Source organism: Perna viridis, chromosome 13 (genome assembly GCF_037379345.1).
Source record: "Perna viridis isolate PV_CMFRI_1.1 ecotype Kerala chromosome 13, ASM3737934v1, whole genome shotgun sequence".
Classification (NCBI taxonomy): domain Eukaryota; kingdom Metazoa; phylum Mollusca; class Bivalvia; order Mytilida; family Mytilidae; genus Perna; species Perna viridis.
Window position 1 is genome coordinate 5,877,438 of NC_142457.1, and position 63,285 is coordinate 5,940,722.

Sequence of the window (63,285 nt, forward strand, 5' to 3'; positions counted from 1 at the left end):
CTAACATTATATACACTGAATGGACAATTGAAAGACCCCAGACTTTCTCGTTACATAAAAGTAATTTTTAGTTAAATGGAAGTGACCGAGTAGTTTCGATTGGCTGAATGGTATTTCGAGAACAAAATCGTATAAATTTTAGAAAAATTTGAAATTCAAGAAAAAAAAATGTCTTCGAATAAATCAATCCTTAAATCGTGGGAATAGAGATTTATACATTCAACCTTTTATTTAAAAAAGTGGGGATAATTGGCAGAAAATTTTATACAGAAATTATATGGGAATTCGTAACTTTTTTTCATTAAGAAAGAAGTTCGGTGACCCCAAATTTCTCATCTGAAGGCAAGTCAGAAAACATTCTATTAAGTAGTGTTCGACTTTGTTCTAGAAATATGAGAAAGTTATAAATGTAAGCATCGACTTACATTAGGATTCGCAATTATAATCATCTTCCTCTGTAACTTGTCTTCCTCAAATATGTTTCTGGGAAAGATGAAAAACTATAGTAAAAAAATATAAGATACGATCACCTTTATATAGCACGTTGGAAACTCCGTCGTTCACAGGTATTATTCAAAAGAGTCATCTGTTCCATAAATAATAAATATTTATGGGTTCTTTATAATTTCATCAAAGAAGCACGATTTGTTTTTCTTACCATTAACCGATATATCATACAAGTTTAACTCATTAAGATATTAATATTTGATGGATACAATAATTAGCCCCCCCTTTTTTTCATCCGATATGGCTTTTAGTCTAGACATTTAGTAAGTTTTTAACAATGTAGCTGAACTGGGAACATTTTGTCCGCTACTTATTGGGTAAACCCACTTAATGAACGGAACCAAGAGAAGAATCCGACGAGTGCGTTGAGGATAGAGTTTATCGACGTATTTTTACAGCGTAAAAGTATAAATCTTTTTCTCCACAGATTTTGATACTTGCTATGTGAAAGTATAGCGTATGTAGGCTGAAAAAGCATCGTTTTTTCGTTGTTTTATTTTTCTTCATTATAGATCCCCTTAGCATCGGCTGTATATGAATTTTATATGGACTGGTACTTAAATGGAGAATTTATTAATCAAAATTTGAGTTGAGGGAGGATTTGAGAAAAACCTCAATTTGAGACTGTGTTGAAAACCAGACTGTAAATGCCAGGCTGAGTTTCCACGTCAAATGTCTAGACATAACTAAATGGTAGATTCAGACTTTGACGATACAAATATAAAACAACCAGGGGCGATCCAGGATTTGCAACCAAGGGAAAATATATTATGGGGTGTAACTTGTGGTGAAAAATTACGATTTCATGCAAACATTTTTTTCTTATCGATTTAGGGGGCCTACGCCCGTCACCCCCATCCTTGGATCCGCGCCTGAAAACTATATGATTTCAAACAAACATTCTAAAAGTATACTTGTATATATATATTTGGCACATGTGTTTGAATTGTCGGATTCAAAATTTTAATAAAACACGTGTATATTGTATCCACAATCATGTATGTTGCAAATTTCGATATGCTGAATACGTGTTTCAAGGAGTAACCTATCATCAGCAGTATTAGCATCAAGTGTATAGGAAGATCAATCCAAAAATTAATTATGTACAAGTTGAAGAAGTACTCAAAACCAAAAACTATCGAAATAGGAAGCCAACGGTTCTACCGTGTATTATACAAGAAATGAAGCCCCGGTGTTTTATTTATTTCGAAATTTGTAATACTGCAAATTTTGATAAATATAATTAAACAAAATCTGATATGATTCGGGATCAGACAAGTCTGACTGCTGGATTGATGCTCGGTGACATTAGGTCCACCAACAGAGGCACCAGACAAGTCTTACTACTGGTTTGGTGAATACCTTCGGGAACATTAGGTCCACCAGCAGTGGCATCAAACAATTCTGATTACTTGGTTGGTGGATACCCTTGGGGGCCTTAAGTCCAACAGCAGTGGCATCAGCCAAGTCTGGCTACTGGGTTGGTGAATAACCTCGGTGACCTTAGGTCCACGAGCAGTGACATCATACAAGTCTGACTACAGGGTTGGTGAATAACCTCAGTGACCTTAGGTCGACCAGCAGTGGCATCAGAGAAGTCTGATCGACTGAGATATTATACAAAGATTAAATATTTTGATAAAGTTCTAAGTTCTAGGCTATGACAGAACTGACTGATGTAGTTTTGGAACTGCTTGTAGGATGAAACCATTCAATCATCTGGTCCATGCTTCAGCTGAAACTACAATATCCAAAGAATGCCTAGAATTCTAGAAGAAGAGAACTTTGATGGGAGAATATCAATATTAAAATACAAAAATGTAAAACTTTGCTTTAAAAAAATAACATGTCATGTTAACTAAACTTTGATCAATGAATATATAAACGAAATTAAATCATTATGCGTGAACTAAAACTATTCTTGGTCAAAGCTACAGTTGCGATCACTTCTAACCTCTCTTCGATCATGTCAAGATTCGCTGTCATAGAACAGTTCTAAACTTTTAGAAACTGTTCTGACCCGCGACACACCCTGTCAGGATCTGTCAGGACTCTGGACAAGCTCTGTCATAATCTGTCATGGGTCCTGATACCCTCCTGTCAGAAACTGTTTTAAGTAGAACAGATATGTGGATTAAGAGAGTTCTTGACAGATTCTGACAGTCATTAGCTTGAGAATACTTCTCTGTCTGAATTTTGACTCCAATTAATATGTCGCAGCTCCTATATGATAATTATATTGAAAAGTTTAGCGTTTCAATCATTAATTTAAGACCCTCATGGAAATTAAAAGTCATCGCACTCATACATTTTGCAAGAATATGACATTTATAAAGAATTTTGACTCAAACTAATGTGTCGCAACAACCACATGATAATTATATTGAAAACTTTAGCATTTTGGTCATTAATTTTAGACCGTCATAGATATTCAAAGTGTAGGCACTCATACATATGCTTGAATATGACATTTTTGAAGAATTTTGTCAGAAATGTATGTGTCACAGACACCCACATGATAGTTATATTGAACAAAAACATAAGCATTTTAGTCTATAGTTTTAGACCTTTATGAAAATTAAAACTGCTCGCACTCATACATTTTGCAGAATTTTTAGAATTTTTACTTAAATAGAAGTGTCACAGTCACTAATATGGAACTAACATAATGATTTCTACATTTTCCACTTATAAAACAATGTAGCTAAATTGGAAGTGTTCACCCTCATATTCGTTGCCAAAAGTGGCGTTTTGGAGAATTTTGACCGAAATGTTTAGGTATCAGTCACCCATTTACTGCTAAAATTGTCAATTTTAACAATTTTTAGAATGATTTGTGACCCTTATTTCGTTTCATTCAAAAAGTACTCTGTCAATCTTGAACTTCGTGAGAATTACCAAACATCAGAAAGTTATCGGTTACCACTTTTACACTTAAAACGGAAACAAAGACCTTTAATTTTATAATTAAATAACTTAATTTAATTGATATCACATGTGTATGACAGAATGTAAACAAATTATACATGTAAACAATGATGATTTTTGAACGATGAGTGACTGGACCGTGATCGACGAAAATTTGGACATGAACGTACAACGATCGAGCGATAGTGGGGTGATGATTATGACGAGCTCTAAATATACAGTATATAATTGGAAATTCAATGTAAATTTTGAAATCAAGATATTTTTTCCTAATCGGATTAGGTTATTTACATAAACTGTAAACTATAAACTTTATACAAGATCTGAGAAAAAAATGAACAAATGATAACCTGGGTGTTATTTTCTCATATATTTCTGGATAGAACCCATCCCCTTTTAATTTATTTCTAGACCCCAAGGATACTTTCTGTTAGCATATATGAAACGGATTACGTGGTTGTAAATAAATTTGATTTGCATGAATTTCACACGAACTATCATATAATATTTTTGCACAATTCATGACTTGAAAAACCATATAAAATTGGTTTTCATGTGCATAGTTGCCCAAGCGCATGTAGCCTGTTGCTTGGATGTCAGATGAACAAGTGAAGATATAGTTCGTGCTAGAGTCTTGTATCAGATAAATTAATAGACCTTATCTTGGGTGGTTCCACAGAGAAAAAAACACACTTTCATACATAAATATTTACAAAGCTATTTTTACTTTGAACAAAAAAACCCCTTTTCTCAATAAATGATACGTCAAAACAGATAACGAAATATTTCTTTATCAAGCACTTAAACTTGGCAAAAAGTGAGATTCGAGGTTAAGTAAGAAAAAAAAAAACCATTTTATTTATATTTGTGGATACTCTAAAAATTCCCTCAGTCCCTCCGTATGGATTTTTTTTATATTACAACTCATGTGTTATGCAATAGTCTGCCAAAGTTACGTGGACTTTTCGTGCCATTCTTGCATAAAGGAATAAAGTTACTGTCGGGGGCTCAAAAAGGGAGATATTCCAACTTAAGGGTGTTACACGTTAAAACTTTGTGAACGCAACTCCTCCTTAAGCGCTCAAGGGACTTCGATAAAACTTTATAGGAATGTTTAGGCGTCATATGTAGATGTGCGTGAAGGAATATAGATACTGTCGGGGGACTGCAAAGGGAGAAATTTATACATTCAACTGCATCTGAAGCGAGGTGTGACGGTATTTTATTTGTTTTCTTGGTCTTTGTCTCTGGTTATAAATGTTCTGTCCCTCGTTCTTATCATGGTCTCCATCCGTTTACTTCTATTTCTGTGTTTTTTCTGAACATTTTAGAGTTCATCAAATTAGTTTTAATATAAAGATAGGAGATGATGTATGATTGTCAATGAGATGAGTCATCTATCAAATGCCAAACAACGAAAATTTAACTTCTACAGGTCATCACACAGTCTTTAATGATGGGTAAAACCCATACCAGATAAGCAACGGCCTCAAAATAAACTAGACATTGCCCCTAATGGAACTGATACATCCACTCACTCCCGCAGACTGTTGAACCCTGTGCATTTGAAGACCAATGTTGGAACACGATTCATATTAGACACAATTTTTATGGGGGATAAACTAATTTTTATTTACATACAATTATGCTATCATTCCTAAAACCACAATCAGTACTATTTTTTGTTGACAACATAATGACAGAATATAACAGAAAATTTACTTTAAACATAAATTCCTGACAATATGCACATATATAGTGATTTAACACTTTTGGTAAGTTTCACAACAATCTTGCAAGTTGAGGATGATTGAGGACAACATTCGAGACGAAGTTTTGCTGAAAGATGCCTAAGTGCAACAGCCTTCATTTCTACAATTTTTGCCCAAACATAAACTCCCTACAATATGCACATCTAACACTCCATTAAGTTTCATTACAGTCCTGCATGTCGTTAGAAAGGAGTTGCGGATGACGCATGATCGATATCAAGTTTTGCTGAAAAACGCATAAGTTCAAACAGACGTCACTTCTATAATCTTTGCCAAAACATAAATCTCTGATAATTTGTACCTCCCAATATGGTAATGTAGCACTCCCGAGAGTTTCATTACAGTCCGGCAAGTCGTTGAGGAGGCGTTGTGGACAAGGCGTCAGACCAAGTATTGCTGAAAAACATCTAAGTTTAGCAGCCGTCACTTCTACAATTTGTGTCCAAACATAATTTCCTGACAGTATGCACATCTCCGTGTGGTTATATTACATTCTACAAAGTTTCATAACAATACTGCAAGATGCTATGAAAATAGTTCGGACAGACAGACGGACGGACGAACAGACAAACACGGTGAAACCTATATAACCCCCATATCTTCGTTTGCGGGGTGTATAATGATGTGGAACTGTAAGTTTTCCATTGAATTATCACATTAACAAATTACGCTATTGAACGATAACTGCAGTTTTGAAAACTTAAAACAGAAAGATTACACGAGCCCGATATAATAGTCCATGGATCAGAAACCCTCTTCTAGGAATTTTGCAGACCTATATAGGTTGACAGATATGTACATTAGAAACATAAATCCGCCTGTTTGCCAAAAAGATACGCGCAGCGATATCATGGAAACCAGTTTCTGAAAGTTGGTCGCATGGTCATTTCTAAGTATTCGTATTTGACACATTATGCTTCCATCCAAGTCGCACAAGAAGGCATCAAAGGAAAGGTGATATATTCTTCTTTACTCTTAGGATATAAAAAAGTTCCTAACCTTTTGAAAAAAAGTATAAAAATTCTAATCCACCCCTTAAAAATTGCATAGTAGACACCAAACATATTTTTTTCGTTAAAAAAATACTTGTGACCACAAAAACCTGAAAATAGGCCATTTTCAGATTTTTTAAATTTTGCAGTCAAATGGTTTAGATTCTTTGTTATGCCTCTAAATGTGTTTAATTTTTTCTAACAATGATCATAAAGCACAAAATACACTATAAGCGTATAATGACAAAACATTTTCTTTTGACACGAGGATTTCCATTGAGTTTTAATGTGACATATCTAAAATTATATGTTATCCATGCATTTAATTTGTTTTCTTCTTGTGAAACCCTTTGAGTTACTGTTTTTATACTCAAAATTGCAAGCAAAATGTTATGTATAACATGGGTAGACCTATATTACAAAAATAAATCTTTATTAAACTGAAAAATGTAAAAGAAATGTTGCTTTAAACATACATGTAGAATTATTTTAGTTATTATTTTTTTCTAGAATATTTTGTATTTATTCAGTTTCAAATGCTTAAGATTAGATTAGGGTGAAGTGTCCTAACAAATGTCAACGTTTTCAGTGGACCTTTCTCCGATAAAATGCACTGGAATATCCAACAATTCAGAAGAAGTAGTAAAGGACAGAAATCCATTTGTCTCGTTTTCATGTGTACTCATGATCAGAAATCGATTTAAAATGTATCATCACAACCAACACTATATATAGTTCAGGAAAGGAATTGTTATGACTAATTCACTTTGTGTGCCAAAAAATAACTTAACAAAAAAATGATAAGTATACATCTTAATTTCCAATTTTTCTTCACCAGTCTCCCATTTCAAATGAAATTTTTAGCTTTAGTTCAAATTGTAATAGTATTTTTGTAACTTGATATGCGATTACAGTATAGTTATGTAAATTTGTAAAGCCTGAACTTTTATTAAGTGAAAAATGGAAGGACTAAAGTCTTCAATCCTATAAATTTCAAGCATACCCTTTTCTCACAAAAACCCTAATCCTATTTGAATAGTTATAACTCACAAGCACTTCAGAAATAAATTCTATAGTCTTTTCATGATAAACATACACAAAAATGGTCAATTACTTTCATATATACGATACACTCAAATATGGGGAGGGTGTGGTCATTCAAATTGGAACTGAATCATTTGAATCTGTTTTTGTTTTCGTTGGAGAGCTCAGTCTTTACTAAATTTCACGACCTTCACTATTTCTTTCATCCCGAGCTAACGCTGTACTTATTTTTGTGGCTAACAGGCAGAAATGTGTTTCAAATACATCAATAGTGAACGTTACTTACATGTAGGTCTACAAAGATCCTTCTAAGGGGAGTGGATTATGCTGGCTCATGGTCTATAGCCTTAAGTTTGACATAGCGACAATGCATTTGTTTCTTCCAGTTTTTATCAAGTTTTATTCTTCTCTAGTTATTGTATCAAAGAATTGTTGCAATCACGAAATAGACTGTTTTAAAGACTTTAATGCCTACAAATGTATGACAGCGGAGAAACTCTGCATTTTGCATGAAACAGCTATCAGAGTATGAAGTACCTAGCTATATCTGTGACGGATGACTATCATAACACCCCTGGGAAATTAAAGCAAGAATAGCAAGTTAGTTGAAAATAAGATTATAGACGAATCTGATAAGTTCATAATTCCTTGGGGAATATTTTCTTTACTTTTCCCTACGAATCTCATTTGAAAATGTTATGGCTTGTCAATATTCTCATAATTGTTAAGATATAAATTGTTACACAGAAATGTTTTGGAAAAAGTTTTACAGTGAAACATGCGCCGGTGATCAGATACTTCAACGGGTATTTTAATACTTTTGTCATTCTTAATATTTCACTGATCCACATGTCCAAAATGGAGGTCAAACTCGTGCTTTTATTTTTTGTTCAGGCTTCTCATATTTCCTCAGCAGACCTATAACCGGTTTCTGATTTTCTTCGTATCATTCCGCTAGCATATACCATGTTAGATTGGTGAAAATTACTGTTATGAGACGGAAGTCACTTCTTAGTGTCGCAGAGATGTAAAAGCGAATATACCATCTGCCCAGGAGATTATAAATCCTTTCGAACATGCTTAATTCGGGGTTTTCGGTACGTGTTATCAAGTGTTGTTTTTTTTTTTACTTTCAAGACGATACACTTTTTAAAATACAACTCCATACTCAGCTCACGGTTATTTTCTTTTTACAATATCAATCTATCTTGTTTTTTCTTTGAAATTTTATCCAATTGCTCCCTTCAATGTATCAAATAATTTATCCCTGAATCCCTGCAGACGTGCGACGCACGCGGTCACGCACGAAAAAAAAGTAAACACGATCGAAAGATATCCTACGCCTTAACTGAGAATCTGACCAAAACTTTTAATGAGAACATATATACAAGTCAACTAACAGAAAATTGTCTTCTTTAATGCAATGCATTCATTCTTCTAGATTCTTGTTCAGTTTCGTAACTATGCATTTAACCGTCCTTCAGATACTCCAAATGATTAAAATGAATTTCTGAGACTGCGGGCAATAAAAAAAGTTATATGACTTCAAAAGACCTATACTGCTGTATATTTATTGCAACCGTAATTTATTGCAAATTATGTATGCCCCACTTTTTGAAAGTGTTTTATACGATAGACCGGTATGTCGACACCATGAGTATAATCGGAGGATGTATACGGGTGCTTTGTCTCCGTTTCTAATAATTAAAAAACATGCCCGCCATTTTAGTGCTCAAAATAACCCTTTTCAGAAGTCTGTCAAACGTAGATTTCCGATATGTTCGCCACATCGTAATTAACTTATCAAATCTATCAAAACTGTTTGAAATCGATAGGTTATGTAACAGATTATCATAAAAGAAGATAAATGCGTAGTTTATTGCCAAAATGTAGAGCGACGGATCATTTACTATATTTTTTTTTTCGTATTTTGCTCGTAATTTTGATATCTCTTTGAGAAATGCATGTATAATTTATTAGCCTTAAAATATTACCTGTGCAGGTTTATCTATCTCAAGAGCTTAAGCAAACGCCTATAGGAGCAGACTTATCTATCATGAAAAATCTCAATTTTTCTCGCACCACGAGGTACACGGCACGTGCAGATACGATTTTGGGGTTCTCTATGTGTTTTGATATAATTTTAGAGATAAGCTCTAGATTAAACTTAACTGTCTGAACAAACGATATTGTTTGGCTATGAGCCTATCTCGTATAAAAATATCAAAATTATTACATTTCACGTGCACTCGAAATCGTCTGCAATAGTACTACGTCACAACGATAACCTTTTGCATCTTTACTGAAGGAAAACGGATAAGTTCCAGACGATATTTGTACAAAACGCGTGCTATGTATCATGTTGTTAAAAAGATGGCTAATTTTCATTTTTCTCCGGCTATATGTTGATTGCGATTAGATGTTAGACAAACTAACTGCCCTCTGTGTGACGTAATTGCAGACGGTTGGATGCTCGAGTTTCGTTGAGAAGTCGCACAAAATCGCGGTCAGAACCGAAAGTGGAGGAAGAAGGATATTAAACAAATTTTCAAAACTTTTAACTCACGCTAAAACACTCTATACAATAAAGTGTAACAGCCATGTATTTATTAATTTGGATAACTTGTCAAATCTTAATAACTATGTTTATTCTAACAAATTCACGATCTTTAAGGTGTTTTAAATTTAAGGGGTACATTCCTGGGTCAGAACAAAAAAACCAAAAACAAACCCAAAAAAAAACAAAAAACAAAACAAACAAACAAACAAATAAACAAACAAACAAACAAACATAATAAAAAAACAAAACAAAAACCACACATAGGATTGTAGCAATCTTGTTCAAAAATTTGTTGGCGGGTATGGTAAAGATTGGGTATATAGTAAAATTTAAAATCCACGCAGGGAGTGCCTTCGGAGTCATTCTGGAACCTTCCTAATCAATGTCATTAATTCTTGGTACTTTGTTTAATAGCTCAGACTGAATTGAGTTGATTTTAAATAAAGTTTAAAGCAACATTTTGTCTTTTATATGGCTGCATTGGTTGGGTTAATGTCGATTTTGTAGTAGGTTTTCGTAATATACAAGTCCCACTGTTGGTGCAAGAAAGTTTTGGTCAAATGGACAGCTTATCGTCAATCTCTCATGATTGTGTCTCTCGAAAATGCGAGTCCAGCAAGAATCTCCTTGGTTTTAATTTTTGGTGCAGATATTATTTCTTTTGTAAAACTTTTACACGAAAATATGTGTGATAATTTTATTATGTATGTGATACGTGTTTACCAGATTAAAAAAAGAAACAAAAACTAATTAAAAATGACACGGGATTTTAATTTAAGCTTTCATTTTTAACATTTATTCAGCAAGTCTAAAAGCAAGCCAAAGGCAAATGATAATCTTCATTGAAGAAATGCCTCTTTAATTTAGAATTGTTTCCGAAGTTTCGTTTTCGTGGAAAAGTATCATGTGCTGTGCGATTTTGGAAAAAAAAACGGTAAAAGGGAGATAATTTATATTCCACAAATTTCCCAGTGGATGTGAATAAGAAGATATAAAAAATGATTCAATAAACGATGCGATAAGAAGGAAATTAGAAATTTTAAAAATGTCTACAAAAAGAAAGAAGGAACGAAGGGAAAAAATAGGGGGTGTCTACGAAGTAGCGTTGAAGTGGCGGATCCAGACACTTTGAAACAGAGGGTTACTCAGAAAAAAGGGGTGGCTAGGACATTATTTGCCATTTCTTGCCAACTCTACACATGTGTACATGAAAATGACAAATTTTACAATAAAAAGTGAGGTGCAAACCCCTGCACCCTCCACTGAATAATCATTTTCTCCATTTTTACTTGCGTTAAATACACTCATTTTATACGAACGCAGAAAAAAAGAAGTGATATCGCCCCGTACGCGTTGACGTCTGTTAACTTTAGTTTAACTACGAAAACTTGAGTAAAACGTCTGTCTGAATTCCCAAGAACAAGGTCCTATAGAACTAACTAGTGATGGACAAAGCCAATTGTTGGTCCGATTTTTATGATGCAGATGTCAATCTGTTCCTTTTGAAATTATATTTTGATTTTTTTTCTACAGGGTAGGCTTACCTTTAACCGTTTTGGAGAAAGGGGTACAAAATTTGGCCGCACCCATAAAAATCAACTTTTTTTATTTTATGTCTAATTTCTATTTTTTCGTCCGGTTTCGTAAATCTATTTTTATTGGATTCCTTAAGAAAATTCCTGTCTGCATTTTTCAATCAGATTTCAGATATCACTCAGCTTTTCTCGAATTTTAAGAGGTGCAATGGGCCACAACACCAAAACAAGAGGCTCCCATGAGCCTGAATCGCTCATCTGCTTATTTTTTTTGCCTTTCAAGGGCAGTAACTCTAACAAGGAATTGTCCGACAATTTTGACTCCATTTGATTCATTGGAGACTTTTGTAAGCCTTTTAATAAGGATCAGCAATTGAAAGCTACTAGCTGAACCTACTGGATTTGGAGATGTATGCAAAAATATCTGCTGTTTGATTCCATTGTTCTATTTTAGTAACGGCAGCCACGTTTTTTACAGATCAAAAATCCAAACAGACAATTTGTTAATGGTACCATGTAAAACAAAAATGTCAACTTTCATCGAAAAAAAAAAACGTCTAAAAAGGGCAATAACTCCAACACGGCTCCACAGATTTTCACCAAAATTTAACCTCATAGATATCTCATCATGCTGAATACCCTTACCCTGCATGTATGTCAAAATTTGGTTAAACCTAACCGTTTTGGGGATATATGCAATAATCTGCTGTCTGACCCCATTGTTCTATTTTTAGTGACGACAGCCATGTTTTTAACAGGTCAAAAATCCAAACAGCCATTGTACTAAGGATACCCTATAAAACAAAATGTCAACTTTCATCGAATTTTGTACAATAGTTTCTGAGGAGAAGATTTTTTTAGGTAATAACATTAAAAACAGCAAAAAACGTCCAAAAAGGGCAATAACTCCAACATGGGTCAACAGATTTTCACCAGAATTTAAGCAGATAGATCTCATCATGCTGAATACTTTTATCCCTGTCAGAATTTGGTTAAACCTAACCTTTTTGGAGATATATGCAAAAATCTGCTGTTTGACCCCTATGTTCTATTTTTAGTAACGACGGCCAAGTTTTTTTAACAGATCAAAAATTCAAACGGACATTTTGTGCAGGATACTCTAAGGAACAATCATATTAAGTTTCATCCAAATCCATTCAGTAGTTTCAGAGAAGATGTTTGAAGAAATCGTTAACGACTACAACGACAGACGACGATGACGACGGACGCCAAGTGATGGCAATACCTAACATGGTCTATGGCCAGGTGAGCTAAAAAAAGACTTTGGTAGGTCTTATCATAAGGATCATTTCAGCATGTGAAAGTTTCTATCATAGTATTGGCTGAAAACTGTAAAAACAAACAGTTTCACCTTTCAATAACTCTAATAATAAATCATCTGACAACTTTGACCCAATTCAGACTTTTGTAGGTCTTATAACGAGAATCATTTTGACTATAAATAGAATTCGGCTAAACCTAACGGTTTTTTTTAGATATATGCGAAAAACTTCTGACTGGCCCCTATAATCTATTTTTGGTAACTGCGTCCATTTTTTGGGGAATAAAAAAATGTCCATGTCATTCATATGCAGAACACATTAAGGAACATTCATACCATTTTGGTTCTGATTGGTCCTGAGATTTCAAAGGAAACAAAATTAGAAATAACATGAAAAATAGAGAAAAACGTCAAAAAGGGGCAATAACTCCAACATGGCTTAACTGATGTAAACCAAAATTTGACCACATTTAGATCTCATCATGATGAAAACTTTCATCCCATGTCAGAATTGGGCTAAAACCCTACGGTTTTGGAGATGTATGTGATAAACTTCGTCTGACTCATATGTTCTATTTTTAGTCATGGCTGCCATGTTTACCGACAAATAAAAAATCCCTACATTAGTTCTAACATTACACCCCAAGGAACATTTATACTTAGTTTGGTCCCAATTGGTCGAGTAGTGTCAGAGGAGAAAAAATTTGAAAAATTACGAACAACGATGACAAAGGACGCCTTTGGCCAGTTAAGCTAATAAATCAGCTTTTCAAATTTATTTTTTGATGTACAGGAAAATAAGTATTAAAAAAAATAATAATGAACCAGTTTATGGAGCAGAAGAGTTGTTTCCTTTACTGGAGATTATAATTAAAGAAGAAAAGTACATAAAGGTCACACTGTGTCAAAGAGAAGAAAGAAACACTACTTGATGTATTGCACATTTATTTATTTACTACTACAACAACAAAATAACATACTACCATGCATAACAACATATTATATACAACAATAAAGTTTTATCTTGACCCAGGCAAGAAAAATATAACAAGTGATCAGTGGGATAGAAATAGAACCAGTTGAAATATACCTTGCAAAATTCATTGGTAAGGAATGGTTTATTAATCTTTACACAATCTGTTCTTCAAGAGAATATGATAAAATTTTATTTTATATATTTCTGCAGCATCATTGCCACACTGGGAACCTATTAATTCAGCATTACATGTACAAAAGTTATGTTTATCTGGACACAATGGTATGCACATAGACCTTGTATCTAGATTAACATTGACCTTGTAAGGCCATACAAAATGCTCTGTGTTTATTGTGATTGAATATCCACCCTGATTAGTAAAGCAACAATGTCAGAAAAAAAACCATTCATTTCAAATGAAAAACAATAACAAAACTATATGCCACAAATTTGTTTCTGAAAATAAAAAAAAGAACAAAATTTTACAGTTCAATACCAATGATTGATTTGTTGACCCAGAACATGAAATGCTGTCCATTAATAACCAAAATTAGACTGATGATTATTCAATTAAAGAGGATACAAGTATCAAGTTAGTATCTCTAACCTACTTTTAAGGGAACATATTTTGCAAGATATACTTCAAGATGAATTGAACACTTCCATATTAAAAGAGATCTCCTAAAAAGCAAGAGAGTATACTCTATTCAAGATTAATGGAACACTTCCATATTAAAAGAGATCTCCAAAAGCAAGAAAGTATACTCTATAGAATATGATGTAATCAAAACAATTCGGAAAATGATAAATGCTTTTAAGCCCATGATAATTATGTCAACAGTACTTAATAATTATATAATTGTTGCATTTTACAATTAAAATAACATTAGGAGAATTCAGGGACAGATATAGCAGAGGAGTTGGGGTTCTTGGGGGAGGAATCCAATTTAGAAACTTTTTTAAATTGATTTCATGCCCCTAGAATCCCCTCTCTAGATTTGCCACTACATAAAAATTATAGGTGTAGAAAACAACAGGGGAGAAATGCATTTAATACAGGTAGCTTCTACCTTAATTTTTCTCAATTAAATGTAACAACAAATGACAGAAAGTTAAGCACCCTGTCTGTAAGATACAACACAGATCTACATAACTATCAATACAGAGAAACCTTTCATAACAGAACCCATACCTTAAATGGGGGGTAAGGGACATAACTCTTACAAATCTTTGGAACGTTTGTATACAGCATTTTACACCTATCTTATGTAAGCATCAAAGTAACTTTGACTGATTTCATCCTATTTCAAACAAAGCTTGATAGGCTTGGGTGAAACTGAATATGATACAAACATATCACTGATTTCAAGAGTTACTTCCCTTATCCTAGGTCTACCCGCTTAACTGTTGAAAAATTCATTAATAAAATATCTGGTTAAGACAGGTTTCAATGAACATAATAAAGGCCAAAAAATCTGTAGAATGCTATAGAACAGTGAATACTGATTAAACCTTAGAAAATCCTATGTAACTATACTTCAAATTTGGGATTTACTAAATTGGATTTAATTGTCATAACTATTGTTTATTTCAGAAAGGGTGGTAACTCAAATGAATAATAATATAAACTAAATAACTTATATTTATTTCCCTTCGTCAGTTACATGTATGCTTTAATCCTGCAATACAGCAAATTTATCACTTGGAAAAAAACATAAAAATCTGCAAGTTTAATTAATGATCTTTAAAATCATATTCAACTAACATGGACATACTTACACTGCTTAAAATTAAATCATATCTTTTATTGAGAAATATATTGCACAAGTAAGGCCATTCTTAAAAAAATAAACATTGGTATGCTGGATAGGTAGGAAGGCAAGTTGTTTCTTTAAACTGATCAAGAAGGCCTAAGTTTATAAAATATTTGTTAGAAATGGAACAGAAATTTTGTTTAACACACATGGAATAAATAATTATTTTGAGTAAGTAGGCATTCTTCAGATTTTTCAAGCAAACCATGAAATTTTTAGAATGGCATTCAGAATGATGGTTGTTTGGTGATATTTTCACAGGAGATAAGGAAATACAGAGCTGTTTCATTTACCAAATCATCCATTAAAGAAGAGATGAATAGGCTAGTGACAGTATTAAAATTAAACAAATGTTCAATGAAAAACAAAAAAAATCTACAAAGAACTGGAAAACTGTAGTATGGAAAAATAAAGCTAGCACCAGACTCATTTACAAGCTTAAAACAATCACACATTTGTCTATGTATTAAAGCACCAGAATGATCTGCTGTAGTTCAGAAAAATTACAAATAACACCTAATTAAAGTTTCAGACAACATCTTCATTGAAGTTCTAAATTTGATATGATTTCAAGGTGTAAGAAACCTAAGTATGAATGCTTAATTAGAAATAGCTTTTTCTAAATACTTTAATAATAATTCGGTCTCTTACTTCAGGTTACGGAAGGATGTGCAAAATTACAATGAAAGAGTACATTCACTTTATGTTTCAAAGTACATTATTCATAATTACATGTACATTTCTTCTTATTCTTGCTTAATAAATGTTTTAGATGTGATTGTATAACTCTTGTTCACATTTTGATCAGCAAAACCATTGTCAAAGCAAAACAGATATATACAACACATTCAAACAAACAACTACTGGAGTGTAAAGGGCTCTACAAACAAACCAAAATTCAAAATGGCCACCACAAACATCATTTTGCTTCCAGCACAACCCTCATTAATGTATTGCTAAAAATGCAACAGATTTATGACATACATGTAAGTACAAAAAACAGTTGCTAAGGAAACAAATGTTTTCCTGGCCTTGTAAAAGCACTAATAATGTAAAATAAATCAGATCTATACTATATTACATACTATATGCAGAGTTATGGTTCTTGAAACATTGAGTTGTCTTCCTTTGAAAAGAATTTCTTCTTCAATTAGTTTCATTCTAATAGACTCAAGATTAACTTTGCTAAATATTTGGGAAAGCTGCAAGATATTGGCAGTATTTCCATGTTTGTAAGATAAATTCTTCTGTACTTTTTGTGAGAAAAACTAATCTGTCTCTCAAACCATAACATAAGCATTTAATCTTGCAAGAAATATGAAATGTCTTGTCCAGCAGTGTGATTGACATAATCTTTGTAAACTTTCTTATACTTCGTTAACAATTTAGATAGAATTTAATAACCTGCACGAACACAGTAAAGAGAATATCCAATTAATTATCATTAGCACACTCATATTTATTTAGCCAACCACATTTTATCATAATCAAACCTGTATTAAGTGACCTTCCAAGGGAAAACAAAATTATGGCCACTTAAGGCAGGTGGTCTTTATATACAGGTTAATTGTACATAGAATAGGGATATTTAAGTCATAGTCTTTTAAGACAAATTATTGCTGAATTTAGGTGGCCACAAAGACAGGTTTAAAAATGTACATTTACAATTTTCAATCAACTTCATTGAGCAAAGGTGTCATTACTGTTCCTGGAGTGAGGACAATAACTCTTGGCTCGCAAATAAGGTTATCAAAAGAAAATGCCTTTGAACATGGAAAGGGCAATGAATATAAAAATTAATTTCAAACAGTTCAAAGAAATACAATATACTCTCAGCTACTATGTCCTTGGATTCAAATATTTTTGAAGTGAGGGCAGTATACATTGGAGCTGTATAGTCAACATTATATACACCTTGGAAAAGTTGAGCATTTCTTTAAGTCTAAGTGTAAGAATCAGGCAAAATGGGAAAAATCAGAAACATGCAAGTCAAAAACCCACCAGTCTGACAATGTAATATCACTCAAGGATACTTTCTCCATTTGAATAGACCATTATTTGATCTCTGCATCACTGGCTTTGCTCAGAAATTTTTCAATAGAATGTAAAAAAATGAGGTTTTTGACAGAGTCATCTGCCCTTGAAATGTTCATTTTCAGTGCATTTCAATGAAACTGCAACTCAATGGGCCAGCATGATATGGATAATCTTATCTGTTTTCCTTGATTCTGATGGTGAAAATAGTCAAATCAATAGTCAATATCAAAATGGCGTTATTTTCATACTTAAGATTTCCACTTATTGGAATGAATTTTTACTAGACTTTGCCTATAGCTAAATTAATCTTATGTCCCATGTTTATATTTGAATTTTTGTTAATTTAACTTAAACTGAAAGAAAACAAACTTAATCAAGAATTTCAAGCAGGAATCTGCCTGGTTATTTATAAACCTTGGTTTGTCAATTACTGCAACAGGCATCGTGTTGGTTTAGAGACGAAAAGTAGAAAAGACATTTCATATAGAAATGCAAGATCCTAAAAAGTAAAAAATATCACAATGCTTCCACACATTTTGTGTATTAACATGTTGAGATTTTGTCATTAAAATATTTTTGGATATAAATTGTATATATAGAAAATGACGAAAATAATACATAAACGTAGCAGCTCATGATATAGCTAGATCTATATATACATTGTCACAAATGTTTTCATTATCACAAAAAAAAAACATGAAAATGCTGAAAATGCATTGAACAAGAAAAATAACTAAACAATATACAAAACAGTTTGTTCTGCTTTGTTTTCAAGTTAAGCAAACCTTAAAATTAAGAATTAATAAGGTTTAAATGCCATTTAAAAATCTGACATCCAACAAGCATTAAAAATCATTTAAGTTCATTTTTGTGAAATACCATGCCCTTTAAAATCCAAAATGATATCAGGCGGTTGAGCAAAATATGCTTTATATATTTAACTTAGTTTTTGGTTCAAAATGTCATATCTTGTACGGAAACTACAATATAGTCATAAGCTAGTGTTATAAACCGTTATAAACTAAGGGTAGATCAAACCTAATACATCAAGCATAAATGTCTAGTATAATTTCAATTGAGCTCATTCTTTGTTTACAATGCACCACCATGTTGCTATGAACAAAGTCTCATTCCGGGAGGAGAATGTGTGATACTTTCTTTTGGGAAAGCTTACAACATTTATACTCAGCAAATAATTTCCAAATTATTATTCCATAGATAAATAAATATAAAATCCTATCCATTGATGTATTAAATGACAAAACAGCACCTACGCACATGTGCAAACGTCTACTTTCTGCTGACAAATTCTGACTTCCGTCCGATTATTTTTCAGCCATTCCATCTATATAAGAGTATCTCACTATTTCTTATTGAAAAATATTTTTTGCATTAGGTTTTATATTAAGAAAAAAATTAAAAAACAACAAAGAGAAAATATCTGCAATAAAATGTTCTACAGAAATGTATCGGGATTTTAATCTGAATTCTTTTAGTTCAGTAACACTACAAATAAGAATCCTGCAAAATATGATTCATGGTTGGAAAGCCTACATATTTTTATGTTTGATATTTTGCTTAAAATGTCATAGTCAACAGAAAGTAACATGTGGCTTTTCATATCACCCTTGTTCATAGGAGATAAAAAATTATATAGAATGTACTGTAGACTTTAATATTAAGGGAGAAAACTCTGTAAATGACATTAAATTACAAAAGAAACTATTGGATTTTCCATGTTGATCATCTAAGAACAGTTAGATTGGAATGAACAGTTATATATTTCATCATATAGATCTATAAAGTAACTAAATAACAAAAATAAAAATATGTAGATTTTTTTAGATGTATCTCACTTTACAGAATTAGCATGATTCTTATAAAGACTGCTACTTAACACTTAATATTTTCAAACATAATTTTTACTATTGTGAGGATTTACTTATACCTACAAGTAAATCTTCAAATCAGGTTTGCAATAAAATGTTCAAAAGTATCAGAAAAAAAGTTGCCACAATCTATAGACTGAATACATAGTTTGTGTATTAGGTAAGATCTACCTTTAATTTAATGCAAACATTTCCTATGGGGAAATTTGCCAAAACGAAAAAAAAATAAAATGAGATAAAAAAAAACTGAGATTACTTTCTGTATAAAAAAAACCATAAAAAATAGTTTTGGCATATCATAATCATGCTTTGTTCTAGGGAAGAATTGTATTAATCAATTTGATCTTAACCTTAGTGTCAAATTGAAATATACACGTACATGTATGTACTGTTGTTCATTTAAAAGAGTTAAGAAAGAAATTAATTCTGAAATACTGAATATTGAGAAGCTAGGAAATAAATGAATTTATAAATACTTGGTTTTCAAAAAAAAGCATTGAGTATGAAATATACAAGTTCTATAAGGCAAAGAGAAAATATACATGTTAATGTATCTCAAAATTAAAAAAAAAATCAATTTACATAACTCACATATTTCACACACAATATTAGACAAAATACATAAAAACTACATGTAACACCTATACATGTACATTGTACCTTGTACAATTGAGACAAATATATTTATTTGGTCACATTGACAACAAATGGACATAAAATTTGGTAAATGAAAAAAAATATTGGTCTACAATGGCAATTGTTGTAGTATGCAATTAATAAAAAAAAACACCCTAAAAATGTGTTGAAATGATACTGATATCCACAGCTCCCCTCTATCAATAAAAGTTTATATATATACATATATATTGTATTGAGTTCATACTATTGTGACCCAAAGTCACATGCAAGAACCCACTTGATAATGTAGTACATGTACATGCATGTACGAACTTTTATGGCAATGTCGCCCCATTTTAATGGCAAAAATGGAACTCAAATTCCAGTTGAAACCCTGTAGTTGCGACAGACACATGGACCAAAAAAGCATATGACCTCAACATAGGTAGGGGAGAAATACAATGTAAATGTATAACAATTGCATCTTTGGCTATTGTAATTTAATTTCTTGCTTCTCAGGCAATTTTTCATGAAAACTAACAAGGGACGAGACATTTCTTTTTACGTTATTATTGCCCCAAGAGTGGTGAAGGTGTTTTTTTTTCTTTATATCTTATTGATACTGCAAATAAAAACAAAAAAGGGTAACAAAGCAACTTTAAATGGGATGAGAGATTGCCTGAAAACCATTAAATTATTTTAGTTGTTCTTTTATAATTCTAATTTTAGAGATTTTTTCTTTCTTAATTTATATTTAAATCTATTTGTACATGTTATTCAACATTTGAGGACAAAATGTGAATAAAATCTAAATAACAGTAAATACTGAACAGTCCAAGGGAAGTAACTCTTAATTTTAAGACCTATTACAAATTTCTGTGGAATTTTTATAAGCAAAAGCTTAGTTAGCACATAATCTTTAGATTGGATATATTTTATATGCCAATCACAATAACACATACATGTATAGTTTTTTAAAAGACTGAAACATCAAAATACACGGCTGAAAAGTCATTTACACAGTTAAATTTGGTTCTGCAATTTCTTTTAAAGTTACCTAAAAATTCTAGTTTACTTCCTACTAAAAACCCTTCATTGATGACATTTTTCATCTAAAATAAAAAATGTGGGAAGGAAATGAAAAATTCATATAAAAAGCCCATTTTTTAACAATATAAACTGATTACAGTAAGTACACATAAATGAAATCTATTAATAAATGCCTTTTAAAAAATATAGACTAGTAATACTTATTATTAGGCAGAAACATGTACTGTTTCAACTAAAGATTCTTTGATAATTTCACCAAAATTCTGTCCAATTTCAGCAGATGTCTTTTCCTGCCATATTTTTGTAGAATTATGGGAACTTCCTGTCTGTTGCTGGGCAACGCAGTGGGTACCAGTTTGTGACTGGTTGGATGAGCCTTTATCAAGATCAATGTATGTTTTCACATCACAATCTATTGCGTATGAATCATCATATTTCTCCACCTTAATGCCATCTGTAAAACCATTCTCTTGACAGTTCATGTGTGAAGATATGGCGGGACATGCTTCAGCGATTTTATCGCAGGTTGTGTTGGTCATTATGGTGTACTGAGATGAAGGAGTTGTGTTCTGTGATCCTGCGTAATTTCCCCAATTATTGGGCATGGCACCAGTCATATTGTCTAGTTTATAGAATTGGTTTGAAGAGTTTAACGATGTGTACTTTTTCTCTGTTTGAGAGTCTGTTATGAATGTTGTATGTGACGCAGCATGATTACAGAACTCTGCATTAGGGGAAGTTCCTGCAGAATATGGAGTTAAAGTCTGATATGATTTTTCATGATATTCTAAAGATTCGTACGGTGGACTGTTCTCATTTGAACTTGTCTCAGAGTAAGAACTATCATCTTCTTTATATGTATATAAAGATGACATGCTCTCACTATTGTAGATTTCTTCTGATTCATTGTACATGAAAACTCTTGGTATAATATTTGAATGAGATTCTCGGTATTGTTGAGACTGGTACAACAGTGCTGCCCTCTGTTGTTGGGCCTCGAGTGATGCATACTGAACCTCCTGCATCATGACATTACAAACATCAGAATTCTGACAGTCTCGACAACTTCCAAGTTCGTTGCTGTTAAATTCAGTCAAGTCTATAGATTTTTGTTCATCATCAGAACAATGTGCAGAATCAACATCAGACTCATTTTTGTCTTGTTCTAATTCTTGACCTTTTTGTTTTTTTGAAACAGGAGACAATCTATCTTCTTCTTTCTTATCAAGCTGTAGACGCATCAATGTATGGATAAAATGAGTTCTTACACGAATAGGGTTAAATTCAATTCTTCCTTGCACATTTCCACAGCCATCTTTCGTGCAACCACAAGGAAAATAGAGTCTGTCAACTTGACATTGTATACCATCCTGACTACATGCACATGTCTCAGGGTCACAGAATACTTGGCAATCGCAGCCACAGACTTCACGAGAGTTTCGAATATCTCGACAAGAATCTTTTTCACCACTGTCAATTTTCTTTACACCTGACTGTCGTAACAGCATACGTCTTTGACGTGTTGACATTGGTGTCAAAACATACAAATCGTCATTTTCAAAATCAGAATCATCTTCCAGTTCATCTTCATCATCATCTTCTTCATCACTTTCAAGCAGTTTAGCATTTTTCCTTTCTTCCTTTTTCATTTCTTCAATCATCAACATGTGAAGACGTTTCTGTTCCTTAGCATGATCTGTGATTGTAAATGTCTCTTCATAACTGTGCTTATCAATCATCCCTAAAAAAAATTGTAGAAGTTTAGTTATAATTATTTGGTAGAATATATCCTCAGACCTTATTTTGTGAGGTCAATTAAGTGGAATTCGTGGCCAAATCACAAGTGAATATACAGTAGAAAAAAATCATAACTGTAAAATTTAGATTTGAAAGAGTAATCAAGGGAACCAAGAATCTAGCGGAAATCAGAAGAATGTAATCCAGGGACCAAGACCAGACATGGAAAACAGACAAACATAACAAAGAACATAAAGTAACTAAAATAATACATACAAAGCAACAAAGGTAAATGACCAACTCGGACTTCACTAAAAACTAGGAGCACGGACCAGGTGCACTGGTAGGGTAAGCATCCTCTGCTTATCTAGAAACACCTCCGAGTCGCTCATAAAAAGTCAAGTCCAGGGTAGACGAAAGAAGAAGGGAAAACTATGACATAGCAAAACTGCGCCTTAAAGCAGACAACTACCAGGTATGAATATTGAAAACCTAAACCAACTCTCATTCTATTTTAACCTTTCTTTTCAGTGCTATTTTCCCACATAAACGGGATGGTTGATAATGTACTTTAAGAAAGGGTGCTAATTCTAGTGCACAAACAAAAAACTCCAAGTCAAAAAAAAAGAAATTGTTTTTCAAAATGTTTTTTTCTCTCAAAATCATGCCACCATATGTACAGTAGTTAATACAAATTTTTTCAGATAACTTTTAATGATAAAAACCTTTGTTGAAAAACATTGACAAATGTGACAGATGATATTATTGATATTAACTTTAATTTTTACATGACTATTAATAGGATAAATATTACATGAACACCTTGTACTTTATTAGATAAAATCAGAATCTAGCTTTAATATAAAATGGTCAGTCAATTCATACAAGAAACAGGGCATTAATGGAACATCTGGTGATACATGTATCCCAACATGCAATGATGAAAAAAGGGGGATGGCAAAATGTTCTAAATGACCTACCTTGAAAACCACATTTTGGATTTTGCTAAACATTGAACTGAACCTGTTTTTATGGTGCTAAACAACAATGCAAAGTTTAAAAAAATTCAATTGTTCTCAAGTCATCAACTATAAACTGTCAGGGGACAGACACAATTTAAGTTTACATGTGGTTTATAACCACTGCCTTCAACATATACAAATTGTATGTAAACTGATAATTACAACTACATGTATTTATTGCAAATATTTAAAAGAATTATCAGCCTTCATTTTAATTGAAAATGATGACTAATACACACAGTTATACATGTACATGTATACCTTACAATGTAAGCCTATTTAAATATATATGCAAATAACAATTACACATTGTAAATGTAAGTAGTCTTACTAAACCAAAATTTTCACATCAATATTTTTTTTACAAACAAGGAGCACACATAAATAGAAAAAAAAATTCATCAATATTTCACAAAAAGTTGTTGAAAGCATATTTGAGTTGTTGTGTAAAGTGTAAATCATTGACAGACAGACACTGGTATACCACAATACATCTTGTCTTTTGACATATGCATAGAAGAGAGTGGTAAACAATCATATGTCCATCAGAAGATTGGCTCATCAAATTTTGAGAGAGAAAAAAAAGGAAATTGTCCAACACAGATGTTTCACATGACCCCATGAACTAATGTGCATAACTAACCCAGTGTCGACCCTCCTTCACTTGGTACACACGTAAAACCCTGTGTTCTGTTAAAATAATACACTGTCACATTTTTGAACTTCACTGACTTTTTATGCCGCTTTCTCTTGGTCATCACTGAAATGTAGAAAAAGAATTATAGTAGTTGATGAGCATGCATGATATATACATTGTACTTCCATGAGGTAGGACTGACTGGGAGTAGAACAAAAAAAAAGTTTTCTTTCAGAAGTGTACATTTGTATGTTAAAAATGGTCATTGATTACCCAACTGTTAATGTAAAAGTGTCTACTTTGTTAAAAAAATCAGTATGTACATCCATACATGCATATTTGTAAATGTTTAAATCAGTTGGTTAAATCAGTGTTTTTTCTTAAGTTGAAAGGTCAAACTGAACACAGATATTTACCTTCCATCTTGACCCCAACCAGAAACAAAATATTCTGATTAACGATTAGAAGGTACTTTTCATAAATTTGAGCAGTCATTCTGCATATGAATCCAAAATTTGAAATAAACTTACAAGCAGATAAAGGTTAACTGTAAACCAACTGTCACAGGTATATAAAAATACATTTTGAAGCTGTAAAATAAGTCCCTTTATTATGAAATAGACCTTTGAAATTAGATGCAAAATCAAATAAACCCATAAAACAATTTGTCTACATCAAATGTGAAAATTACATGTACATGTTGTATATATACAGTAGTTTCATAAAAGAAGTTGGTTTACAATACATGTAGCTACATGTAGCAATCAAACCTTAATAAGAGAGGTCCTACATGTCCCTTGATGTGTACATGTATACAAACTGCTTGATTTGTTATTACCTATGGTGGTCGATGCTTTGTACACTCTGCTACTACTGGTTAGAGAGAGGATCTACATGTACATGTACCCCTCATTACATTTAGAGGTTGGAGCTTCTGTGCTACTACTGGCTAGAGAGGACCTACATGTACATGTACACATCATTACCAATGGAGGTTGGTGCTTTATACACTGTGATACTACTGGTTAGAGAGGACCTACATGTACATGTACACATCATTACCAATGGAGGTTGGTGCTTTATACACTGTGATACTACTGGTTAGAGAGGACCTACATGTACATGTACACATCATTACCTATAGAGGTCGGAGCTTCTGTACTACTATTGGTTAACACAGAACTACTACTGTTTTCATCCAAATCATTGTCTGATGTAATAGGTGATTCCCCTTCTATATCTGAAATCTTCCTCTTCAACATTGTGTATAGCTACATTCTGCAATTAAAAATATATCGTATATAAAAACTACAAAGATTTTTTAAAATCAAGAATCACTGGTAAATATAGAATTAGTAGTTACTTTCCTCTTCATTTTTATCATTTATTACTTAAGTTATACAAAAGATTCATTGTGTAAGCATTGCTACATGTACAGTGTGTCCTTGAAAACTAAAAATAGCTTACAATGGTAGATACAGGGTTTCAATCCAAGAAATGCTTTGGGGATATTTCATTCCTTAATTAATGATAGAGGGGTACTATGTTTTTTTAACATCCTTTAATCTAGTTTTTCCTGTTCATTAAACACACCCATGTACATGCATTTTTAGTTTAAATAAGTACATGTATAATTCACAAAGAGGGAAAGGAGAAATGGTGATTTGTCTATTACATTTGAGGTTGGTACTTGTTTAAAATCTGTGTTTAACAGAAAGAAGATTTCACTAGTTACAGGCACCTTCATACCTTGTTAAAATTCAGTACAGGACTTGCAATGTACATTGTACATGTATGAATTTCAGTTCATATTATCATGTAAAAACTATGCTGAATTAAAAAAAATTAATCAAACAATATTGTTGGACAAGGCCATTTTTTGAATAAAGCCTATACAACTACTTTCTGTGGACAATTTCACCTTCATAATTTTGCCCTTTTTTTACCTTAATCACTTTGCCCCTATCAAACGGCAACATGGAATATCAATAGAAAGTGATTACACTCAAGGGTTTGGGCTGGGAACTGAAAATGTTTTTGGTACAGACAGCAGAAGCACCAATTAGTTAGTATCTTTTAGTAAGAGATGGCGAGTAACTAATGACACTTTTACAGAATCTTTTAGTAAGAGATGTCGAGTCGCTAATGACACTTTTACAGAATCTTTTAGTAAGAGATGTCGAGTCGCTAATGACACTTTTACAGAATCTTTTAGTAAGAGATGTCGAGTCGCTAATAACACTTTTACAGAATCTTTTATTTAGTAAGAGATGGCAAGTAACTAATGACACTTTAATAGAATCTTTTAGTAAGAGACAGCGAGTCACTAATGACACTTTTACAGAATCTTTTAGAAAGAGATGTCGAGTCACTAATGACACTTTTACAGAATCTTTTAGTAAGAGACAGCGAGTCACTAATGACACTTTTATAGAATGATGTCTAGAAACAATCTTAAACAGAATTCCTGATTTATTGATTTAATCATTAAAATGTTACAAATACCTTCAAGGAGACTAACAAGTACAATGTATATATGACCTGACCAGGGATCTTTAAACAAAATCAAGGTAAATCTACCTGTAAACTCCAGACATAATTTTCATCAAAGGGAAATAACAAGATTTTTACCTGTGTGCTTCAGGTTTTTTTTTAATATCAAATCATTCAGACATCACACTAAGGAAATGATACTATATTCATTGTACATGTACATCCTTTATCAAGAGGAACTTCACAGTTCAATAAGTGCTTTCTTTTGTAAGGCATACAGTACATAAAGACATGAAGTACATAAATGGTAGATTCACATCTAAACTTCACAAAAAATATGGGGTGGGTTGGAAGATTTTAATTTTAAAATTTTTAATTTGATATTTGATAGCTTAATTTCAGCTATTTGACGCATATACATGTATATATTCTAAATCCACAGCAACATCACTTTCAGGAAAGAAAACATCATTTTAGTTCTCATTCCAAGCAATGCAAATTTGTGTGCTATAGAACCTCAATACAAAAAACTGACACTAAAAATCCTATTTTGCTATTTTCCCTCTACATTAGACCAGGCATCCGCAGACAAAAAATGTGAATGACAACGTGAGTTCAAATTTATTTCTAATGAATGTAAATTGATACATGTATGTCCACTCCCAAATAAAACTGGCCACTCACCAACTTATTTCTTATTAAATGAATACTTTACCAAAAAAGTTCACTAATCAGACTGATTAAGAAAATTGCAATTGACTTCTACACTTAGCAAACACAACTATTATATTATCTATATACATTTAGCTGTTCCGTTGGATGTCCTATCCTTAATGAGCATCCAGATTTTGTATATACTTTAGCACAATGTATAGTAGATACATGTACAAATGTACGTGTATGTAGAATGTGAATCATAAAAGTACATGTACATGTAAGTTGGGTTCCACACTAAGAAAATATCATGGTCCCAATAAGTATGTACATGTATGTACAAGTACAATGTATACAATATACAAAGAAGTTATAAAATTGATTCCAATGTTACAGGTCACATCAAGGAAAAGACAGACTTCTAGAAAAATAGTTTTTTAATTTAATGTAAAAGATTGAAAAAAAAAATAGGCTGGAACCATCCCCTTACTAAACCTCTAGATCTGCCTCTGCTGGACAAAACTGAGATTTGACATTTTCACTTGTATAATAAGTATAAAAATGAAAATTTCTGCTGGACCTGATAAGTCAGATGGCCCTGTGAATTTAGCCCTGACTGAGACCAGTGATATTGTTCACCTAAAATTATTTATGATATAAGGCTGTTTCCACATCTGGTCTCTGTGGTAGGGATTGACAGTTTTCTCCTCAACGCTTTTCACCTGACAAAGGCCACAAGGTTGAAAATGTTGGCTCATATTTTTTTCAATATTTTTATGTTTTATTAATATTTTATTTGTATTTACATGTACATGTAGTTCCTTTTTACCTTTTAAACATGGTTATTGTTCACTAATTCATTATTGTTATTTACATTTAAATTGAGCCACTTCACAACACACATTATTTTTAAATGATTATGAATGGTCTTTTCCTTTACATCTTCTATAAAATTAAACATTTTAACTACAAATTCAAGGTTTTGCAGGGTTATTCTGAATTTCCCAGTTAAAAAAAAACATGTATTTTCCCAACAAAAAAGAATGAGGTACATGTAGTTCTGAAAAATAAAAGCCAACAATGTAACTGGTCAGACAGTTTGGCCTTATCACAGATTTGAATCCCATAATAACCATGTACATTTTGTACCTTAGTAAGTTCTAATGTAAACTGTGACTTTCATGACGGCATAAATCAGAAAGGTCACAACTTAGCAATGGACAACAGCTTTCATGGCTAAGGTATACTGTAGGAGGACATATCCTTCATTGAGAAATGAAATATGAATGTTATACAGGAACACAATACAACCTAAGATGGTCTTGAAATCTTCAAATAACCATACAGTACATTTCTGTATAGAATTACACAAGAAGCTGCATATAGAATGTCAGTTACACTTGTTCATACAAATGCACTTAGAAATTAAATATAGACAAAGCAAATCTTAAAAGGACATACATGTATTTGTATATAATACACACTAAAGGAAGTGCATGTACATGTGTACACTTGTAAACAGTCCAGTCAAGCTAGTCCCAGGTTCTAAAATTCCAATGTAACTTATCTTACATATACATGTACAATTGTATGTGCATGTACTAATATATATGTACATTGTACAACATTACATGTAAGTAATACTTTGCCATTTTCAATGCCAGGCATCCCTGTGATATTTTAAGTTCGTTAACAATTTACCAATATTAATGTCCAGACTGTTTAAGGACAATTGACCAACATCATTTTAATTTGGAACAAATCAAGTCCTTTCCGTGAAAATGTTCAAGAAATAGCCTAATTCTATACCAACAGTAGAAAAGTTGGAAACTTTTCCACACACCAAAACAATAGAAAACTAAATCTCATTTCACTTGCATGATTTTTTACTACAAGCTTCAAACCTCCATTTTTCTCTCCAAAAAATTAGTGTTCTCCCTATAAATCTGAGATAAAATGTACATGAACATGCAGCACATTGCCTACAAAGATAGCACACTGAGTATCTCTTATTTTCCATCAAAATGTTCATTGTATACTTACATTGTACATGTACAGTACAAGTAAACTCAAATTCATCTCAGGCAACACAGTGCTAAAAATGATAGCCATGCAAAGCAAAACAATATATTATTCATTGTACATTTGTACATTGTAATATGGACAATATAATCAAACCATCAATCACAATATTTGTACAACTGTACAATTGTCAGGGGAAAAAAAAGGTCCATGTTACATGTACAAATTTATATAACTTTTGACAACATACAAATGTAATGTAAGAGTAGACCAACATGACACAAGACATATGCCTAAAAAAAGAATGTTTATTGTTAAATCACCAGTGATGAATCATACAAGTATCAAAACTTTTACAGATCATTTAAGAAGAGTGAAAATCAAGTATTGTAGAACATGTACATTCACAAGTATCTTGATGAAATGAATGGGTAGTGAGGTAGAACTTAGAAAGTACAGGTACAATGTATATTAAGGAATATATCTTTTGAGAACATGTGCATGTATAATTTGGACAAACTGACCTCTTAACTAATGCACTCTAAATATCAGACACTCTCGATTATATGTATGAAAAAGATAATCATCGTGTGACCTAAAGATCTACATATAGGTCTGCCCAAAAACCTTTTAATTAAATCGATCTTGACCAGTCCTCGCCTTCAAAATCAAGACATGTCCTAATCCATCCATCAATGCTTTTCTCTACTTGTACATGTACATTCAAAGGGTACACACATGTCCTCCAACTTTTAAAATCTACAGGTACATGTACATGTATGCAACCCATTGGCAAATCTTAAAATCTGGGTCCCATCAATGTTTCAACATTGCATAACTTGTATAATTCAATTTACCCACACATACACTTTTATTCCCGCTCAGTATTGATTTCTTCTATTTACTGAACACTTTGGTTGCCATGGTGATCTTTAATTACAATCATGAATGACATCTTTATCGGAATTCCAAAACTGGTAATTTTATTTATACACAAAGAAGTCAGGACAAAAATAAATAAAAATCAAAGTGGTATGAATTTAGTAGCAAAGAATATTTTACAGTAGCATCATATTATCCACACTGGTACAATAATGACCTTAGATTTATATTGTATATTGACTCTTAAATTTATATAAAAAAAATAAGAGTGCAATATCAATTATACATGTACACATGTAGCTGTAATACAAATGTTTTTGTACATTTATAACTAAATGATAATATCCATATTTGCAATAAATGGAAAATTTAATGCATGGAAATGTTTTCATTGTTCATGAAAGAATTCTTCAGAGAACTACATTGTAAATGTACAAGTACACTAATAGACATTCCAATATTACAGGATATCTCTGCAGAATTTTCTTGACCAACAAATACAACCTACAGCTGTACTTTTGTTTGCTGAACAGGCAGCTACATGTAATAAAATGGTTCACAGGTCACAGTTTGAAAAAAAAACCACAGAGGTGAAACCCTAAACAGTTGGGGCAAGTATGGACAAACAATTTGAACATTATACAGCTTTGAGTTTTCATTGCAGTTAGACATTCAACAGAAATATTAATTTGACCTGAATTGTAGTGGCCACTTTTGGTTCCTAATTCCTGAATGATTTCAATTAAAACCTGCAAAATCAATCCTACACTTCCTATGGGGTATGGCACCTTGTGGTACATGTATATTTTCATAACAATCCATTCCCTTTTCATGCTTTTACTGAAGTTACAAATGAATAATGCATCATCTAGAAATAAAAAAAACCCTTGTTTTTGGTCCATGCATTTGTAAGTTGACCCTTATTTTTACTTGGATCAAGCCACAACCACAAAAATCAGTCCCAGTCTTCCATATGTGGAAGACTGGCACCTTGTCTTGTGAAACTTAAATGTGAATGAGATTAATGCACTTTTACTCATTACATATGTATTGTCATAAGGAAAATGCTTGTTTCTGGCCCCTTATTTCTAAAATGTTCAAGTCTTAATCTTCAAAATCAACCCAAACTTTCCTTTGTGTATATAGCACCTTGTAAAATTTATATGTGATTAATGTACTTTTACTCAAGTTCCATGTATAAATGCATTGTCTGAACATAAAGAAACTACAAGTCATAACCTCCAATATCAATGCCAGCCTTCCTTTGGTGGTATGGCACATTGTGATACATTTTCTCAGATTCATATAGTAATTTTCTTCACCTTAAATTACCTGTGAAATAAGGGAGTTTCCATGATAAATTTTTCCGTATTTGTCAGAAAAATGACAAACAAATAAATTTAACTATTTCAAAATTGGTACTGTAGTTGAAGGGTAGGACATGGTGCTTTTGTTCAAAGAGTAATCAAGGGAACCAAGATTCCAGTGGAAATCATTAGAATATAACCCAAGGACAAAGACCAGACATGAAAAACCAACTAACACAACAAAGAATACGAAGTAACTAAAATAATACAAAATAACAGTAAAAGAAATTAGCAATAGACCTATGGACCGAGTCTACATGTATGTAAAATCAAGCAGGTCTATGATGAAATTGTCTCAAGTTGCTTTAAAATGTACAGTGCGGTCTATGTAAAATTATGATGGGTCTATGTCAACAAAAAATTCAGTTTCTAACAATGCAAAATAACAAAAGTAAATGAGCAACTCAGATTCCACTAAAACTGGGAGCATGGACTAAGTGCACTGGTAGGGTAAGCATCTTCTGCTTTTTTAGAAACCCCAGCCAAGTTGCTCATAAAAAGTCAAGTCCGGGGTAGATTACACCCATTAATTGTTAAGGCATATCTTTTTATTGACATCCTCTACACAATTTATGGTTTAAATCACATTTTCCTGGTACTTATTCAAGGTTCGGTAACGCTATTTCAAATTTCAATATTTATAAAAATAGCACATATTTTCCCAATAAAAAAGAAATGGGGTAGATTTGTCAACAATACCACTCCCATACACTATTCAACAAATTGTTGTTTGGTCATCAGAAAAAGGCTTGTTACTGGCCTCCTTTTTCATCCATAATTTTTTAAGGTTCAAGTCAGTGTTTCTACAGGTTTAATGCCAATGGGTCAATCCTATACTGTATTCTACATGTACATTGTATTTATCTACTCTCTATGGTTATTCTACGACTTTCACATGCTTGGAAAACATATTTTAAAAATCTCAATTTTACCATATGGAGTGGAGAAATACAAGAAATCTGTGAGTGATGGCTCACTAGTGATTCCCCACTTTTAATCACAAAATAAGGAAAACAAACAAAGTCCTTGGTAAGCAGGAAGTTTTTTTTTTACACTTATAAAATGTAACAAGGATTGTGAAATATGGTCCACATGCACATGTCTATGTATAATGTCCTTTTCTTCCATTGCAATATAAATGTACATGTACATGCATGCTTTTTATGCTACATGCATAGAGTAAAATGACAGGAACTTACCCTATATCAATGTGGGAAACCAGCGCTCGCCAGCTCGCCAAATATGAGTAGATATGTACATGTAATTTGGCAAGTTCTCATTAGGTTACACTTGTCAATTTGGCAACCTTCATTTGATTGGCGAGTTCCAAGGAAAGTTAACCAGCCAACAGGTTATTTAGTAAAATATCCCGTAACATCATACATTAAAAATATGTCCCTTACATTTTAAGAAGTTTAGCTTGAATATGTCAAGTGAATTTTGGCATGATATGCACAATTTTATTGACTTGTAAAGCACTGTTTACTGTCTGCCATTTTAATTTTCCGATCTTGTATTAGAATTCGAAATTATTTTAGTAATTTAAGACTTCTCTACCATAGTTTTCCTTTCCTTGTTTGTCTACTTGACTTTTTATGAGCAACCTTTCTTAAATTGGAATTATAACTTAAAAAGTTCTTATGAATGTCGTCAACAAATATGCAAGAAAATGGATAAAACGAGAACAAAGACCTTGATTCTCTGTCATAGTGGTTAAAGGCCGTGAGGTCTTTAATTTTTAAACGAATGAAAGTTTTAAGTAGGTCAATGAGTGCCAAAGCTACATTAGTTTTCAAAGACCCTGATGCAGCAAAAACAATGTCTACTATACATGACAAATATGTTGTCGTACCAGGAGACAAAGCCTAAAACAACATTGTTTTTGTCTGCAAAACATTTTACATCAAATGTTTATTATTAGAGGTAGACGTAGAAAATAATAGCAGTGATAAGACCTATACTGCTACCACTCTCTACAAAGAAGAGATTGTGGAAAACCATATATCTGTGCTATCCTGTCTATGTACTGGATTCCTAAACTCCACAAGAATCTGTACAAACGTTTCATAGCTGGATCTGCAAAATGTACCACTAAACCTCTTTCAAAACTTTTAACTTCTATACTCACACCTGTCAAAGAGGGTCTGCAGTCCTACCACAACACTTGTTACTCCCATAGTAGTATTAATTCAATGTGGATCCTGAAAAACTTGAAAGATCTTTTGGAGACAATCAGTTCAAGACTATAATCTGAATATAATATCATTAAAACCTATGATTTTTCAACACTGTATACCTCCATTCCCCATACTCCGTTAAAATCCAGACTTAAAAACATTATACATCATTGTTTTTCCAAAAAAGATGGTACACCTAGATACAAATATATAGTTCTTGGTAGAGATTCCTCATACTTTGTAAGAAATAATTCCATATCATCTTCCAAATATACAGAGGAAGATGTTTATAAAATGCTGGAATTTTTAATTGACAACATATTTGTCCTGTGTGGTGGACGTGTTTTTCAACAAACGGTTGGCATTCCAAAGGAACAAATTGTGCTCCTTCACTTGCTGACCTTATGCTTTCACTCTTAAGAGGCTGACTTTATAGCTGATTTGATCCAAAAGAAAGAATATTGTTTGGCTAGATCCCTTAAGCTCAGTTTCCACTACAGAGATGACATATTATCTTTAAACAATCCTAATTTCGGGGATTTGATATATTGCATCTACCCAAAAGAACTTGAGATAAAGGATACTACAGACACTGTAAGGTCAGCCTCATATCTTGACCTACACTTAGAAATCGATGGCAAAGGAAAACTATTGACCGAACTTTACGACAAACATGATGACTTTTCATTCAGAATTGTCAACTTTTCTTTCATCTGTGGCAACATCCCTTCAGCACCTGCGTATGGAGTATTCATATCACAACTCATACATTATGCCAGAGCTTGCCGAAACTACGCAGACTTTTTGTATCCGGCTACAACTCTAACAAATAGGGTTCTTGAACAGGGTTATGTTGCTACAAGATTGAAGTCATCACTACAGAAGTTTTATGGTTGTCATCATGAACTTGTGGATTCTTATGGTGTACCCATCTGCACCAACAACACTGATTTATTCAACAGGTCATAGTTATTCTTTCCTTGTTTGTCTACCCCGGACTTGACTTTTTATGATCAACTTGGTGGGTGTTTCTTGAAAAGCAGAGGACGCTTACCCTACTGGTGCACCTGGTCCATGCTCCCAGTTTTTAGTGGAGTCGGAGTTGCTCATTTGCTTTTGTTACTTTGTATGTATGATTTTAGTTACTTTATGTTCTTTGTTGTGTATGTCTGTTTTCCATGTCTGGTCTTTGTCCCTGGATTGCATTCTTTTGATTACCGCTATAACCTTGGTTCCCTTGATTACTCTTGCAAATTAGTTGTTTATTGTCAAAATAAAAATGAACAAGAAGCAAATGTCCTTGTTTCATAATGAAGAATCTGTTGAAATATAATTTTATTTTTAAAATCTGAGTTCAGAAATGGAGTACTTATTTTGTTACTGTAAAGTACATGAAAAACTTCAATGGGAGGGAATATTCGAAAATAGAAAAGTTTTTGATAAATTTAAAAACAAATGAATTTGGCTAGCAAGAGCAATATTCCACTAGCCAGAATGGCAAGTTAGGAAAAAATGCTTTCCCACACTGTATATTTAAGTCAACTGTAAGTCAGCATGAATTTTTATTTCTTCACTCTTCATACATGTATCTGCATGTACAAAATTTACATGTATTTCGACTTCATGCAGTCTCATAAGGTATCTCAACCCAACACAGTGGATTATCATTCGATACAAAATGTAGTATTATGTATAGTGGTCTTCTTTTCCAAACATCCAAAAATACATGTACAACAAAAATTCAGTCTTGTTCAATTTTAGAATAGAATAATACAAAAGGGTTTTTAAAATTAAATAAGTAAGCACAAAGTTAACTTTCTAGTACATGTGCATTACAACTATTTACGTGGTAGCCCAAGATGATAAAGGATACCTTGCTCTGTTTATTTGTTCCTTATCATATTTGTCCTAAGAACAGCAGCTTACAAAAGGTGCTGTGCATGCTGTATAAAGACTTTTTGTCACCTTAAGAACGGATTGCCTTTTTGCCCCAAGGTCATCAACAAGGCAATCTATAGAATAACTTGTCTCATTTGATAAAATGCCCATTTTTGATATTGGACTATACATGTTTTATCAATTTGTGGGCAAAGAAAAACAAACTTGGAACTTGCCCACCGAAGAAAGGTTCCGATAAGTTTTGGACAAAGAAAAACAGCAATCCAGCAGGCAACCCTTCACAAGATGTAATTTCTGCCACTGGCAATATATTATGACTTACATTCTTTCTAATACAGAGAAGATTTTATTAGGTCTACAAATGAAGTAGTATTCGGCAAAATCAGACGTAAAAATGCAGTAAAAAAAAGAATCGTAACGATAAAATCCAGATTTGAAATAGCAGAATTCCACTAAAAAGCAGAACAAAATCATCCTTGCTAATACCATGTCACTAACATGTTACAATAGTTGTGCATTTATATGGTTCAAGATTATGCAAGTCAACAGGATCAGACCAAATGAGGCCAAGTTGACATGTTAGATTCTGTTGAAGAAGTTGAAACAAATGAAAATTTGCCCATGTTCAAGTTTTGATAAATCTAGTGATAACTTCTAAACTCCAAACATGGCAAAGATACAAGTATATCTTATTTAAATTCCAGGTAAATTGTCTGATGCTTAGATAAGAGGAAAAATCAATGGAACAGAATATTTAAATCTTATCATAATTTAATAATGTATATTATTGGAGAATTTTACTGTTACTTCTTTGTCCTGTACGGTCTTGAAAATCAATACAAGAACAAGAGAAATGAAACTCTAATGAACTCGTGAAAATATTTACACTTAATATCTTCTTAAGAATATAAGAAATACGATTACACTTTTTTATGAATGAATGTGTATCAGTTTTCATTTTCTGAGTAATCAGAGAAGAATCGAAGCATGCTTTTTCAAGATTTTTTTCATTGTTGTGTGATAAACCGACTCACCTGTTAGTGACTGAATGAAAATGCTACAAAATACACAACACGTTGAATTGTTATTTATAGTACACTACTATAGTCATATTGTGTACATTCGGAAGGATTAGTAAACACAGTCATTATAAATGTGTACAATCATATTGCAGTCAACCATAAGTGTCCTCATCACAAAGCAGTGCTCGCTACTTTCGCGATAAATAGTTCGGAAAAATGAAACAAATACATAAAATTGAAATTCAGAATTTTCAGTTATATGAACTACCAAACTTAAATTAATTATGAAAAGCAAATTAAAAGCCTGCGTAAGACAGTAAACGAGGAGTACCGATTTCAAAAAAGTTCATACGCACTGAAAAAGTGCCAAATATGTGACGTCATATAAGAAGTAGACAAACCAATACAGTTGGATGTATCCATTATCTCTGGGTGTTCATAGCTATTGTAGAAAGGGGTGGCCGCTACGTTTGAAACAACAGACATAAGAATATGAATATATTTCATGCTACATTTCAATATGTGCCAATGACCATTTGTACGTATTATTCAAACAAAATATGGTAAATTGCAAACTCGAAATTCACCGGTCACAAGTCCTGTTCCTCCCTTTTGGCGATTCCAATTCAACCCATAGAAGGATATCCCAACATTTTTTAATTTCGGAACAGGTCAGAATTTCGGACAAATTCCCGACGTAATCCCTTCAATTGTGATGTTTTATACAAATGATTGGTCTCTTGTATGGATTTTAAAGGAAGATGTTTTTGTTTTTATTTAAAGAGTGGTGGATCCAAGATTTCAGGTTGGAGGGGTGGGGCATAAATAAAATAAAATAGTGAGCGAAAAAAATTGCTGGGGGGGGGGTTGGGGGGGGGGAGAGGGGCTAGAACTCGTGAAAAAATCACAATTTCATTCTAAAAGATTAATTTCCCAATTTTTTTGCCCCCTCTTTAGACCCGCAACTGATTTTCCACTTAAGCAATTATGACATATATTATCACAATTGCAGGAGATAATTTGATATTTGAATATAACTAGTAGAATTGTGCTAACTTAAAATATTTTTTTTTTATGAATAAAGCAGTTTTCTTGCTCAGCAGTTTGACTTTTCTGATCAAAGACTATTATTTCAGTTTGAAGATTTTCCTATTCTGACATTTAGAACCAAAATTACGATTCCATATTTTTCTACATAATTTTTGGCATTCACCATATCACAAGTTAAGTTACTAATATGTCAATGAAACATTATTAACCAGAAGAAAAATTAAACCAGCCAAACAGATTTCAGTTTGTAAATTGTTAAGTAACATACAGATAAGAATCGTGCAAAATGTGATGCATGGTTGCAAAGCCTACATACTTTTATTTTTGACATTTTGTTTAAAATGTTATACTAAATAGAAAGTAACATGAAGCTTTCCATATAATCCTTGTTATTAGGAGAAAAAATTATGTAGAACATGTACTGTAAAACTCCAAATTAAGGGAAATACCTCTGTGTAAATGACACTAAAATACAATAGAAACTATTGGATTGACAATACGAATTACTTCATAAGAGCAAACAGTTTGGAATGAATAATTATACATTTCATCATTACAAAAAAAAAAAAAATAATAATAATAATAATAAATAAAATAAAAATAAAATAAAATAAAAGCCTTTTTGGGGTGAATAACATATTACAGAATTTGCATGATTCTTAAAAGAATGCTACTTAAATTGTTTGTTAAACCTTATTTTTTCATACACGTACTGAACGTATATATTAAATTCAATTCAATGCGATATTTTATTGGAAAGAGCACATAAGAGGCGCGATCCAAACGCGAAACATAGACATAACATTTAATGCATATAAGAAACCTCAATAAGTATAGCCCAACAGTTATGATAGTTCATATCAAATAACAGATATATCCACGCTTAGGGTATGCTCCCCTGTTCGTGCCGCGAGAAGTCGAATAGACCCTTTCAAGTTAACTGCGCAAGCTTGATATACCCATGGAGTGTGATAGGAATGCTCACCGACGAACACGCATTAATATAAAAGAGCATTTTTCAATACTTGTGTATATTGAAATGCACTTGAAAATTAATTGCGGTCTCGTGCCAGAACATTCAACTTACAGCCAAAGGTAGGAAAGAATGGATTATCTCTCTTAGTTTGTTTTACGTTTTGCTCAACGTAGGCAGCGATAGCTTCATGAATCATTGAATTTGTTATAACCACAGAAACAAAAACAAGCAAACAATATATTGAAGAGTTGAACACCAAACATGCTTGCATTAACAGTTATTGGTATTCTCTATAATAATAAACTCGGTGAAAGTTGATCTGAAGTACAGTACTGTGAACTCGGTGAGCGAACTCAAAGAATACTCATTACGTATACTATTTTTTTTCTGTTCAGCATTCTAAGCTAAGAAAATTTTTCAGCATGTAAAAACACCAAACTCTGGCTGACCTTTGTCTGTTTGCGTGAAAAATGTACGGGTAATATTCACTAGAATGGTACGGCAGCATACAAGCGGACCATTTATATTGACACTTGCCATGAAAAAAATAACAAAAAACTTGTCGTTCGTGTGTAGTCGTTATCATTGTTACGATCCCCTGAGACTTGTTGCTCGTTTGTAGCCCTTATCATTTAAATTGCACACCAGAAACTTGTCGGTCGTCTGTTGCCCTTATCATAAATACTGGACACCAGGACTTTTCGGTCGTATGTAGCCCTTGCATGTATCATTGATACTGCCCACTCGAGACTTGTCAGTCGTCTGTAGCACTTATCATTGATACTGCACAATAAAGACTGGTCGGTCGTCTGTAGCCCATATTATTGATACTGGACATCAGAGACTGGCCAGTCGTCTGTAGCCCTTATCATTGATACTGGACACTAGAGACTTGTCAGTCGTCTGTAGCCCTTATCACTGATACTGGACACTACAGACTGGCCAGTCGTCTGTAACCCTTATCATTGATACTGGACACTGGACTTGTCCGTCGTCTGTAGCCCTTATCATTGCTACTGGACACAGGAGACTGGTCGGCCGTCTGTAGCCCTTATCATTGATACTGGACACTAGACTTGTCAGTCGTCTGTAGCCCTTATCATTGATACTGGACACCAGTCAGTCGTCTGTAGCCCTTATCATTGATACTGGACACCGGAGACTTGTCAGTCGTCTGTAGCCCTTATCATTGATACTGAACACTAGACTTGTCCGTCGTATGTAGCCTTTATCATTGATACTGAACACCAGAGACTTGTCAGTCGTCTGTAGCCCTTATCATTGATACTGGAAACCAAACACCAGTCAGTCGTCTGTAGCCCTTATCATTGCTACTGGTCACCAATACCTTGTCAGTCAGTTTGAAACATTTTGATTGATACTAGTCACCAGAAACTTGTCAGTGATTTTGAAATCAGTGACTGAACATTTGTTAGCATTGTCACCGTTTGAAAAGTTATTTGTGGTTTATAATAGTAATCATTTGGTATCTGTCAATTATACCAACTTTAGATATATACAGTTGTGCTAGCTTTTGTATGTTGGGTCCTACTAGAGCCTTAAACTTTACGTTTATTGTTTGTAGAAGCCCGCTAGACAGTATACACCCCATGATTGTAGATGGGTGAATCGCTGCCATGGTCGCTTCATTGAGATGTTCATACATACTCTTCTATGTACCTTCTCATCAACTGCGTTATATTTTCGTGTGCCAGTGGCGTAGCTAAATAAAACTGAAAGTGCACGCAGAAAATACGACGAGGGATCTCAGACTGCTTAAGGCCCCAGCGGGTCCAGGGCAGAGCCTTAGTAGGGGGCAAAGTCCTCGGAAGCTTGGAGATATATGAGTTTTTTGAATGATTCTATCTCACCAGAAAGGAATTATAAAACTACTTAGTTAAACGTTTCTGTTTACAGCTATTTTATCAATTATTGGTAATTTCAATCAATAAGTTGTCAGGGTCTTCTCTAATATTATATACAGGTTATTCGGGAAGACAAAGACAACATATGAAAATTAAAAAAAAATGATCAGATCTTTTTGCATGTATATGAACCCTGGTCTATGTGCATGTATATATCACATGTATTCTGTTATTATATTGTGGATGAAATGAAATCTTAATTTTTCTTAAAAGACAAAAAAGTCCTTATTTGATTAACATTGAGAAGATATTTATTCATTTCTTTTATATAATTAGATCCTTATTATAACGTAGATCACACGCACAAAGAACACACGAATACTGTCTGGTCAACAACTTTTTCGATTTTTTGCTTGGTTAACTTTGTCAGTAACAGTTTTCAGATCGATATCAATGTCTGTGTGAATGTTCAGAATGCCGGGAGAAGACCGTGTGAATGTTCAGAATGGCGGGAGAATACTGTGTGAATGTTCAGAATGGCGGGAGAAGACAATCTTTCTTGTTCCATTGTCGACCTAAGATAATGGAACGCTAAATGAGCGTTCTGCTGTTGTTGGAGGCATTGCTAGTATAATTTTCAGTCAGTGTTGAAAATGGGACCTGCTAAGTTAGATAATTAGGATTATTCTCAATCTGCCATGTACAAACAACTTTATACAGTTAGATATGTCACAAGGTCGATCAATTTTAGTGAGACTTTATATGAAGGTTGTACATTTCTTGTGAAGAATGTAAGTGATTTCGGTTACAGGAGATTTAATCGAATTTGAAGGACATTTTGCTTGTAAGGACATTTCATTCTTGATCGTGTGTTCTATTGGTTTTGGAATCATTTATAGGTTTCATGATGACTGAAAGATATTAACTGTCGGGGGAGAGAGGAAAGTGGTCTATCAATATTTAAATAACTTATTCCAAGCCATTCATACGTCCCTTTGAAAGAAAACTTGCTAAAATAGATTTCATTAGTAAATGTCGGGGGAGAGAGGAAAGTGGTCTATCAATATTTAAATAACTTATTCCAAGCCATTCATACGTCCCTTTGAAAAAAAACTTGCTAAAATAGATTTCATTAAGTAAATGTAAAAAACGACTATTACAGTTGAGAGAGCCACAGTATGTTCTTATGTACATAATACATTACTCTCTCCTACTTGTACGAGCGCACAGCTACATATATCGCCACACTGTGTTTAACTAGGTTCCATTCTCTTTCAAGAAAAAAAAACCACTGTTTCCTTTGTAACATTTTTATTAACAAATAAAATAAATGATATGGACTACAACACCTGTAGAAATGTAAATGAACATACTTCAAATTGAAGTTTTCTGTAAACAAGGTAAAAAAATAAAAAAAAATAAATATAGATAAAATATATTTCTACAATAGCAAACCTTAGTCTGCATACACGATACATAAAAAGATTGGGGGTCCGTGATTGTGTTCAGGTGATCCCATTTCGTGCCTAAAAGGGGTACAACTCAAATTAGGTGATAGCTATCGTTCCTCTATATCACTGGAATGTTAATTTCGTACTCTTTCAATTATTAGTTTTGGTCGCAAGTCTGTCCAGTAATATGATACGACAAAAAGGGCGATAATTCCTATAAATTACCGCAATAATTGATCTTGGATTAAATCATTTGTGACGCAAACCATGATATGTTACTGTTTAGTTAGTATCGAGCTTAAAGTACGAAAATGATATACTTGATAGAAATAACTCCTTCTATATACAGATTAAAGAGAATTCTTTAGAAAACATTAGTTTCGATTTCTTTACAAGCCTACACATCTATTTCAATCCCAGTCTTAAAGTGAATTGAACTCTAATGTGCATTGTATAATATGGTTTGATTATTATGCTATGGGAACAATATCACAAAAAGTAATACCTAATATGGGTCGATCAAAATACTATGTAAAATATAAGCTACGACGACGGACACCAAGTATCAACGCAAGTAAAGATATATTAACTAGCATTTTTGTTTTGAGCTAAAAACTTAAAGTTCACACAGCACGTGTTTACAATAATTCTAAATTAAAAATCAAACCGTTCGATTTCAAAATTTGTTATTGCATTCTTACAGAAATTTACTTTTAATGCCAGAAACTACTGATCCTATTTTAGCAAGTCTTTTTAATGGCCATTCATATTCAGACGGGTAGCGACCTCTATTTCCTTTTTCGAAAAAGTAGAGAACCGGAAAGCACTGTTTTGTTCGGAATGTGTCCATTCTCATTGAACTTGCATTGTAAGCGAATGTATGATGGTAGGAAAATAGTTTCGAAGCGATTACAAATCCTAAAAGAACATCAAGTGTGTAATGGCCTCGTCCTAGAAGAATGAAAAATATTCCTGAAAGTCCTACAGCCCAGTTGAAAGTGTGGAAAATAGTCCAGTTTCTAGGTGTATCTGAAAGGTAAAGAAAAGCAATTATTCAAAATTCTCCGTTGATCGAATAACTACTTTGTGATTTACTGAACATGCAATAAAACAAACACAAAAACAAAAACAAAAACAAAACAAAAAAAAGGTCAACAATGGTTCTACCATTGACTTAGAGACTTGTGTATAATCTATTGTGTGCCAAGAGTAACAGGGTTCGTTGCGCTTTCAATTCAACACACCTTATGCATTGCAAGATATCGCTTCATACTCTTTAATTTTGTATAATAACACCGAGAATTACGTCTACTGTTTAAATTCATAACCAAATTTCCTTGTACATAATATAGGTTTCTTTTACCAACTATGTAGAAGAAATAACGTTTACATCCGGGCTGCCCCATGCAGGTCCGGATGTCAAAAGAATAGGCCTGCAGTATCGCCAAGCTTGTCGTAAAAGGCGACTAAATAGTGTTCAGAACTCTAGCCGGAGGCTAGGGCGCTCTGCCCATAGAACAACTGGGTTTTGTGCCCCAGGTGGTGGAATGGGGCATCTCTGGCGTGTTACATGCTGGGGTTGTCAGGCTTTAATACAAAAGACATGACCGCAAATCATATAGTGGTGCCCCGTGTTGGGAAAGATGCAACGTTCCTCGTATGTTAAAGAACTCTGCTGTGGTATTCGATAGGAGTAGGAACCTTAAGCTCCGTAACAGCCCGAGCATATCCATCCCTCCCTTTTTCTAGTGACAAGCAAAATTTGTCGACTCTATTATCCTTGTGTCCCATCCTTTTTTTTCATATCATCATTATCATCATTATCGTCATCATTTCATGTTTACTTTTGCATAGTAAGAATCATATAGTGATGATATCACATCAATGTCGACTCTCTCAGTAGTGTAATTACACTCAGTATGTTCGAATAAGACCCATAAGTGGAAGTAAAATGACTGGTAGCATAGTAATTTATTATGAATTACATTATTTTAATTTCATTACTTTCGAAGCCTCAGATACAACTGTTCAAGATATTTCAATGATAAATATAAACGAATCGTTCTTAAAAAAAAACTTGTTTTCGACTTGTCACCCTATTTCTTTATTTGTACGTTTTCTTAAGTGCACTTGTACTTAATATGGTTTAAAAGTTTTAAGAGACACCTCTCCCCCTCCAAAAACCCCTCAAAACAATACACAATTGCTGACCATTGATGCTGAGGACAAGTAGAGTTATTTTGGCCGTGTGACCCCTTTACTTTCATTCATTGATGCTTGGGACTAGCAAGGTTATTATGGCCGTGTGACCACTTTACTTACATTCATTAATGCTGAGGATTAGGAGGGTTATTATGGCCGTGTGACCACTTTACTTACATTCATTAATGCTGAGGACTAGGAGGGTTATTATGGCCGTGTGACCACTTTACTTACATTCATTAATGCTAAGGACTAGGAGGGTTATTATGGCCGTGTGACCACTTTACTTACATTCATTAATGCTGAGGACTAGGAGGGTTATTATGGCCGTGTGACCACTTTACTTACATTCATTAATGCTGAGGACTAGGAGGGTTATTATGGCCGTGTGACCACTTTACTTACATTCATTAATGCTAAGGACTAGGAGGGTTATTATGGCCGTGTGACCACTTTACTTACATTCATTAATGCTGAGGACTAGGAGGGTTATTATGGCCGTGTGACCACTTTACTTACATTCATTAATGCTGAGGACTAGGAGGGTTATTATGGCCGTGTGACAACTTTACTTACGTTCATTAATGCTGAGGACAAGGAGGATTATTATGGCCGTGTGACCACTTTACTTACATTCATTAATGCTGAGGACTAGGAGGGTCATTATGGTTGTGTGACCACTTTACTTACATTCATTAATGCTAAGGACTAGGAGGGTTATTATGGCCGTGTGACCACTTTACTTACATTCATTAATGCTAAGGACTAGGAGGGTTATTATGGCAGTATGACCACTAAAGACGTAATCTCCACATGTTTTGGTACCATTCGCCTTCATTCCAAATGCTGCATATAACTTTATCACATAAGACAATCGATCCCAACCACTTTCAAATTTCTGAAATTAGAAATAGTGATTTAACATCATGCAATCAAATATTTTACCAACGGCATCTGTTTATAGTCAACACCGATCAGAGCGCACCGGTCGATTCAATTCAATGACATACTCGTTGATATGTTTAAAGTCACAATCAGATTGACATTTCACAGAAGATCGCATCACACAAGTGTTAGAAATGAAACACTATTAAAAGGGGTGAAGTAGGATCATTCATATGTCCCTCTCTATTTCGTTTACTTATCCGTTTTGTAGTTCATTAATGAAAGGATTTAAGTACATCTCACGATCATTACTAGCAAATTCGTATTTTTTTTATGCCAACTGTTCATACAGACAAATGGCGCCAAAATTTCGTGTTTATCAGAAGAATATAAACGAAAAATGACCTAAGGCCTGCATTAGGGACAGATCCAGAAACTTATAATTGTATACATGCATGCGCGCGCATGTCTTGGAGGGTTATTATGGCAGTATGACCACTTCACTTACTAACATTTACCCCCCCCCCCCACCAATAACATATTACACAAATTAAAACGAGGTGATTACACAATGAATATCAATAACCACCAGATAACCATAAGGTACTGGCAATAACCCCAATAGCATATGACACAAATTAACACGAGGTACTTACGAGAGGTTTGCAGTCATAATTATACTGTGGCATTGGAATGGCAGTAGACATAACACAGAGACTGCGTAATATATACACAGTACCCGTCAATGCTAGAAGACGCTGAATGACTAGAAACCTACAATGATTAAAAAGTCGAATACAAGCATTGTGCCTGATATCAAAACACGTGCAATTTTTTTGTTTGTTTAACGTGCACCCGTTAACTTAGAAAATTGTTGTTTTCGGATAGGCAAGATTCTCTTGAAAAAAAAATATTTCTGAACATTTTACGAATAAAACAAAAGCTAGATCAGGGATTTTTTTGGAAGTAATTGGCCTAGAAAAAAGAATAAATTCACACACATTTTAGCGCGAATTTTATAATATCTAGGTATTTTTCATGAATTGCAGCACATCCAAGAACACAAATAAATATTACTATAAATTATACTAAAACTTTAATGTGTTATTCGAGAAAAATGTTTACAAGTATTTAATTTTATGCTCAGTATATGTATTTATCGAGTCAATTGCAATGTATCTAAACTAGGGACAGATCTAGAAAAATTTAATATAAGAAAGAGTTGGGTCCGATAAAAAATCGCATGCACAAATGTTAGAAAAAGGGGAAAAATCTCTCAAAAATCCATATAGTAACATAAAAGTCTCGTAATTTACCTATATTTATGGAAAAATAACATTGTTAATCCACATATAGCGAAGAAATATATAACTCCTTCTGTTACTTTGTAAGCCCACTGTACGGTAGGCAATATATCCAAGAAAAAATCAGGCAAAGGTGGATATGATTTAGGATCTGGTAAATGTTCTTGTGCATACGTAATACTATATCCAGCCGTAAAATGGGCGAAGAAAATATATAGTATAGAAAGAGCAAACTTAAACGGAACTACTTGTAGACGTTTCGAGTCAACAATGTCTTCCTCATCTTCATCAGATAATGGAATAATGCTAGATGGTGTTGAAATTCCAGATCTTGCAGACGTTTTGTCTGATTCAACGTCAATCTTTAAATTCAAATAAGCTTCCTTGAACAATGACTGGTCCATTTTACGTTTTTCTTCACGAAGATTTTCAATGAGAAACCAAAGCCGTTTCTGGTCTCCTAACGTTTTAATCTCTAGCGGAGGTAGCCGTAAATCTTCTTCTGAAAGGTCCAATAATACTTTCCCGTCAATTTTATTTTCATCACAAAATAAAGTTTTGTAGGAACCGAGATTGTTTGCCTCTAGGTATTTTCCTACTTCTTGGATATTCCAAAGCTCTGGACTCGACTGTACAGACATGATCACGGATAAATTTGACTATTCTATAATAAATATAAAAAATAGAGTAAGTCATGAGGAGTACTGTAAATAACTTGTGTAATCAAGATATCAAATAACAGTATCTTTAGGTGGAACAATTGGGTCAAATTACGAAATCACACTAAATATATAAAATAGCTATGTCCTAAATCAGTACATAGAAACGTACAAAACAAATAAATAAAAACAAACTAATGAAATGATTACTAGCTGCGATACATCCGTTGATAAATTTTAGTTTAATTTTAGTAAGGAAAAGTACTTTAAAAAGTTTATTAGCAGCAATAAATGAATCCATTAAAAAGAAATGCCTATCCGATGCCGGGCAGATCGGTTTGATATCCGGTTACAATAACTCGTATCATAATTTCTGAGGAATGGGAAAAGACAGCCATTGAGATATATTTTATAGTGTTGAACAGCAAAGGACTAGGATGAAATTTGATATAAACAGGCAGAATTCAAATTTCAAGAAATAAAAAAGCAGGACAGGCCATAAGAAAAAAAGGCATAATCTATTATTGTTCTCATATTTTTTCGTATATAATTAGGAAAAAAATCTGCGTCGAAGAAAAAAGGCAGGGCATACATTTTCTCTGAATAAAAAGGCGGGATAGAAAATTTCACCCCGGCCACCCCCCACCCACCTCCACTCATAAAAACCAAATGGTTGCGCCATTAGAACAGATGTTGCCGAATATTATATAACCAGGTATGCTTTGCCTGACAAAGATCGGCATAATTTTTCATATTCTTTTAAATTTGACTCGATGTAAGCATAGTATAGAATTAAAAGTTTTAGAAATTAGGGATCGAACATCGAGTCAAAAAGTGGAACTACTCAGCCTTTCTCGTTACACCTTTTTTTTCAGTATAACGAAAATGGCCAAGTATTTCCGATTGAACATCGAATGTAAAATAAAAACACTATTTACAGCTTCATACATATAAACTTCACCATATTTTTAAAATTCTTATGTTTGAATTGATAAACAAGTACTTTCTTTAAAAAAAGATAGCCGGTGTAGTAAATTTTTTTTTTTTTATTTATAATTTTCTACATTTCGTTCAAGAAAATGACCCATGGCACGCAATTTCAATTTTCAAACAGTTTTTTTTTTTCGAACGACACAGAGCTTATAGCATTTGGCCAAACGGGAAACAGACTTGCGATCAGGTGACTTGCATTGTCATAGAAGAGCGTCTTTAAGGTCAAAGGGCGAAACTATGCCGACTGCGTCGGAAAAAAAAACTTAACAGAAACGGATAACGGTTGTAGTTATACGACCCACGGATGGAACCAAGATAAGGCGTAAAAAATGCCATAAATGCGGACATTATTTTTAATAAGAAATTGAGAATTTTTTTTAACTCCACAACCGTCCCCCAAATGTTTTTGGCTCATTTTGCCCAGCCTTTGATTCTATTTACGCCAGCCTTCCCTGAAATCCATGACCCTACATGCCTCTGACCCTGCATGACCCACCCTTGCCCTGCATGTCCCTGACCCTACATGCCCCCCCCCCCCCAGACGCTGCACGTCACAGTATGGCATAATACAGTTACTGTAACGTAGACGCAAGATTAACTTTTAGTTGATTTTATTTACGTTATTTTGAAAACTCATGAATAATTTCTACTAAAGTTTAAAATTAAAGCCAAGTCAACTCATATGAGAAATAAATCTATGGAGTCACTCGAGCAGGGTAAATATTGAAAGTTATAAAAACAAGTAGGTTAAGCATTTCACATTAAAAACAGCAAAATCAAAATCGTTGTATAGTTAACTTTTAAATCGAATACCAACACGTAAGATATTTAGCACATTTCAAATATAAACATCAGTCAATATTATATGTCACTGTAAAATGGCCCAAGCACCTCAAATTGTGTTTGTACAAATTCCCTTTTAAATCAGAAGGCTACATATAATTAAAACTGTATTTATATTCATTTTAAAGTTAAAGAGTACAGTTCCACCTAAAAATCAGGCAAATGACCATTTCTCGCTGCTTTTATTCTAAGGTAGTTTTTTGTAGTATGTCACTAAAACGTTTCCTGCAATGGTCATGCAAAATTTAAAGTGATTCGTAGAAGAAGAAAAATTGTTAAATGGTTTTTTTTCACATTACAATCGAACTTATTAGTAACTGTATCTGAAAAAAAAAAACATTTTAATATCTACTCAGCCCAAATGTCGCGTTAAGCGTTTTCCCCTTATCGTTCATGACAAGATAATGTTCATGTTGCCTACTGAAAGCATTTCTGTTCAAACAATTATGCAATTTTTTAAGTAACTTATACATATGTCGAGGGTTTCCTATTGTCTAATGTCAAGTATCGAGTTGAATAGGTCGAGTATCAAGTTGAAAAGTTGAGTAACGAGTCACAAAATTACAACTGTTGATTATTGAGTTGAAGCACTTGAGTACCAAGTTAAGTTGCAAAGGTCGAGTCTTGAGTTAAATATGTCGGGTGTATGTCACGCTAAAAAAAAACTGCTTTTGCACGATTCTTAGAGGATTAAACATACAAGTCGTATACAAATGTTTATACACGACCATTTTAAAAGAATCGTTATGATATTCAAATATACATGATTCAAAAGGTGCTTAAACTCGTCGTTATAAACGTGGAATTCTTTAAAACGGACGAAATTTCCAGTAATAATTGTTGGACTGCTTTGCAATTGTTTCTGATAATTATTTTAGATCACTACTAAAATTATGTCTGTTCTTCACCCTTCACACCCGAAATATTTTGATTATTATTTAAAAAAAAAAGAATAATTATCTTACACATTTTTATAGACTTGCTACAATCCCCTGTTTATTATATTCTATACGATATCAATCAGAAGATTTGCTATCAGAGAGATACATGCAACCAATAAACATTTTCATTTATTCTTGAATTTGAGGAGAAGAACTTTTAGCAAGTCTACATTTTTACTACATTCCTGGATTTTTCGCTCGTTTAAATAACAATTCAGAATTTGATTTCAATAGTATTCCAGAAAATCCGCAAAACAACCTGGATTAGGAACAAATATGCAGCTAGATTATCCGCATTAATTCTACCATTCACAGAAACAAGGTGAAGAATTATCAATTTCTGACACTGTCAGAATAACAAGAACTTAGAGACGCCTAATACTTAATGTATATTTGATATTAAAATCCATCGTGACGATGACAAAATTTACATTTGATAAATGTGTTTTTAACACACAATTTAAGTATTTCATCAATAGAAACTATTTTAAGTAAATAAAGGTCGTGCTTTCAATTATTAGTTTTGCACAAACATATGTTGCCCGATGTCCTACAGTGGTCTTTCTGAATGATTTAAAATACTATTTTTAAGTGAAAATCAATAAAAATGAAAAAAATGTCTATAATTTTAAACAGAATAAAAAATTTTAAATGACAAAATTATTCCCTCTTTGGAATCAGGACCTGATTTTGTTGGGTGGTGAAATGGCCTGTACTCAAATAAAATTGTAAAAAAATGATAAAAATCTTGATGTCTAAAAAAATTACGCATATACATATCCCGAAATTAAAGAAGAAAAAAAGAGGAAACAAAAAAAAAAAAAACCAAACAAACAAAAAACAAAACAAAACAAAACAAAATAAAACAAAACACAACAACACAACGTCAAAACATTCGATCGATAAAAGTGTCACGGCAGACGGCGGACCAGCATGTTCAACTATTGACTGAAACTCACGTAGTAAGGAACAGTAGGCCGACACAGCCGTCGGTCCCGGACGGACAGCGGGAGAGTTCCTAGTGTTCTAATTACAGGCCGACACAATTGTCGGTCAAGGACCAGACAGCGTGAGAGTTCTTAGTGTTCTAATTACAAGCCGACATTACCGTCGGTCCAGCACCAGACAGCGTCGGAGTTCTCAATGTTCTAATTACATGCCGACAAAATCGTCGCTTCAGGACCAAATGGCGTCTTATCTTCCTTGGATTACGGCTTTGAATTCTATCACGAAATGCTAGACATTCCTCTTAAAAAATCTTCTTCCGATCATGTATGGCACGTACTTGCAAAGGAAGTCGATCATAAAAAATACTTGATCCTTCTTTTGCACTAAGACTTGTTGCTTTACTTGATATCAATTCCAATTTTGCCGCACTTTGGATCCAGTTTATACTTTCTTGTTCATGTGGCAAACATTTGTTGTGTATACTTTCGATAGTTTAGATAAAATCGATAAATAGGATTTTTCACATGCTTTTTGGTATCTTATTAAAAAAATGACTAGTCATTGTGTACAATGGGCTGAATGATTGACTAACCAGGAAATTAAATTTTACTGTTTTTAATTCGAAGAAAAGATAATCTTCCAAAGGTCCAAAGTTCTTTTTATTATTGTTTTCGTTCATCACGTATCAAGTGCATTGGAAATATTGTAACACTTATGTTACAACGTGACTGTATTTCTACAATTGATTTTTGTTCTCTTCGTGTTTTTTTTTTATGTTTTGTTGTACTTCAGTTGGCTAGAAAGTTTAATAGATTCATTTATATTATACTATGCAAACATTCAGTAATTTAAGGAGGGACACCTAGGGTAAGGGATATAACTCTTGAAATCAGCGTTATGTTTGTATCATATACAATTTCACCAAAGCCTATCAAGCTTTTATTTAAAACAGAATGAAATCAATCCCAGTAACTTTGATGCTTACATGGGATTGATGTCAAATGCTGAATACCAACGTTCCAATGATTTGTAAGAGTTGTGTCCCTTGCCCAAGGTCTACCTCCATAAGTTCATCTTTTAGTTATTAGAATTTAATGGTCCAAAGATTTCGAAGAAATTAAAAAACTTAGCTGCTAACGTAAAACAAGGAGACAAGTATCTACAGTTTCTAAAGTTTCGACTAGTTGGTGGGCACATTCCGGGGGTGAGGGAGCACTTCATGTGAATTTCATATATCGTTTTCATAAAAAACAACTTCACCATAAAAAATGTCTTTTTCCTGCTATCCTACCACTTTAGTTTTTTTAATTGTGCCTATCCTAAACATTTTGTGACCATTCTGACCCAAACACTGTTAAAGTCAAGATTGTTTCCCCATCAACTCAATGTTAAATGTTTTTGAAAAATTAAATGTTTCTCCTCCTACTTACCCTATTTTCCGAAAATTTTGAATATGGTTTAAAAACCCACTATACACATCTCTGGTAAATATATAGAAAAGTTTGTCTGGTTCGTTGAACCAATACAGAAATAAAGTACATGCACAATGAATAAAAAGAAAACTGTGTAGCGTTAATGGATATTAAGTTCAATACATAAATTGTAATTGACACGAACAGTACGGTTAGCAGCGTTTTACACGTGGAATGTTACCTTATAACAAGGCCGTAGCCAAGGGGTGCGACGGGTGCGATCGCACCCCCCTTTGAAAAAATACTTTGATTTACATCTTAGCCTGTAATTAAAGGGAAACCATACCAGATAGCCAAGAAAATTGCGTATCAGTGATCAGTTTGCATCCCCATTCAGAAAAGCTGGCTACCGCCCTGTATAATTTGTTGACGTTTTTCGCTAATATGGATATTTTGGATGTTATTTTTTTTCAGACAAATTCATTCTTCCGTTAATAGTTCAAGTGAGTTAACATAATTTACATATTAAAATTACTTCCAAAGGTGAAGCCGGATTAACTTGTTGGTAATGTTTTACAGGGTTCAAATGAGATGAATTTATGTGAATTCATTTTCCCTACGAAAAATATGCCCGCGGACGGGAGACTACATTTTACCATCCTACCAACGGTCAACTATTTTATAGAAGCGAATGTCACCGATATTCATGTGATTTTTACGTGAATCGTCTTTACATTGTTCAATTCATCACAATTATAAGCAATATGTTCATTCTATATACATGTTTACAAATGTATGTATTTACATGAAATTACATCAAATCCCAACTGTAAACCGAAAGAGACCTACTGAACACATGTGCTATTGTAAAACATTCAAAATCTAATATTCACTGATAAAAAAGTTATGAAATCAAATATTTTAATCTGTGCCTCGCCCCGGACCAATACAAAGAACTCACCGTATTAGTTGTAGTCCTGATGACTTATTTATTTTGAATACAACTCTCTGATAAAAATCTTCAATCAACTCCAGAAGAGTCTCTTGGTCCTAAGACAACCTGACACAACAAATAATTTATATCAAAATTTGAAAACCAAATACAATTAAATAAATAAACTCGAATGTCAATCAATCATTTAACTTGTGAAATCAAGTGTTTTCACAGTTTCGCTTAATCTGTTCGTTAATTCATGTCCAGACGTATAAATTAAAGATTTTTTTCGTTGAAAATAAGAATTTCAGCAGATGAACGCAAGAAAACAAATTATTATATAATCAATAATTACCTGCAGAGTGAAATACAAACCATTAATTAAATCTAAGTAGTTTGATGAAAAAATAAACCTTAAAATGCTGTTGTGAAATTTTATGAACGCAACATTGAAAAGTGATAAAAATTCTCCTTACCAATGACACTTTAAATCGTACTTCTGTCAAAAACTCCCGGCCATATTTGTGCTCCTTAATATCATCTGCTTCGCTAACAAACCGAAGATGCCGCGTTGAAATCAATAGGGTTCATGATCTAGAGCGAAATTGAAACGTTTAATGTGTTTGCATAGTTACCCTGTAAACAAAATCAAAAGTTGGATATTTGAAATTGAATGGCCAATTGTTAGGTGAGACAATAGGACGGAAAGTCAATGAACTTATCACTAAAATTTGTAATAAAATACATGAATACATTCTTAAGACCTGATTTCTGGGTGAGTTTTAATAATAGAATTTAAAAAAAAAATATTGAAAGGTGACGAAAAGACGAATTACGGTAATTGGCATTGATTATTGATTCGTGAAATCCATTTAATTAATTTAAATAACCTATTTGTGCTAAAAGGCAGTGAGTAGAGGTTATCATTTAGGACATACAATGTATGACATTATGAAATTAGAATGGTCATGATTCAGTACATTAATGCTTAGATCATTTACTAGTGGGAGGTGTATTGTAACCACCTTGTCCGTCCGTCCGTTCGAATTAATTTGGGTTCCATTAAAATCTGATCTAAAATTTGGAGTTTGGCGTCAAATAGATAGGGCATGTGTTGAAGCGATTTCGGGTGCTGTCTACATGTCAACTTCCTGTTTCGTGGGACTTTTGCCATTTTCCACTATGAAATGATGGAGAGCATTTTCATCACAAAATATATCGGCTCCCAATAAATGGATTAATTTCAAATTTGGTGTGTGGCTTATTTTGTATTTTGTACGGGATTTCGGTTTTTCTCTAACATCAACTTTCTTTACGTATGGGGGTATTATTTAAGAAATAAATAACGGAAACTCCACTATTTATGCCGCATTATTTTACCCCGAGCAATAGCTGTCGGCATAAGTTGTCAGCCCGTGGTAAAACAATGATTAAAGCTATCGCCAGGCGCGGATCCAAGTACTGGCGTATCGGACGTACGCCGCCCCTAAATCGGTAAGAAAAACAAAATTTCACCACAAGTTTCACCCAATAATATTTTTTGCCTTGCTTTGCACGGCATTTAATTCAATCAACGCCCTCCCTAAACTCAAATCCTGGATCCGCCCCTGATCGCTCAGGGTAAAATAATGCGACATAATTGGTCAGCTCGTGAAAAAAAAAACAATGAGAAAATGGAGTTTCCGTGATTTATTTCGATTCCAATTGGACGATAACGGTACTTCTTTTTTACATGTTCATGACCTATTCCGGTACGTGTTACGTGTGTTTTTTACATGATTAAGGTGGGCAGTAATTTACACACACACAAGCCATGCCCAATAAATCGCGTGCTGTTCATATAGCAATAGAAAATCGAATACAGTTGTGGTCTCAAAGCCTGTCAAGGACTTTATATTAGAATTTTCACTTTTTTCCGACGCAGTCGGTATATTTTTGCTTTTTACCCTTTGACCTTAAAGACGCTCTTCCATGGAAACGCAAGTCACCAGATCGCAATTCTGTTCCCGATTGGCCTAATACTGATAACACGATGGCGTTCGAAAAAAATGTATCGAAATTGCGTGCCATGTGTTATTTCCTAAATGAAACGCAGAAAATTAAAAGTAGAAAGAACAAAATTTTACCGCGTTGGCCATCTCTTTTTTTTTAAAGATAGTACTTGTTACTGGATTAGTTAAAAATATCTCCGAGCTTGGAACTTTTATTAAGATACCTGCCCCCACCCTCGCTGATAAAATAGTTGGTGCCCAATCTTAAAGGCTTTCAAAGGAGATGGATCCGGGGTTCGAAGCTCCCTTTGTTGGAAAATCTTGTAAATTTTTTACAACATTTGGACAAAAATAAGCAAATGATTATAGACTGGAACCCCTTTGAATAAAAAGTATGTGGCAACTCTCGGAATACGCAGGAGACCCTAGATCCATCCGAAGACGATAGTGAAGAATTTGACGAATGTTGCGTGAGTAAAACAAATGAATACAAACGAACGAAATAAAAAAAAATCCCAAACATGGTCCACACTCCCAGACTCTAATGCTTAATGTAATGACGAGTAGTATTATGGTTTGTGCCCTCTGAAGTTCATGGGTTTTAGGGAATTGGACATTTTTATTTTTCATGAAAGGAATATTGGTTTACCTATTGATATTTTAATTGACACTCACTTGACCCTTAGGTCACGTTTTTTTTGTTAGTCTTAACAGTCATGTGGTGTTTTTTGATGGTTGACCTTGTTTGTCGAGTGCTACACAATATTGAATTTACTTCTGTTCCCTAGCTGAATTTATGGCTTTGGTATTTTGGTCGGATTTATTGCCATTTTTATTTGTATTGACTGTTCTGAAATCAACGTACTGAATATAGAATTTAGAGTGGATTTGGAGAATATACCAAAGAGACAACGCGATAAAAAAGCCATGACCCATGGCCAGCGGCGGATTCGGGTAGGGAAGTGGCGGGCGTGCGCCCTCCCTAAAATTTACAAGGCATGGGTTGTCCTCAGCTTAATAAAGTATCTGAAGAGAGATGTCGTCGCATTCCATCCGTTTTAACATTCAAAGTATACAAAACAGTATCATTCAACGTGATTACTAATCATCTGACACATGGTTTATTTAAATTTTTCAAAAATTTAACCTCAAAATTTTAACTGTACGCCCCCTTATCTAAAATCCAGGATCCACCCCCTTGAAAGTGACCCACCCAGTCGTCTACAATGAACGGTCAGGACAGTATGTGTAACATAGGACAGGTTATCTCTCTAACAAGATTCCTATAAACGTAGCCAAATGTCCCATCCGCCGTAAAAAGTCTCATAATTCCAATAACATTTTTCGAAATATTATGTCAGTGTGATCAACTACATATCATGTCTAACAATCCTGCAGAATTTTAATCAAATCTGTCTATCGAATTCAGAAGAGTTGCATTCACAAAAAAGTGTATTGGAAGGACAAACGTATGGTCGGACGGACTTTCTATGTCCCTCCGACGCCTGACGTCTGGGCACAATTATATTAAAATACGAATGGTTTTATTTGTTTAAATTCAAAACAAAAGCGACATTTTCATCAGATAATTAACCAGATTTCTTACTAATGTTGGTCGCCTTTTAGATAAGCTGAGAGCTGTTTCGTGTTGAATTTATATGTGCAAATGTATATGAAACACGTTGTTCCGCACGGTATGTTGTGTAGCCAGTGAGTTCATATTAGAGGGGCAACTATTTAATTTTTATAGGGGGACTAGGATCAAATTTTTCGTCCTGGATAGTATTTTTTTGTGTTAAGACTATCCTGACTTTATTTTTGAATCCAGCCTGTCCTGGATTTTTTTTCATGATATTTACCTGATTTTTCTCAACAGATGCATCATGCCTTTTTTACCCGAGTGGTTATCCTGAATTTTTTTACCATATGCTACCATCCTGCCTTTTTCGAATTTAATCGTACCCCCCCATAACAATGAAATGGCTGCTGCCTTATACAACAATCCCTGGTGTAGTGGAATTAAATGCAGTGAGGAAGTGGATATCGTGGAAGGTTGTCACACAGAGGAAATCATTCATTTAACTCGTTACGAAACAGTCAGAATCTCTCTGGTAATCATCGAAACAGTCAGATTCTCTTTGGAAATCCCCGCAATTTCTAAAGCTCACGAATAGCCCGTGTCAACCCGTTTATTAAATGAAGTGCCTAAACCCCTTTTTAAGAATTTCCGGGTTGGAACAACTCCTATCATGAATTCCATTGTCTGCCCTTGACAAATATCTCACTATTCAGTAATTAATAATAAGATAATTAATTGGGAAGAGGGAGTAACCAAAATATTATTACGAGTATCGAAGAACGCCTAGATTTAACGAGTGTGCGGAACTTGTTCTGCGCAAGAGTAAAATCTTCAAGCGTTTTTGGCATGAGTGATCATATTTTGGTTGTTCACAATAACCAATTGATTTTCCTATTTATTATATAGATTTTCTTCATAATTTGTCGGTATTTTCAACATGAATTTTAAATTCTGTGATTGGCAGATTGATATAAAAAAGGTTGTGACGTTTTGGCGGGAGAAAGTTCCAGAGTGAAATTAACGAATTTATGTCACGGTGTGAATTATCGAAATTTATTACACTGGGAACATTTAAAAAAATAACACTGCTATCTATGCAATTAACACTAGTACTGTGTAAGTGATTCCTGTAACAATCTCTACACGAAAAACTGGAATTGTTGTGATTTTCACACGGAATGACGCATTAAGGCAAGCTTCAAATGAATTGTCAGTGTTCTCCGCTGTGAAATATTTTTCATTTTAATGTGAAGTTAGCTCAAAATTCGTTCATGCTATATGACTTTCAAATGATCCCATAATTATCTGATATCACGCAATAATTCAGTGATTTAATTTGAATTTCGATCAGTGAAGAACGTAAAGGCGACCTGTCAAACTCGACAAAATCTTAAAACGGGAACAACTATGATCTTTATTTGTCCATATTAAGTATGTATCATAAACATTTCAAATATTTACAATACCATAAAGGAAAATCATTAATAGGTCTTTACTGTGTCGAAAAGTTACAAAATATAGTATAGTCTTTATACAGTGTATACATGTAGGCGTTAAAAACCTACACTAAATAACTGTTAGAATGCTTGATGACGTCACTCGCACCCCATGCTTGATGTCCTACATTTTTGTACCAACTTTACTAGATACGAAGTTGATATCAAGGCATGATTGATGTAAGGTCCGTCTCGCTGGTTATAAGTTGTACAAGGTATGCTTGACGTCATACAAACTTTTCTGGTAATAAACTCGTTATCAAGGCACGCTTGATGTCGTATAAACCTTTCTGGAAATAAACCCGTTATCAAGGCACGCTTGATGTATAAACCTTTCTGGAAATAAACTCGTTATCAAGGCACGCTTGATATATAAAACTTTCTGGTAATTAACTCGTTATCAAGGCACGCTTGATGTCATACCAACCTTACTGGAAATCAAGTTGTTATCAAGGTATGCTGGATGCATGTCAGATCCTACTTTCTGGTGATAAAGTTGTTGTCAAGATATACTTGATGTAAGACTAACTTAGATGGTTATAAATTTGATGTCAAGGCATGCTAGATGTCAGATCCACCTTACGGATAAGTTGTTTTAAATACAAGTTTGATGCCTAGATAAAGCCCATCTTACTGGTTATTATAAAGTTGATATAAAAATCTTGCTTGATATCTGGCCTACCTTTCCTGTTAGTATATTCCTGTTATCAGGGCATGCGTGATGTCAGGACGACCTTACCGGTTATTAAGTTGCTATCAAGACATGCTCGATGTCAGACCCGATATTCTGGTTATTTGGTTAATATCAAGGCATGTTTGATGTCAGATCGAACTTACTGAAAATAAAGATATTGTTAAGGCATACTTGATGTCAGGCAAGTTTATCGGATATAAATTTTTTTATCAAGGAATGCTTGGTCAGGTGCACCTTTCTGGTTATAAAGTTGATGTTAAATAATGCTTGATGTCTGGTTCACCATATCAACGCATGCTTGATTTTCCTTACTGGTAATGAAGTTGTTATTAAGGCATGCTTTTTTGTTATGCCCACCTTATTGTTTGTAAAGTTGCCATCAAGGCATGATCAATGCCATGCTTGCCCACCTAACTAGTTATAAAGTTGTTATCAACGCATGCTTGATATATCAGGCCCACTTTTCAGGTTATAAAGTTGATATTAAATCATGCTTGATATCTGGCCAATCTCATCAAGGCTTGCTTGATGTAAGGCCCAGCTTATTGGTTATAAAGTTTTTATCAAGGCATACTTGATGTCATGCTACCTTTTACTGCTTATAAAGTTGTTGTTAAGACATGATTGATGTCAGTCCCACGTAACTGTTTATAAAGCTGTAATCAAGAACCATCATACTGGAGATAAAGCTGTAATCAAGAACCATCATACTGGAGATAATGATGTGATCAAGGACCATCATGCTGGAGATAATGATGTGATCAAGGACCATCATGCTGGAGATAATGATGTGATCAAGGTAATATATTTGATGTAAGCCCGCCTTACCTTTCTTTAACTCTGTATGGTTATTATTTCCTCGATATAAAGTTCATTCGTAACAAGTTCGAAATTCAATATATTTTTTTTGCAAACTTGTAAAGAACATTAAATTTGAGAATTTTAAATTCATTCATTGACATACATGTAATATATGTACATTTGATATTGGCTAAAAAATCATGCTAGATTTGATTGATTTGAAACGGGTACTTTCGACACTAAATTGAAGTTTGAACCTCTTCTGGGGTGAACCTGCCTCGAAAAATAGAATACACACATCGGACAGTTTTACTTTTAATAAGCTGCATTGGCCCATTCCAGATAATACACATATGACCAGAAAACTTGCGAAAATGATGGACAATCATAATGGATATGTCTTTAAGGTAATCAATGCCAGTATTGATCAAAGAACGCAATCCTTTCAGTAATTTCCTCATTTGAGAGTTAAAACACAGATGTTTTATCTCCAATAATTAACACAGAAATTGATTAATTGATTGTATGTGTAAATATGTGTTCGTGATTGCAGTCCATGCTCTCCCACCATTTTCAATAAAAGCAAAAAATCTAAAAGATAAGCATGACAGGTTAAAAATGACCAGGCTATCATTTATCTGTATTTTTGCCAAAACTTTGATCAGAATTGAACAAAATTATGTAACTGAACAGGAGAGGTGTTCCAATCCCTGGACCACTGGAACTTTGAACTCCCAATAGGGGTAAGCTGGTTCTGGCCCCACAAATATCAAGGTTCCAAAGCACTTACATGTACCTATAGTTTAGCCTGGGTATTTCATAGATATTCCAGCTTGGAATACCGGGCTCCCCCAACAAGCCCGACGGCCATGCGAGAAAACGGTCGTAAATGTCATTGTCGGTTAAAAATCTTTACAGAGTTTAATAAGTTATTTGTTGACATATATCATACTCGTGTATCCACCGAAATTAATCAAAATTACCTCTACCATAAATCGAGTTATGAATGAGAACTTGTTCCGGTTTTACCCTATAAAGGTGACTTCAGTGAAGCCGGAGTGTCCTTCTAGACGAACTAAAAAATGATTACAATGTTTAATTGATTCAAAGTGAGGTAAGTAACATCTTGACAGGAATATTTCTGTTTTCTTGAAAGCTTTTAAATTCTCCTATCTTAAAGCTCTTAAACATGGAATTGCACTACCTGCTGTATAGTTCTTTTTTTTTTAGAAATTAAAGAAGATGAAATTCCATTCGATCCAGAAAAAGGTCATCGTGTGAATAAAAATCTGAAACGTGGATAAAAGAAATCAACCAATGTGATATATATTATAGTACTTTGCCCACGTTGACCACTGACTAACTCTTAAGTATCAAGTACATGTACATTGTGAGACCATTCAGTAGAATGTAAAAAAATGTTTATTATCAGAAATCTTCCCTAAAATTATTTATTTTCAGTGCTGTTTAGGCTAGAAACCACTAATTCCACTTCCCATAGGCTTCTACGCTAATTTCACAATATTCAATGGCTTCTCTGGACTTTACCTTAACTTTAACCTGCAGAGGACTATATATCAGCATGATTCTACATATGTCAGCTCACAATCCTCAGAATGGCATGTGGGGTTAGCAGTCTTGCAGTGCAGTACTGGTCACCGGAAGTGAAGTGTCTATAAATAGCATGGGAAATCCCAGTGTATTCACAAGATAGGGGTATATTTAGAAATCATTATGGAGATTAGGCTTCACATCACAAGAAGCAAAATGCACCTATAAAATGTACAGAAATGTTTTTCCTTTCAGAAACTGTCTAAAATTTTTAAATAAGACGAGAACTTTTTTCACAGTACTATGAGGAACAGGGGTAATTTCTGCGTAGGACTATTTTTGCGTACGTTCCAAATGCTCATTGGTTGAATTGGTGGTCTGTAACCTTTACTGAAGCTAATACAAGATTTTAATTATCAATCGGAACTACTCGGCCATTTCCGCTACACAATTGTGTAACGAGAAAGACTGATGAGTTCCCATTGCTAAACCTGAATGTAAAAACTTTGGTTTAATCATAAAAAAAAACGTTTTTCTTCACAACTTATATTTATTATACTTAGTTTTTAAGATTTAAAAACAGAATAACTGAAAGAGTAATCAAGGGAACCAAGGTTATAGCGGTAATCAAAAATATGTAATCCAGGGGCAAAAACCAGACATGGAAAACAGACTTACACAACAAGGAACATGAAGTAACTAAAATCATGTATTAAGAATGTATAAAACACATGCATGTATTAAGGTGCAAAACTTACATACGATCTTCAAATACATGTAATGAAAACTCTATACAACATGTACATGTACCACAATAAATTTGAGGTATAGACGGGTTTATCAAGCTCTTATCTCTCTTTGCATGAGCGCTGCCATTAATTAGTCACGTGGTGTGGCAACCATGGCATTCATGAATAAACTGCACGTGCTGCTGATAATCAATAACAAATATACGTGAATCTGTATTAGAATTAGAACGTTTAGGTTATATTTTTCTTGTTTAAAATGGCATGTAAAAGCAATCATAAGAAGGGAGGTGGTGACTCTTGTGCTGTAAATAGTTGTACAAATAACTGTCGCAAGTTAAATGAGTTCATTTTTTTATTTTTTTTATTTTTTTTTGAAAATTCTTTCTTGAAAATTAGTTTTGGTGGTTTATTAATGTAGAAAATTAAATTTAGTCACCCAATAACTTGTAAGAGTCGAATTTATGCAAATTTTGGCGAGATGAAAATTCCCATGTTTTTTGGAATTAAAAAAAAATATATTCTGACTACGAAAATCGCCACAAGTCATCAACAGAGTCCCAGGTGTATCAATTGTGATAATATTGAACGTAAATAACAAATAAGCTATTTTGACTATAGAATAAACACTCCTAGGGTGACTGGATAGACTACCCAAGTGCATTTCGTTCAGCATTTTTCTAATCGGCGTTGTGACGTCTATTTTGCCTTTTACGGACTAATTTGAAGTCTACACCTGATCGAAAAGTTCCGGGGTCACACGTCATCATGAAATTTTTGTCCACATCACTTAAAGAAAGAAGAAATCACTACACGTAAAGAAAAAGAAAATGCACGTAAAGTATTTAGAGATCGACGTAACGTAAAGATGAAACGACCTCACGTTATAAGAAAACCACTGCACGTAAAGATAAATCCACATAACGTAAATATATGTTGACATAACGTAATCATAAAACGACATAACGTAAAGACAAAATTGCAGAACGTAAAGACAAAACGACATAATGTCAAGATGTTCCTACATAACGTAACTACAAAATGACCA

At 33.5% G+C, this 63,285-nt stretch overlaps 2 protein-coding genes across 2 annotated transcripts; both read right to left on the bottom strand.

Annotated features, from left to right (window-relative positions):
• Positions 1–20,549: 20,549 nt before the first annotated feature.
• On the bottom strand, positions 20,550–37,103 carry LOC148599365 (uncharacterized). The gene is made up of 4 exons (XM_088557514.1): positions 36,929–37,103; positions 25,539–25,678; positions 24,407–24,523; positions 20,550–22,745 (listed from the first exon to the last, which is right to left on the bottom strand). Exons 2-4 carry the CDS (start codon positions 25,660–25,662, stop codon positions 21,211–21,213), a joined length of 1,776 nt encoding a protein of 591 aa, XP_088413640.1. The 5' UTR covers positions 25,663–25,678; positions 36,929–37,103; the 3' UTR covers positions 20,550–21,210.
• A 4,748-nt stretch (positions 37,104–41,851) lies between these two features.
• On the bottom strand, positions 41,852–54,003 carry LOC148599366 (sphingomyelin synthase-related protein 1-like). The gene is made up of 6 exons (XM_088559042.1): positions 53,856–54,003; positions 53,407–53,505; positions 46,662–47,313; positions 46,002–46,119; positions 45,208–45,358; positions 41,852–43,287 (listed from the first exon to the last, which is right to left on the bottom strand). Exons 3-6 carry the CDS (start codon positions 47,288–47,290, stop codon positions 42,956–42,958), a joined length of 1,230 nt encoding a protein of 409 aa, XP_088415168.1. The 5' UTR covers positions 47,291–47,313; positions 53,407–53,505; positions 53,856–54,003; the 3' UTR covers positions 41,852–42,955.
• Between the last annotated feature and the right edge of the window lie 9,282 nt (positions 54,004–63,285).

What these genes read in the sequence shown, in the direction of transcription:
- LOC148599366 (XM_088559042.1), bottom strand. Translation starts at nt 47,290, where the DNA reads ATGTCTGTACAGTCGAGTCCAGAGCTTTGGAATATCCAAGAAGTAGGA. An exon ending in TTATTTTTCCATAAATATAG is followed by an intron (nt 46,120 to 46,661) that starts GTAAATTACGAG and finishes TAATCATTGTAG; the next exon opens with GTTTCTAGTCATTCAGCGTC. An exon ending in AGTCCTTAGCATTAATGAAT is followed by an intron (nt 43,288 to 45,207) that starts GTAAGTAAAGTG and finishes TTTACCTTTCAG; the next exon opens with ATACACCTAGAAACTGGACT.
- LOC148599365 (XM_088557514.1), bottom strand. Translation starts at nt 25,662, where the DNA reads ATGTTGAAGAGGAAGATTTCAGATATAGAAGGGGAATCACCTATTACA. An exon ending in AGAAGCTCCGACCTCTATAG is followed by an intron (nt 24,524 to 25,538) that starts GTAATGATGTGT and finishes TCTACATTTCAG; the next exon opens with TGATGACCAAGAGAAAGCGG. An exon ending in TGAAGGAGGGTCGACACTGG is followed by an intron (nt 22,746 to 24,406) that starts GTTAGTTATGCA and finishes AATTTTTTTTAG; the next exon opens with GGATGATTGATAAGCACAGT.